This window comes from Leguminivora glycinivorella, chromosome 16 (assembly GCF_023078275.1).
Source record: "Leguminivora glycinivorella isolate SPB_JAAS2020 chromosome 16, LegGlyc_1.1, whole genome shotgun sequence".
In the NCBI taxonomy this organism is placed as follows: domain Eukaryota; kingdom Metazoa; phylum Arthropoda; class Insecta; order Lepidoptera; family Tortricidae; genus Leguminivora; species Leguminivora glycinivorella.
In genome coordinates this window covers 21,750,714-21,809,219 of record NC_062986.1, presented here as the reverse complement: position 1 = coordinate 21,809,219, position 58,506 = coordinate 21,750,714, and the positions used below count along the sequence as shown (strand labels likewise).

The window sequence follows — 58,506 nt, the reverse complement described above, 5'->3', positions numbered from 1 at the left end:
GGATAGCGATAGGGATAGCGATACGGATACGGATAATATGGGTATCGTTAGCGGGATAATCAATGTGCTCTAAGACGATCGTTGTTTGCTTGCTTGAAGATTACGTTTGCGATAAGTATAAGCAAAATGTAAAAAATTGTAAGGGATAATAGAAAAAAGTACTTTTTACCCACCGATCATAGTGTCGAAATACGGGCTATGTGGGATGTTTATAAAGGTTTCCCCAGCGTATATAGAATTACCTACGCTGTGGTCGATGTGTAATATTTCTACAATCATTGCAAGCAAAAGTATTATGTGCAATCGAAATAATCGCAGATAAATATACCTACAGAGAAACCTACGGTCCCTACGGATCCAAATGAAAATCTTAATGAATACTTTTATTACGCGGGCGAAGCCGCGGGTAAAAGCTAGTAATTACAATAACTAGCACCATAAGCACGTAATATAATACGTTAAAGCGCAATAGTCATCAAATCCCAGCCCGTGACGTGATGCCGGATAACCATGTAACAGGCTGATAATTGCAATAATCAATGGTTTATGACTCTGAATAGCCTTTACTGCCGTAATTAATGCGCAGTAATAATGTTATTACTGCGCAGAGACAGGGCAGGGCCTTACGCCAGCGTATGGCAAAAAACATTTACAACCAGTTTCAAGATCCCTATTGAAAGCTGGCCAGTGCCAGCGTTGCTCTTTTGTCGCGCGAGCGAGCGACAAACTTAAATGATTGATAGTGACGCGTGCGGCCCACTTCGCTAATGACAAGGCGGCGACAAACAATATAAACAAAGGATTTCAATGTTTCTTATCCCACAAGACAGGGTCATAATCATAAGGCGAAAGTAGACTTCAGTGATTCTATGAGTAACTAGATAAGTATTGAAGCAAAACACTGCATATGTGACTCATCAATATCATTCAAATAGGTACTACGCTCAATTGCAACTGTTATATTCAGTCTCAACTAACCGTAGTTGGTTCTTATGTCTCTGCGTTAAGGTTTTATAGTTGACAACTTTACAGTGAGTACTTGACAGTTTGCGGTTGAGTACAGAATGCCTGCCTTGACATGAACTGCGGTCTTTATTTTCGAGGACACGAGTGCTAGAGAGGACGGGAAGATGCTCCACAAAATATCTAAGGTAGTCTGCGATTGGGGAAATGGGCCTCTGTGCATATCGGGGCAAATCGTATAGGTACTCTTTAAATAAAAGGGCACCGAAGACGTCGCGTTTTGGGTTGTGTACGTCGGACTAAGTGCGTTTTCACATTTTCCGATCCGATATCGGATGTAGGACCGATATCCCATACATTTAAGCCGCCATGCGATGTCGGACCGGATAATGTGAAAACGCACTAACGTCCTGGCCACCTGATTGATCTAAGGCGACAGCGGCGACTATAGGTGCGAACGAAAGATCCCGTCGCTGTGTCTCGCTCCCACCTATGGCTGCCGCTCGCCGTTGTAGCCATAGACCAATGTCGTGGCCTGGCCAAAGCCCTACTCTTTAAAAACGTGGGCGTCCGGCTTTGAACCGTGTTCGTCGGGCTTCACCTAAGTATGAGGACGCCTTCGGCGCAAGGCTTTAGATCACGCACTTTGGGCTTAACCCGACTCTTTAACTATGAGGATGCCTCTGGCACCCAGCTTTGGACTGAGTTCGTCGGGCTCCGATGCCTTAAGTATGAGGACGCCTTTGGACTGGACTGCGCACTACCAAAGCTGGACTTAGGACTGCGCACGTCAGGCTTCACCCGACTCATTAACCCTTGGCGTTTGTTTGTAGTCATTCGATTTTGTTTTGTTTGAACTGTAATTATTATCGTAGAGTTGCGTTTTTGTTTTAAGTGTGATGGCAAGTATGATGGTTAGGTTAGTCGTGTACCTTATTAACGTTGACGCGCCCCTCGGGGAAGATGTGCACCCACTCGCCCCTCGTCAGCCGCTCGATGCAGAAGTCGATGGCGGGCTGGAACACACAACGTCACTGTCACCACCTAATCACTTTCTTTTATAATTTTTCAGTACAGATGGTGTTTTTTTTACGCACTAGTGCGAGAAGTGGTTCATTATATGCCAGGTTGAAACTTCGGAGGGCCATCTGTACTGAAAAACGTCGTACGATACACGTGCGAAAAGGAAATTCGTAACTCGTGTCGATTTAAAACACTCCCGTATCGTAATGTACTATTACTACTCATGTAGACGAATTTACGCCTCCTTCCTAAATAGACTGGGGCTTACGGGCGAAATCTGAATTACTGGCATAATCATAGAGATGACTGTACTGAAAAGTCTGAAAAGATTAGTGAATCACTGACTTATCTTGTACAATTAGCGACAAGACCATATAAGTAGTCTGACGTCAAAAGAATCCCCTATTCTGTAAAGACTTGAGCTGCAAAGAGCTGTCTTTTGAGCAGAAATATACTTTACTGTAAAACGTACTTTTGGTGGCGTACTGGGGCTTTAATGATGTGGCACGTTAGAAAGGAGCATACAAATCAATCAGTTTCAGAAAAGGCTCAACGACGATCAATAAAGGCAAAGTCATATAAGCCTTCATAAAGGCAGAATATATTTCTAACAGCACAGTAATAGCATTCAAATTTGCGTGTTATGCCAGGTAAAGGGCTTACGCTCTATCATACGGTAATCTCTTGGGAGGTACTTAAGTAAATTATGATTTAACTAAAAGGTTATTCAAATCTTCGCAATGGATTCATGTTAATAAGGTCGTGAAACTTGACCTCAGCACGCGAACGTAAACATAATCAGACAGACACGCCTAGTACATACATAATAGAAAATAGAATATGTATGTTTATAAAGTAGTTATTTTTTATGAAAATATTGTAGTTATTACTCGTACGCACGGCGCGCTGTTGTCATCTTTGATGGCTAAATTGGGACAAGTGGATCATTTGCATCTTTGTCATCTAGACTAAAAGCTGCACTGATGTAATGCTAAGAATGACTAGCACGGTGGAGAAGCGTTATCTTTATACTACGCTGTTACAAGGCAAGGGATTACAATTACGATAATTTGCTGTTGGTGTCTTACCCCGTAGATAATATGTGATGCACCTTATCATCGTTCTGTCGATACATTGTTATTACTTTTGGGTTGCAGTCGGTCTGTATCGGCCCTTAGACTACAATAGGGCCATCTATAGAATCTATCAACGAACACGATGTCTGTAGCCACGCGGCGGGATGGTATTCCGTACCTGGTAGACGCCGGGGCGTGCAATGCGTTTGTGAAGCAGATGTCGTGCGCCGCCAGCGACCACCGCATGTCATGTCCACGCGGCGGGATGGTATTCCGTACCTGGTAGACGCCGGCGCCGCGCTCGACCGGCACGCACTTGCCGAGCGCGAAGAAGGCGGCGTGCAGCGCGTTCGTGAAGCAGATGTCGTGCGCCGCCAGCGACCACCGCATGCGCCGGCCCATGGAGCCCGCCAGCGTTCCTACGTCTAGTACGCCTGGGGACAAATTATATCGATTAAAGTCAGACGATACGTATAGGTAAGGCTCAGCGACGCGTAAGTAAAACACCTGGAATTGCAGATGTCTACGGGCTACATTGATAATTTAATATCATACCTGACACGGACGGTACGCAGGTTAACCGCCATCCGCCAACGTCCAACGTGGTAAATAAAAACAAACTTAAGTTTGAGAGTGTCATCATAACGCATTTATTCCAATATTTCCATCACTGTGCGGTCAAGTGAATTGCGCAATTTGACACGAGTAAAAAATATAGGCATAGAATACAATGCTATTTAAATCAAAAAACAGTCTGAGCACCTACTTAGTTTGGCATTGGGAAATTAGGTTAATTATATTCTATTGCAGTTACCGTCGCACCCAAATTAGTAGACCGACGCCTAACCGCGACCCGAACACGAAGCACTTCTACGCTTCCGATAATATTGTCGTCATAAATACTTACATGGGCGCTTCCATACTACGCTCTGTTTTTATATAAATACCTTAAAATCCTTAAATACTAAATAAGGTGGACATGAAACTTAGTTAAATATATAATCATTGATGGACCAGCGGACGGTGACACGCGGCTACACATCCTAGTTTTTTTCAGTCCGATAACATGAAGATGTCTCAAAATTGTCGTTGTTTCAACATACCTGATTGATGTAGGTAACCTAAGGACCCGAATCACACGATCCAAGCCATTCTGTTGACTGTGTCTCGCTACTAGTATTTTTAACCCCCGACGCAAAAACGACGGGGTGTTATATAAGTTTTACGTGCCTATCTGTCTGTGTGCGTGTCTGTCTGTGGCATCGTAGCTCCCAAACGGATGAACCGATTTAGATTTAGTTTTTTTGTTTGAACGCTGAATTAGTCAGGAGTGTTCTGTTTCATGAAAATCAGTCCACTATGTCGGGGTCTGTCTAGTCTTACGTGGGTTTTCTCAAATCGTAGTCTATACTCGGCCGTCTATGACTTCGGACCTACTATCAAACATTATCAGTAAGGCATTGACCTTGTTCCTGGTCCAACTGACGTCAGGTACAATTAGCCCACCTCGGCGGAATTCACGATCATTTCTCTTTGGTTGGAGGGCTTCTGTACGGGCGTGAAGTTAATCTGTTTTTAATTATGGTGAATGTATTCATGCAGAGCGGTTGTCAAGAGTTATCTTAAGACTATTATAGGGTTAACCCAGTAACTAAGTCGATTGTTACACGAAACGTGTTCGTTAATATCCGCATTTAACATAAACACTTACTTATAATGTGTGTTTGTACCTAATTCTCACTTTAAGAAAGAAGTGCGGCCTTGTATTGTATTTATTGTGCGTATGCGCCTATTTACTGTCACTTGCAATAATAAGTTAGGTACTTACTCTTCGAAGGTCGCAAAAATGTGACATGCAGTGTTGCAGGTGATTGTAGTTCGATTCGGTATATTTCCATAGGTAGATGAAAAAGCTCTTTAGCACCGCAGCCAAAATGCCAATCGTCTACCCTCCATGACGAACGGGCAGCAACCATCACTGTCGCTCTAAGTTAGAAGAGCGATAGAGAGGAACTAATCGTTCCGTTATCACAACGCAAGCCATCGTTGCTGCGCAAGCGATCGGCTGATGTTTACTAGGAGTGCAAGTCGATTTCGCGGACGATCGTTAGTGTCATTGACCTGACCGTGAGGTCTTTAGTCCTAGCCTTGGATCCCAGACACTAATAATTGGCATACATTCTATTGCTAGACATAACTGCTAAACCTGATTTAGATGAGTCTCGTGTAAGTAAGGTTACGGACTGCACGCGAGCAGGCAGGGAGAGGTGACCGAGGAGGCAAGCGGCCGCAAGATCAGAATCTATGCACTTGAATGGAGCTGTTTTTGGACTTGTCGTGTCAGGTCACTTGCCGCGTCTGTCCAGCCCACGGCCTAATATCGCCGGTCGACGCCGGCGCAATCTTCCCGCGGCTCCGGATGTGGCGTCAGTGTGGTAACCGCTTTATGCGCGACATGCTAGGCGGTTATCACACTGACGCTTCCGGATGCGGCGCCACCAGTGTGATAACTAGCCTACCCTAGCTCATAGCTGTGACGGCATATATAGCCTGACTTCACTGATAGGAGTGATAGGTAGTGACATATAGGTCAAGTCTATTGTACTTTGATAATAGATAATACGATTACTCAATTTCAGCTTCTTATATTATTTTCATATTCCTAAGCTTTACCGGCATCTCTGTCAGGCTTGATATAAAAATATTAAAAAACTGAACCTTTTAAATCATAATGTGGACAACACCTAACTAAAACAATGATATAATTTATATTGTTCTTATAGCTGATAATCTATGAATAGTAGTTTAAACAGATTACAGGTCAATGAGCGTGAGAATGATAGTTCTGCTGTAGTGAGTTCTGTAAATTATACTACTACTTACACAACTAGGTTCTAGTTATACTTTATAAAATACCTAATAATGAAATGAACAATCGTCCCCTTATCCTATTCACTTGCATAATGACGGGGGCTATCGCCCGTCATCTCTCGTCGTCGTAGAAAAGAAATTAAGCAAAAGCAACAAAGTGGGACTGATTTTTAAGACTGTTCCATAAAAGTTGTAATTTTTATGTTTAGGTACATAGTAGACTACACAATACACCGTACACGCTTTGACTTTGCTTCGGTTTTGCTTAGGTTTCGGTGTCGACTGGCTATCGTATGTCAGTCTGCCGGTTTACTGACGATTCGCCAAAAAACGTTTCCCAAAGTTTCACATCCCAAACTATTATTCCCAAATTATCATTTCCCAAATAAACGTTTGGCAAAACAACTTATCGCAAATTGACATTTAGCAAAACTTTTTTTGGCAAGTATTTGTTTCCCAAAATATTTACTTGGTCAAATTTCGTTTTACCAAATATTATTTAGTCAAAGGTATTGTTAGGCAAAATTTCCATTTCCCAATCCATACTAATATTATAAATGGGAAAGTGTGTGTGTCTGTTTGTTTGTCCGTCTTTCACGGCAAAACGGAGCGACGAATTGACGTGATTTTTTAAGGGGAGACAGTTGAAGGGATGGATAGTGACATAGGCTACTTTTTTGTCTCTTTCTAACGCGAGCGAAGCCGCGGGCAAAAGCTTGTATATTATGATTAAATGGTGCACTAGAAATTTGTTTGTTGATTTTATACTTTGTGTCCAAGATTTGTGTGAAATAATGTGTATGTCGTACTTTTTTTCCTCCTGCTGCAAATGGCAAGGATGTCATTTTCACTTACATGTTCGGATACATTTTATTAATAAGAAACCTGATGTTTTCAAGACCATTATATTCTATAAACTTTTAATTACTTTAAATAGTCATTTCCGATTTGCTCACTGTCAACCTAACACGCTCCTCCTCGCTTCGCTCGTCGTCGCACCTAAACTAACTCTGTCACACACGAGTTTTCTGTTACAATACTAATAAAATTATTACATTACATTTATGCCTTGTAATATTTATTGTCAAACGTGGTTTTGCATGGTGTAATTTGTAGAAACATTTTTTGACAAAATAATTTTGTCCAGTAATTAATTTGACAAAAATAAAGTTGAGCAAACTTTTCTTGTCCAACTGAAGCACTTGTGAATAAAACTGAAATTATCATTGGACAGATTTTAAGTTAAATTTGGCAAAAAAATCTTCGGTAAATTAAATGGAATGAAGATGCAAATGCCTAAATATTTGCGAAATTTGCGATGTGAAATTTTGACCAAACATGTTTCTGGGATATAAGTTTTGCCATTAAAAACGTTTGCGAAATAAAGTTTTGTCTAAATAAAATTTGACTAAGTAAAATTGTGCCAAATGATAATTTGACCAAAGAAATTCATTGCGAAACATACCTTTGCCAAACAATACTTTGGGCTTGGGAAATGAAACTATTGCGATATGATTATTGGGAAATGAAATTTGACGAAACGTTTTTTGGCGAAACGGCAGGACACCCAGTCTGCCATTCGTGTGTCGCGACATTTATAGCATGATAAAGGAGCGATAGTCTCGGCTATCGCATCAATCGTTGGCTCAGTATTGTTTTGTAAGCATAGTACACTATGTCTCGTTCCCAAAATTAACATACCCATTAAAAATAAACGTTAATTCCAATTAGAAGATTGAAATTAATTTCCATAGAGTACATACCTAGTCTGTTAATATTTTTTTGATGAATACTTTTGCATGTTAAATTGTATCTTGTTTTTTAATGCATGTTAATTATAAGATGTATAAATGTTTTGAAAAGAAGTGGCCCGCAGAGTTTCTTGCCGGTCCTATAATGGATACCCCCCCTCCACCTGAGGGGGGACTGAAATCTTCTCGAGGCTGAGGCGTAGGGTTAGAGCCGGCGTAGCTTTATGTGACGTTCATATATATGGGCATTGTAGGCTACCTAATGATTCTCCGACAATTTTTTAGCCGATTATTGATTCGCCGACAACGATTCGCCGAATGCCATTTAGCCGAATAATAAAACTATCGCTGTCACTTTTGGTCGAATAACGTTACGTAGAATCTTGGTTCGCATACAGTTCAGTTCGCTTCTGTGCAAATTATCCGAACTATCATTGGACATTTTTCATTTAGCAAAGTAATATTTTCGTGTAGGCCACATTTAGTCGAATAACGTTTCACATTTTATACATTGTTAAAATATTTTCGAATGAATGAATTATCGCTGTTGTAAAAAAATTACGCACTTAATAGACATTTTTTTTCTTAAACAATGTATAATGTGAATTTTTTTTCGTTGCGGTAATAATTTACATATTCTGGCAATTAACATTATGTTCTTGAACAGAAAAGTGCTAATTTCCGAATGGGAGAACTAAAAATTTTAAATGTATAAATTCGGTGAGTTGAAAACAACAATAAATAATTTACTAAAATTAATCCTTAGAATCAGAACATTTTGACACGTTGAAATAAGTAAATGTAAGTTTCTTATAAACGATCTAACAACTAGATTTTTGAATCCACAGAACAGTTTGTACGCAAGTTCCTGCCAACTCACCAAAAAAAAAACCAAATGATTACTCGAACTATTGTGTTTCGACCAATTTTTTGTCGGCCAATTTTTACAATTACTAAATGATTATTCGACGAAAAGTCAATCGGCGTATCAAATTTCTGCTTACCGACTCCGTTTACGAACGAATATTATGCGAAATGAGACTCTTCCAATCGTTATTCGGCCAAAAAAGATGTCGGCGAATCGTTGTCGGCGTACCGAAAATCGGCGTATTTTATTTCGGAATATCAATCGGGCACCGGGCATTGTAATATGCCTACTTGGAAAATAAATATTTAATTTCATTTCAAGAAATTAACACGTATCGCGAGATTCGGGACCCTTCACAAACAACCGCAATATTGAAAAATGTATTGTATTGTGTACCTACAGAAAAGAGAAAAGCGCTTTAGATAATCTAGCACCATTTATAGTTACGGGATCCCTTCAGGTCTTTATATTTTATAATAAGCGAAGTCGGTAGCTTTGTGTTAGTAAGGACCTCATAATGAAAACAAATAGTCAATTTGCAGTTGGGTTTCAGCCTTTGTGCTATCTAAAATGTATGTATTTTACAACGAGTTTACTAATATACTTAATAGAGATTATATTATACGTGACCTCCACGAAGATCCCCAAAGTTCAAAGTATAAGATAATTTTATTTATATTTATTTATTGACCACATGTGCTGACCCAGTTCATTATGAATGTCGTAACTTTCATACAAACGATTAAGTAATTGTCAGCCAAAATGACTCGAATGCCCTTATCAGTCAGTGTTTGAGTAAGTAGCGGTCATCGGGGACGTTTATGCATGATTTTGACATTTTTGACATGTCTGTAGGCATATTGTTATTGGCCACCGCGCAGACTTCGTAAATATTTTAGTGCATTGTCTGATATTAAAGAGATAACTATTCGATGCGGATTCTTTTATCGAAGGAAAGATAATAGACATCCATACTAATATTTTTTTAAAGTGGAGATAGTTGAAGGGATGGAGAGTGACATAGGCTACTTTTTGTCTCTTTCGAACCCCCCACTTCCCTAACATGGGGCAATTTACCAAGCATTCCGCAATTTTCGAATTTAACGCGAGCGGAGCCGAGGGCAAACGCTAGTGATTTAATACCTACATACGACCCTTAGGTAGTTCTTGTCACGTAAGTAGATACGTACATAGTTATGTAGAAACAGCAAGTGAAAAACTTACGCAATTTCTATGGGATACAGTAAGTATCTAACAATGGCTGATTACCTAGACATTAGTATTACTGTAAACAGGTACGCCATGGTCACGGAGAAAACGATTTATCTAACGACTCCTCGATTATATTTATAATGCGATTACCTAGTATTCTGAAAGAGCTCTGGTTATGCTGACACTCGACAGCTCTTGTTATGTCGACTATTCGTTGAATATTTTCAGAATTTCGAGTTTTTTGACCGCCCAAATCCAACATAAAAACCCGTCTGGATGTTCAAGCTTCTGCCAAAAGAATTGTTAAAAAATGCACAAAAATAAAAACACTAGAAAAACGTTACAGTTCCCTCAAGAAACAGGAAAAACTCCTTACGCATGTCGCAATTGTCGCAAGTGTCGGGTTCCTAAAACTGCAACTACTTATTTGACTGCTTTTCAATAAATTATGCGCACGAAGGCTTTTTGTACGATGTAATACGTTACGTCAGTTAGTTCAGTCCTACCCTAGAACTTTGTCGGTCCAAGCTACGATCAAACTTAAGACTTACATATGTATATCATTACTGTAAAAATATGACGCCAAAAGTCGATGCAAAGTTACATAGTTTTGAAGGATTTTTCGAGGGTCGTTACTTACCCCAGAGACCGGGGTCGTCGAAGCACGAGTGGTGGTTGGAGACTGTGATGAGGGGCACGCCCGGCGGCCTCTTCATTGCTGCCGTGAGCTGTTCCTTATTGTACACTGTCGTTTTGTTCAGGAACTCTGGAACAAATTATATTTTCAGGGTTTAGGGAGTTCAGATACCATAGCCAGTGCAGACCGGAGTTCGGGCAGACCAAAAAGGAGACAGCGGGATAACCTGGACGCATTTTATCGAAAGTGGTGGGAAAACGCCGACGACAGGATCGAGTGGAGGCCTGTGTCCAGCAGTGGGAGCAGTGTCCATTAGAGGCTAAACAAAAGGGAGGTTCAAACCGCTCTTTTGATAGCGAATTTTGAATAATGCATTCATTTATTTTTCATCCAGATTTCTAAGGTCTAAGGCTGTACAATATTGAGTACAAATATTCTGATTTATTTTACAAGAGCAATGCCAAGGATTAACCTGTTTTAATTAGCATTATAATGAATACTAACCAGTGTTTCCTTTATACACGTAATTAAACTAAACAATGCCTCGTAGTTGTAACGTGTAGTCCTTGACATGCACTTGACCGTGTTACGGTTCCCTTCAAATACAGTTCAATGGATTTAATACTGTGGAACACCCAGTTAGCAAGGTGGCAAATATAAAACAGTGCATTTTCATACTTTTTAACACTGACAAAATGGGCGTGTCTGAGTATATTTAGCTCTATTCTAAAACTAGCAATAAGTGTTACAATAAGATTCTTGATATTGAATGGTAAATCAAATTGTCTTTATTAGAACGTTTCATCCACAAAGACGCGTGCCTTGGCCCGTATCGTGAAGTAATTAAAGGTTAGATTTGACAATTAAGCGCGTCATTGTGAATGGCAAAATCTGTAATCGAGTGTGCACGAAGTAGGCTAGTAAGCACGATTGTTGTTTTTACGCGTTTGATAGGCTCCAGTTGACAGCTCATTAATATTGATACTTAGCAGGAAATATTCTTATTTGTATACACAACTAGGTTTAACTTGCTTAAGAAACGCACAATGATCATATATCGAGAAAAGTGGGATTGTTTCACTGTAAGAAATGTGTGTGCAGTTGCAAACTACCTATCATTTTTCTTTCAAATTTGAGAAACTATTCCAATCATATATTGTACTTGTTTTAAACACTATAAGCATAAAACCTAGAGCACCTACTTTTTTAACTTACATAATGGTTAGTTGGTTACCAAAAATTTAATTATTTAGCAATTTTGAGGACTGTCTAGGGTAGAGATGGGCCGAATATGGACTTTGCCGAATACGAATATTCGGCCGAACATTCGGTTCAGCTCTTACCGAACCGAACATTCGGCCGAATATTCGGCCGAACATTCGGTTCAGCTCTTACCGAACCGAACATTCGGCCGAATATTCGGTTACGCCATATTTTTAAGGGGATTAATTAAAACTATTAAATGATTGATAATCGTTAGATATGTCACTACAACTATGTTTTTATGATTTAGTGGATACCTAAAACTCTGACAACAACTCTGAATTCTTCTCAACTCTTAAGCTACGGTTTTTTTTTTACTTTTTTAAAAACAATTGTATTTTTATTTTGATGCATAGGTTTCTCTTTTTTAGCAGTTCCTTAAAAAACTACTAAAATAGGAGCTTATTATCCAATGGAATACGTAAGATCTTCATTAATTATTTACTTTGTTTATTCGGTAAATATTCGGCAAAGCAACCGAATAATTCGGCCGAATACGAATAATTAAAAACTTGCCGAATATGCCGAATACCGAATATTTACCGAATATTCGGCCCATCTCTAGTCTAGGGAAACCTTGTCGGATCCTCGGGAACAATTTGATGATATTGAAATAATTCTCTCTGTATGTATATACTTGCATTTGCATCAATTTGCTTGAATAATAAAGCCAAAGAAAATGAACTCTTGCCAATGTATAGTCTCACTAGCAATTTTGGAATTCCTTGTACACCTGAGTTTTAAGAAGCTACGTTTTTTTAAAGTTAAACAATAAATGTACACTTTTATCTGCATAAATGATAATATGATAGTCATGCTCAACATAAACAATATTTGTTGCTTAACTTGTAAATATATAAATTTGGTTACAATGATAAGATTAGGTAGATGTAGATACCGATTTTAGGGCAACTACTTAGTATTACTGAGAACAATTTTTTATAGGCTGTGTCCATTCATTCACCATAATGTTTTCATTGTAATTTACGCCATTAGTGATCAAACCCGATAACTTATCAGCGAATGACAAGCTTAATATTGAAATTGGAATAAATATGTAACAGGCAGGAACGGTCAGAAAATGTAATAATGACAGATTGAATAATGAATAATATCTCTCATGGTTAGATCACTTGCGGTAATGTCCACGAGTTTACAGTGCACTAAGACAATAGCAACAGCTAGTGACTCTGTGCCAGTTACTTAACAGTTACAAAGTAAATATTCAATTATTTTCGTCACATAACGTCGCAAGTTTTAAAACTTGCGTAATAATATGTACCTACTGTATTGTTCACTTATTTGAATATTGCTTATTTTACGCCAAACTGGTCAAACTACTTATTCATTATTTATTCACAAATTAATATTCATAAGTTTTATCACAATTCCGTTCTCAGACGGGTCGTGAGGTCGCTTATCCCTTGTTTGGGGGTTGAGGAGGGGATTGACCTCTCTTGTTGTAGATGTGACCTGTAAAGGACGTAAATATAACGTCAGCCTCGTGCACTCGCATTCCGCTGATGCAAGCAACATAACAACCAGTTTCAGCGAACTAGTTCACTTATTTCTCAAACACGGAACGCGAGAACGAGTACAGTAACACTCAGGTGTTTGTAAATTAAGTGTACAGAATACCCACCTACGATAAATTTGCTGAATAGTCCGACAACAGCCACGGTTATAGAGCTCGCACACGTCCACAGCCGTCCCGGGCTCCGCAACCGCGGGATAATCCACGTAATATCATAAGCCATATTATTCACTCCTCTTATACACTATACGACACTAATACAACATTGTTACTGTGATTAAACACGACAAAAATCAATTATACTAGCTCGCGACACTCCGCTCGTGCGTACGACGTACTCAACGTACTGAATGAATGACAATTGACAAGACGTGCCTGACAGCTCGGCAGCGGTGTTGCCAGAGTTCACGTGGAGGCGTTTTTCAAGTGTCAACTCATTTTGAAGTTTAATTATTTTAAGAAGCTTATTATATAATGTAGTTAGAAAGTGAGCTCGCACCATGTCCTATTTTATTTATTTATAGTCCAGACGTGTTTAAAAATTGGTTAAGACTACTGACAAAATAAACAAGAGTTAATATGCGTCTCCTAACCGAATTTCAATAGGTATTAGACTTATATTGACCGGGATATAGACCGTGATTACCTTTTTGATTTTTGTCGAGCTCCCGATATTTCGACGCAGATGCATGGTCAATATAAGTCTAAGGAAAATAACCGTGAATCATTCAAAATTCAATAGGTATATTCTTTTGTATCTAGTAGAGGTAAGTGGTAACGCATTAGAACGTAGGACTGACAAATATTAACATTGTAAGTATCTATTATGTATATCGACGCACATATTTTCTGAATCCGCAAGCTGCTCTGGTCTGATGTTATGTTGCATTTTCACCAAGAATGTGGTACCTAAGTGGATGATTACGGTGGACTGGTACCAACTAATCAGCTTAGGTGAAACCGTTTTCACTAGTGCTATCATAGATTTAGAATTATTAAACTAGATTGTTTAGTTAGGTCAAAAAGTGTGTCCACATGAGAGGTAATTGTTTGGGCTGGTGTCCCTCTCGCACTTGCTGACAATGTCAACATTATTCAGTGACGTCATCACTGTCATAAATTGGGGATACCAGTCAATTTTCAAAGTTACTACTAAATCTATTAACACCCAATTGAAAGTATTTTTTAATTATACAAATCTTTGATTTACTGGCATCAAAATAATTACATTATAATTATTTTCAAATTTTTTGAAATATATCGAAACCCTAGTTTGAATATAACATTAAATTAAAATAAGAAGTTATAAAGCCAGGTAATATACAGATAAAAATACTACTAATATGGGAACCTCATTAACACTGGCAACACGTGCGAGAGGGACACCAGCCCAAACAATGCCCTCTCATGTGGACCGTTTTCGCTAGTCTGATACGATCGACTTTCTGTTTCAGTAATAAGGTTTAATTTCGTATGGCAAAAAATGTGATTGAGCTGTCCCCTGTAAAGGTCTTTGAGTGCTATGCAAAGATTTGGATCGATGACCATGATTGGTCGATATCAAACACATACTCGTACCACATCCCTGCAGCGTAGGAGTGTGTCCATCGCATGAAGTATTCGCAAGAACCTAAACTCCCACAGTAACTGAAACCTGACATGGGTTGTCTATTGTTTGCCCGACAGTCATTTAACATAATATTCATTTGCCCGAATCTAACTTGCCTGAATTTCATTTGCCCGAATGATTTGTTTACCATAAAAATCATATGACATACTCGTTGTTTATCCGAATATTACCTTCCATAATCATACAATGCCATACTATTTGTTAGCCATATTATTAAGTGCAATAATATGGTTTCATAGAATATTCAAACGCCATAAGCAATTATTGCCATATTAATTGTTGCCCATATTATTACCTAACCTAACCTACTTTCTGATAGCAGTTTCATTTTCCAGGGGTCACAGTTCTAACCTAACCTAACCTACTTTTCCAGCAGTTTCATTCTCCAGGGGTCACAGTTCTAACCTAACCTAACTTACTTTCTGATAGCAGTTTCATTTTCCAGGGGTCGCAGTTCTAACCTAACCTAACCTACTGTCTGATAGTATTTTCATTTTCCGGGGGTCACAGTTCTAACCTAACCTAACCTACTTTTCAAGCAGTTTCCTTTTCCAGAGGTTTACAGTTCTAACCTAACCTAACCTACTTTCTGATAGCAGTTTCATTTTCCAGGGGTCACAGTTCTAACCTAACCTAACCTACTTTCTGATAGCAGTTTCATTCTCTAGTCCTTCTAGTACCTATTATAGTAGTTTTCGATTCTGCCAAAGCACATTATGGAAATTGACTTTTCTGGACGCTAATTTGTATGACAAATGATGGTATGGAATGTGGTAATTACGGATTTCGATGATTCTGACAAATGACATTATGGAAACTGACTTTATGGGAAACAAAGTTTCTGGCACTAGATTAATATAGTAAACAATGATTATGGCATAAGATATTATGAGAAACAATATTATGATTGTTGAATAGGATGGCAAATAAAATTATGGCAAATGAAATTCTGGCAAATGGGGGTATCCCCCTGACATGCATACATCGGTCATTATACTTTGGTTTTCCCAGCACCCAGATTTAAGCATAATAAACGACTACAAGGACACAATTTCACAAGGCTCCATTATGATTCACCCCACCGCGATATCCGGGTCATGGGGTCAAAAATGCAATCAAGGACTCGTTAACATAATCATTAGCCAATAAAGGTGTGTAGATAACGGAATGAAGGCGTTTGTGCTATTGGCTGATAAGGATTTGGGACAGTAATCACACAGTCTTATCTTGAATATTCAATTTTGTTTCCCGAGTGCGTGCTATGATGTTTTATCCAGGCGCTATTGGGATTACAAAAATGAAACGAAAAGTTTTCAAGTACCTAAATTATTTTCCATCATTATTATTTCACATACATTCTGAAAAAAAAAATGTTTTTCCTTTAAAACAACAAAAAAAAAAGTAGATAATAATATGTTGATTAATCAGTCTTTCTAATCATTAATCATATTGAACTAATTGAACTTATTATTTGAAACAGACGGATTTCTATACCTATAGGCAAACCTAAAAGTAATAACAATAATTGACTCCCACCGCTCCCAATTTGTCAGCAGATAAAAGGTGCGAAGGTTGTTTACAGCACCAATATTTTAAGTTACTTCTTTTTCAAGGTTGCTGAGGCAGACTTAGTATAATTATCTAGGTATATACATTATTAAATTACTTATTTATTAATTAATATCACAATCTCTACAATCAATTATATATATGTAAGTTTATGTAATTTTATCGATATATATGTGTGTGTAGTTTATTATTGACAATATGTATTATTATTTGCTACGACTATGTTTCATTTTCAGTTACCTATTTTTTTTTTAAAGCCTGCACCCAATACTCTTTCTGTTTAGCCTGTTGGTTGACTGGTAGAGAATGTCTTTAGGCATTAAGTCCGCCATTTGTACTTTATTTGTTATATTGTGCAATAAAGTTTAAATAAATAAATAAATAAATCACAACTCACTGGATATTTTACTCTTAAAAACGTCTTTATCTACTTGTAATGTATAGACAACATCAACAATAGCATTGCCGCGGGAGTATGTCGCCGCGAGATAGATCACACGTCTCCTTCTAACTGTATTAATGACATAAGGACGGGTAGTCTATCTCGCGGCGACATACTCCCGCGGCAATCATGTGCTAGGCCTACTGATGTAACGACGCACCAAGAATGCTATCTAACAACTTTTTAAATAGAAATAGGTAAACCAAGCACAAACGGGCCCCTCGCTCGTTTTTGCCCAGAACGTGCAAGTCGTGGAATGAGCTACCTTCTGTTTCCCTTGCGCTACGATATGGGGTTCTTCAAGAAGAAGGTATTTAGGGTTCTCAAAGGTCGGCAACGCATAAATGGCTGCCCTGGTGCGGTGTCTTTAATTTCACTAGACAACTTTTTCTTAGCTACACTTTTTAGCTACACTAGACTAGCCATGCTTCTCCTTGTTTCGCTACTCCCACTGTCTACGAGGGAATTCGTTCTAAACTCATCTTCATTTGCCACAGCACTGTGCGGCAGCTACCGAGTGGTGCGAGCGTCGTCTCCATACAGCACGAACTCGTAAACGTCAGACCGGCACAGCACCCCCGGGCGCCGCTGGCACGGCGGCGGCGCCCCGACCACGACACGCGTCCGACTGCGTCTCGGATCCGGGACCGGCCGGCTTGGAACTTGTGTTCCATATGTCAAGGTTTGATGGTCGCTGGGTGACTTCGTAAGAGCTTCTGAAACTTTTGCATTTTGCAACTTCAATGTGTTATCTTGTAACTGTGATGCTGATCCTGTAGAGGTATCATGCAGGTCTCCATATGAGTTTGAAGACTGTCCATTCTCCGAGTTACTGATCATGGAAGTAGTCACTCCACAACCGACGCCTATTGCACTATTGTCTTTATTTTTACCACCAACATCAGATCTGTCAGCAGGCGCGGCGTACGCGCACCCGAGTAGCCAAAATATCAACACAACATGCATTTCAGCAGCTTCCACTGGACTTGTCAAGGAAAACTGTGGAACTCTTGACACAAAAGCGATCGCCATGTGCAGCTTGCAAGTGTGTTTGTAAACTGATCGCGCGACGCGTCGGCCGCGACTTATATTAGAAGCATAATAACACGTGTCGATGCCCGCATTTGTTTTCCATGAATTAGAGCAGTGGGTTTTCACAGAAGGATCGATTGGGTCGGGTTATGGTGAAAATGTTATGTGTTTCGCTATTAATTTGACTTGAGTTCTTATGAGGACAATGCACTCAGTCTAACAGAGATGGCGATGTCCGTTTACTTATTAGACATGTCAAATTCAAAGTAATTGCTGCATATGAACTTAATTACCTTTAAATGTTGATTAAAAATAAATATCTTATGTATTATGTATAACACGAAATAATTTGAATTCAGGCCTTGAATTAACTTACAATTAAAACAAAACAAAAACACATTTTGTACTAGTGATAAGCTCTTTTTCTTGTGTATTGTATTATTTTTTGGTACAATAAAGTGTTTTAGGTACTACTACTACTAACACATGTAGATTTTCACTGTTGGCTTGACTTGCGTATGACGATTTTTCTAATGAGCATGTAGTATTACGTATGTACCTTTAATGTATTTAGTAATTTCCATAACAAGAAAGTTTAGTCATTATAATTTGATACGCATCTTTGACGTCTAAACCAAAGCGAGGTTATCGCAGGTTACATGGTAAACAGTATATTTATTACTTACACATGCTTCACATTATACCTAAGCAGATAGGTACTACTTAATCTTACTATCTAGTCTACGCAGCATACTGTGATGTGGCTAAATTATCCACACACTGCATTGGTTCCCACCTCTAAGAATGGATTGCGGGAAGACTAGAAGCCTTAAAGGGAGATGGCAGGACGAGCTAGGTACTCGTACCTACATACATTTTGTAAAGGGCGGCGGATTAAGAAACGCTGCTACAATTTTTGTCTCATGTAGGTTTGATTATAAAACTCAGTCATCCAATAGTCAAATCATTAAAAAAATCGCGCCACCGCGGGATAACTCGATGCGAATTTCACTTCGATCGTAGGTAGGTACGAGTTACTTCCATTTTGATCACCTGGATCTTTAGCCGAGAGTACAATCGATGATACTCCGGACTCCATATTCGTATAATAGTTATCACTATCGCTCTTCTGTACTGGTGCGAGGTGGCAGATGCGTATTGGTCGCCATCGCCACGGAGTGTCAACGATTGTTCTCTGAGGCCAGGCCCAGTACCTTACAACGTAGAAAATGTAGAATTACGTTACAAAGTAAGTAACGCATACGTTAGCGAGTTTGTTATTATCATACTCGTGGCAAGTGGTCAGAGTTTACTATCGGCTAATGCATTAAACTAATGATGAAAACAATCGCGTCAGCGCGGGATAACCCGGTGGCTTGCTGGGTCGCGCTCGCGGTGTCGCGGTCACATGACTGACTTCCGTTTTGACCGCCGCCTTGCCACTAAATAGGAAAGTAAGTTACGCACAAGCTTATATATTAATCTCGTGATAACGCAACTAAGAGTCTTATCTTCTACTAGGGTTTGATTAATTAAACAAATCAATTCATATCATCAATATTTTCACATGTACATATAATGAGCTGCAAAAGTAGGTACATGGCGAATTTATCAATGAATTCATTCATAATTTCTCTATGCAATTTCGCAGCTCACTGTACATGACATGTATATGTAAGTATTCTGTAAGAATATACTTTCTAAATGAAAATGCGACACCTGAAAGGTTAATGACAGTCGTAGCATTAATTATCTTAAAAATCTATTAATCACTCTGATTCAGACATAGGTATGTAGATTATCTAGCCGTAACGAAAAGAATGTGACAAATCATCAAAACACGCCTCGTCATCGGGATAACCCGTTAGTTAGGTATGTGACCAATTGGCCAGGTTGTGTCCAACAGTATTATTTGGAACCTTGCGGTTTTGCAACAAGGCGAAAATTTAATATTTTTGACGTTGCTTTTAGTTTAGCGACTTCCGTTTTGAGATCCGTGTAAAAACAACAAAATTATTTCAAAATACATATAGCTTACTTAATTATCCATTATACCAAAGATTTATACTAAGATCGATTCCTATTTAGCATATTGTTAAAGTTTTGATCTTGTTTTGACACGATCTTTAGCTACGCGAGTTTAATCCTGACATAGCTATATTAGGTATACCCTTGCGAGTATGTAACTTATCTAAATATATAAAAGAAGAAGCTGACTGACTGACTGACTGACTGACTGACTGACTGACTGACTGACATATCAACGCACAGCCGAAACCGCTGGTCCTAGAGATTTCAAATTTGGCACGTAGGTTCCCTATATAGTGTAGAGGAGCACTAAGAAAGGATTTTCCAAAATTCACCTCCTAAGGGGGTCAAATGGGGGTTCAAAGTTTGTATGGGGAAACAAGATTAGTTTGACTAATTTATTCGAAACTTCACAGGAAGATTCCTTAAGACATATGACTGAATACGTGTTTCAGGTTTTTTGAAAATTTAACCCCTAAAAGGGTGAAAAGGGGGTGATAAAGTCAAAAAATCAATATGGGTATCGTTTTTATGGTTTATCGGGTCGCTGATCACGATAAATACAACGTTTTTAAAATCTAACGAGGCGGAAGTGAAATACCTTCTCCCCTGTTGTGGTGCAATGGGGTCTAAATATCAAAAAAATATATAAAAGAGGATATTGACTGACTGACCGACATATCAACGCACAGCCGAAACCGCTGGTCCTAGAGACGTCAAATTTGTCAAGTAGGTTCCTTATATAGTGTAGAGGAGCACTAAGAAAGAATTTTCCAAAATTCACTTCCTAAGGGGGTCAAATGGGGGTTCAAAGTTTGTATGGGGAAACAAGATTAGTTTGACTATTGTATTCGAAACTTCACAGGAAGATTCCTTAAGACATATGACTGACTACGTGTTTCAGGTTTTTTGAAAATTTAACCCCTAAAAGGGTGAAAAGGGGGTGATAAAGTCAAAAAATCAATATGGGTATCGTTTTTATGGTTTATCGGGTCGCTGATCACGATAAACACAACGTTTTTAAAATCTAACGAGGCGGAAGTGAAATACCTTCTCCCCTGTTGTGGTGCAATGGGGTTTAAATATATAAAAGAAGATATTGACTGACTGATTGACATATCAACACACAGCCGAAACTGTTGGTCCTAGAGATTTCAAATTTGGCACATAGGTTCCTTATATGGCGTAGAGGAGCACTAAGAAAGGATTTTTCAAAATTCTCCTCTTAAAAGGGTGAAATGGGGGTTCAAAGTTTGTATGGGGAAACAAGATTAGTTTGACTATTTTATTCGAAACTTCACAGAAGGATTTCAAAAGAAATTTGACCCCTAAAGGGGTGCAAAGGGGGTAAAGTCAAAAGCACAATATGGGTATCGTTTTTATGGTTTATCGGGTCGCTGATCACGATAAATACAACGATTTTAAAATTTAATGAGGTGGAAAAGAAATTTTCTCCCCTGTTGTTGTGCAATGAGGTTAAAATATCCAAAATAGCCATAAGTATAGCTTTAGTTTTTATCTTTACTTCTGGTTCAAGAGATTTCAAATTAACACGGAAGTTCCTTAGAGGAGCACTAAGAAAGGATTTTTTATAGTTCACCTCCTAGCATGATAATTTGACAGGGGCAAGGACAGGGACAGGAACGGGATAGGGTTAGGGATAGGGATAGAGACAGGGACAGGGACAGGGACAGGGACAGGGACAGGGACAGGGACAGGGACAGGGACAGGGACAGGGACAGGGACAGGGACAGGGACAGGGACAGGGACAGGGACAGGGACAGGGACAGGGACAGGGACAGGGACAGGGACAGGGACAGGGACAGGGACAGGGGGACAGGGACAGGGACAGGGGACAGGGACAGGGACAGGGACAGGGACAGGGACAGGGACAGGGACAGGGACAGGGACAGGGACAGGGACAGGGACAGGGACAGTGGGACAGGGACAGGGACAGGGACAGGGACAGGGACAGGGACAGGGACAGGGACAGGGACAGGGACAGGGACAGGGACAGGGACAGGGACAGGGACAGGGACAGGGACAGGGACAGGGACAGGGACAGGGACAGGGACAGGGACAGGGACAGGGACAGGGACAGGGACAGGGACAGGGACAGGGACAGGGACAGGGACAGGGACAGGGACAGGGACAGGGACAGGGACAGGGACAGGGACAGGGACAGGGACAGGGACAGGGACAGGGACAGGGACAGGGACAGGGACAGGGACAGGGACAGGGACAGGGACAGGGACAGGGACAGGGACAGGGACAGGGACAGGGACAGGGACAGGGACAGGGACAGGGACAGGGACAGGGACAGGGACAGGGACAGGGACAGGGACAGGGACAGGGGACAGGGACAGGGACAGGGACAGGGACAGGGACAGGGACAGGGACAGGGACTGGGACTGGGACTGGGACAGGGACAGGGACAGGGACAGGGACAGGGACAGGGACAGGGACAGGGACAGGGACAGGGACAGGGACAGGGACAGGGACAGGGACAGGGACAGGGACAGGGACAGGGACAGGGACAGGGACAGGGACAGGGACAGGGACAGGGACAGGGACAGGGACAGGGACAGGGACAGGGACAGGGACAGGGACAGGGACAGGGACGGGATAGGGTTAGGGATAGGGATAGGGATAGGGATAGAAATAGGGGACGGGGACGGGGATAAAATGCAGGTGGCTCAGTGGGAAGGTATTAGTAAGTAGGCATCGGCGAGTATCCTGCATCCGTAATAACTATTACATTCAATGTGCTGTAAGAAGATCGTTGTTTGCTTGCCTTTTATATGTTTACGTTTGCAATAAGTATAAGTAAAATGGAAAAAATTGTAAGCGATAATGCAAGGAAGTACTTTCTACCCTACCGACCATAGCGTCGAGATACTGGCTATGTGGGTTGTATGAAGTTTCCCCAGTATAAATATTTAAATAGGTAAAATACATACATATTCGTACCTACTACCTACGCTGTGGTCGCTTTGTAACAATTCTACAATCATTGCAAGAATTTATTTTAAAGCAATAGTAATATGTGTAAGGTACAGTCAGCCAAAACCGGACCGTACAGCAAATAGATCAGTTACAATGGCCCTCCAGTCGAGAATTGCCCCGCTTTACCTTAATCGAAATAATCGCGGACATCTGTACCTACAAAGAAACCTACGGATCCAAATGAAAATCTTATTTTTTGTAAACGTTTCAATAAGAATACTTTTATTACGCGGGCGAAGCCGCGGGTAAAAGCTAGTTTTTCATAAATACATCTCACTGATACTGGCATGTCATATAGTGCGAGCGAGATGTATGCATAGTAGGCACATAAAACTGATTGGTCTGTGACAGGAAGTAAAAAAGTAACGCAGACTTTGGTACCGAATGCGAATATTTCAATGTCAAACTAGTTCTTAGGCTACTTGGAAATCGTTTATTGTAGTAGGTAGTTGGTATAAACAAGAGATCTTCTCTTGTTTATCGTTAGTGCGTTTTCACATTATCCGATCCGATATCGGATACATCCTACATGTAGGACCGATATCCCATACGTTACAGGCGCCATCTTGGATTTTGTCCATTGAAATCCTTCCGACATGAAAACGGACTTTAGTCTCATCAAAACCATTCTTACATCATAACAAGTTATGAAATCTGAAGTGTCTCGCCACAAGACTTTAATTGATTGGCGCCTCGAAGTTCCTTTTTTGCCAAAAATTAAAGTAAATTAAACACATATACATAGATGTTTATTCAACGTAAAAAAAGCTCTCGTCCCCTTGAGTCATTCCAAATCAGAAAGCCGCTTCCTACAATTTCAGTACGGTTTAAAAAAACTTCTGCATGTCAGTGTCCTTTTTGTACGAAAAAAAATTAGCAAAACCCTGTACCTATTTAATAAAACAAGGTCGACCTTCCTAGGCTTGTCTAGTCTAGAAAGAGTATTTCCACGCCTATCGCATGTTGCGCGCACGGCAGATCCTATCGGGCATCGTTCACTATTAGGTAGTCCAAGTCAGTAGTGAGAAAGTAATTGGCGAACTTCTGTGATTGCGGTAGACCCTATATATTTTTTTTTACGCTGACCAAATTTATTTAAATTTTTTTTCGCTTAATATACACAACTACACATCTGCAATGGGTACTAGTCATCTTATTTATGGGTACAGAGGCACTGACCAAGTTAACATAATTTGACGGAATTCTGTATCAAAGTTATTTTCTTGTTGTTGTTTTCCTTTTCACATTGTTCTAGCAAATTTACTTACTTTGGTTTTTATTATAATTTTGTTCGTTGAAATAAAGCAAACGTCTGAAAATGCACTTAAGCGCTATTTGATAACATTATCCAACAACAAACATTTTCCTCGTTGTGTTGTAACATTGCTAATGTGGAAATTCAAAGTGTTTCAAGGAATAGGTATAATTAATTAATCATTTTATGTCCGTTTAGAAGCCAACCGATCACATATCAATACATTGTTAATGTTGTTAATGTTGTTTTGTCCATACAATTTTGTTAAAAACAAGGATTATTTATATAGGATTTACAATCTTCATACTAAGAATCGTACCTCCATTATCAGCGCCACCTAATCATACTTAATCATAACTACATTTATGATGCGTACAAAATTATTTTTTTCAAAATGTGTGTAGACATATTGACGTGATATCATGATATTAAAAAAAAGAAATATGTCATTTGTTCTTATAAAAAATAAAAACACGCAAAAATATTTCGGGGAAAATATGATTTTGGCCACTTCCAGGCTGCAAAACAGCATCATTTAGTTTTAAGCCTAAAATGCCCATACATTTCAGGGGTACGCATTTTTGTACGGGTTTTGTCAGTATCTTTCTTGATTAAAAAAAAAGATTCAAAGTATTTTTTTTTACATAATTACCGAAGCCAGATTTTTAATCATAATCATAACCTTATTTTTATTTAATGCATCTGTGAATTGATTTTGATTTTTGTTAGAGAGTGCTATCTATGGTCTGAGACCTAACAGCGACAGTTTGAGGTAAATGCGAGAAAACTGCGCATGCGCAAGCGTAATGCGCAAGAGTCATGCGGGCGGGACTTTCCGAGCCGCACGCGCAGCGCGTATCGCGAGATTCGCGAGGACGTTCAAATTTTAAACTTTGGTGTTACATTGAATGTAGCATTTTATTGGGTGCTAATTTATACAAATAATTAAACTATTGATTTGATTAGTTCGAGTGAAGGTAGGCGAAGAGAGATCGCAATACTTTAACATTGGGATTGAGATGGTGGAGGCGCTGCAATTTTTTTCATTTTTATTTTTAGCTAATGGCCGGGGTGTTGCGGCAGATATGGCTAGAAGTAGAATTATAATAAAGCCGCCATTTGCAAATAAAACATATGCTAGGGAAACTACATATACCGATTTTGTTTCACGCACAAATCTTCACCACATCTGTCCCCGAACGCGTAAAATAACAATTCACTGGATAGTGTCCTTCGCTAGAAGGTCGTTGTTCCTTCATCAGAAACGTCAAAGGCTCCAGCAGATGGTGATCGTACTCGTGCTCCTTCAGCCGTTCCGCCGGGAGAGGGCGCCAGTAGTTCGAGTGAGGGTACGTGAAGAGAGACCGCAGCACTTTGGGATCTAAGATGGTGGAGGTGCTGGGATTTTCTTGATTTTGAGCCAGTGAGGTTAAAGGCATTGTTGTAGTGGATGGTACAAGCAGTGCGAAATACATGATGAACTCCATTTGTCAGGATTCCAGAAAATCTATTTATAATTTATGACTTTTATTTTCCACTTTTTTTTAAATATTCACCTTTGTCTTTTACATTATTTAAAATGCCATGTTTTATGTTGAGTATACCGTTTAATTTGTTTTTTTTTTACAATGATGCAATGAATACCTATTTATTTTATAGAGGTTCAAGATGAAATAATGCATGATTTAGCAGTACGAGGTACAATAATTTATTCGATGTGTTAATTTTATCAAACATATTTTTTCTGTGTGGAACGAATCAAATAATAAATGTAACTAACAGGTACCGTGAAATTCTGGAAATGTGCGAGTTTTAATACATAGATGTTAAATATTGGAATTTTTAGTTATAGTATTAAAAAAAAGAAACAATCAAAAACATGTGTTCAGCAAGTAGGCCACAGGGGCACATTTACATTTCAACATCCATACTTAATATTATAAATGGGAAAGTGTCTGTTTGTTTGTCCGTTTTTCACGACAAAAAGGAGCGACAAATTGACGTGATTTTTTAAGAGGAAATAGTTGAAGGGATGTAGAGTGACAGAGGCTACTTTTTGTCTCTTCCTAACGCAGGCGAAGCCGCGGGCAAACGCTAGTAATATATAATATAGTAATAACGTGTAATATAGTAATAAAGTGTAAGCACGCATACCTAATTACCGACAAATATTCTCATATTTGGGTTATATATTAAAATCCTTTGGGAAAACTATCTCCTTTTATGATAATTTTAAAAGTATCGAATAGTTAATTTTTTGTTAATTCTGTTAGTAATGCTTGCATCGTGAGAGTTATCAAAATCGCTGCCAACATAGCGTGGTCCGCCTCTAGCGTGCGGTCCAACTTTGGAATAGTTCAGTAAATAAACATTGGCTCATTGCACATACACGCGGCACTCAAACTATTCACTGCCCATTAATATTTTATAGTGTGTAGTATCTTTTATGACTAGGGATTTACAGCAAACAACTTCATTAGGGTAAACAAATTACTTGGAAATCCCTTTCCTATTCTGAAGAGCAATTCCATAATACATTTCTCAGTTAATTTCGTTTGTACTCGGTTAATAAAATAATTTTGGTTGTTGAATAACTAAAATTGGTTTCCTGAAAAACTTACTTAAACTACTAAATATTTATATAATTTATGATAAAAAACAAGCTTTCATTGTTTCGAAATTACTGCAATTAAAATAATGATACACCCTGTTTTTATTGAATTCCGTTAATTTTAAGGGAAGATTCTTTAGTTTAAATACAATCAATTTCTCTAAGAAATTAGTGTCTTACTCTTACGGTTATTTATTTATTTATTTAAACTTTATTGCACAGTAAAAAAATGTACAAAAGGCGAACTTAATGCCAGAAGGCATCGAATTATTAAAAAAATAAATTTAATCACTGAACACGTGTGTGGCATCCCTTACCACTTCCTAAATGTTATTTTGTTTTGACATGTACCGTCAAACAATTGACAATGACTAATGATTAATGATGCTCTTACACTAATTAATCCATTTATTATGTGTGGAAACGAAAAAAAATTTTTTTTTTGGAATTTAACAAAAAGCGATATACAGCGGTTCTTGACGATGAACCTAAATATGTGTCGAATTAACGAAAAAAAAACAAGTTGTATAAAATATCACAATTCTAGAGAATAAAAAATAATTATAAAAAGTTGTCATCAAAATGATTTTTCGTTGTAGTACCTAGTATTATCTGCGTTTTCATTATTTACTCGCGTCACGGGAAACACCCGGTATAAGATCTTTTGCTATATTTTTGGTACCATACATTTTTAATTTACTAAATCCCCACTAGAGGCGCCAGCGGCAAGTGCCTGAACTCATAACTAAATTCGACCCACCTCGCATCGACTCCGTGGCGCAACGGTAGCGCGTCTGACTCCAGATCAGAAGGTTGCGTGTTCAAATCACGTCGGGGTCATATAAACATTACTTTTACTTTTTGTAATTCTTACTTTATTTAGATATTTCTAATATTTTCTATGTTAATTTATAAATGGTTTAAAAATGTATTAGCATATTTTATTTAAATATCAGGCATCTTCTGGGTGAGCTCACTCCATCGTAGGCCATGTCTTCTTTGCCTTTGGCTATTCTGTGGCCATTTATAATTAAAAAAAAATTGTTTGCAAGTGTTACTTATTGTTGCAATTAAATACAGAGTGCCCACGAGGGAACGGAATAATTTTAATCACGCATACTGACTTACATTTACTCCTTATTTCCTATTTATTCGTTATATTCATTCAGCAAAATGTTTTTAACTTAGTTGTTGAACAAATTTGTAAATATGAAATTTAATATGATTCGATAGAATTGAAATAATAAATTACAAAAAAATAAATAAAGCAAAAAGTTGGAGATGCCGGGGATCGAACCCGGGGCCTTTCACATGCAAAGCGAACGCTCTACCACTGAGCTACATCCCCTACGAGTTCACCTTGCGAAATTGATGGTTGAACGCGGATAATAATGTCGTCACTAGAAACTTCAAGCCGATAATCGATAAAAATTATATGGAGCCATTTTGAACTTTTCAATTGTTTTGTTTAATGTACGTATTCTTAATTATTTTTTATATCTACATATTTGTAGTTTAAATCAGTAAATGACCAATAAGCACGAAACTATGAAAATAATATTCCATAAGGATAATTCATACATACATGTCAAAAAATATTAAAATTTAGTAAATAAAGAAGTCGGTTAAAAACAGAAAATAGCAATACAGTTCTCAATCTAAACTAAACAAATATATTTTGGTCATCGATATCTTTGCTATGCTACCTACTACCTACTTTTTGCTAAAGGTCTTTAAATTTGACGTTGAGTTATTTCACATTACAAAACTTTTTTGTTTTATATAAATGCCATTTAAGCTCTTTCTATAAAAAAATACAAATTAGAATAAAACAACGTTCATCAATAATTACTTAAAAATACTTTTATTTTATCTGTCTCTGAATAGACAACTTATGTGTAACAGTACCAAGTCGTTGCCGTGTCGCTGCGCAGAAAAATGCGCTTTATTCCTTAAATAATAAAACTATAAATTGTACAATATTAATAATAGCATTGGTCAAATGCCTAATATACTGTACGAAAATTTAAACTAGTAGCATTGCCTCTTGCAAAATACATTAAAATAAAAAAAATACCAAAATGATTGGTATAGTTATTACATTTGATCATTGTCCATTATCTAATAAGCATTGTTGTCGTTAATAAAAACCGTCGCAATAGCTGTATCTCGTTCAAAGCATTTTGTTTTGTTCTTTTTAGGGTTCCGTAGTCTACTAGCAACCCTTATATAGTTTCGCCATGTCTGTCTATCCGTCCGTCCATCCGCCTGTCCGCAGACCGCCGGAGAATCTCAGTGACCTATCAAACTGAAATTTGGGCCAATAATAGCTTATTAAATTGTGACGCTTAAATAACAGTAGGTCAAGCTGCACACTCGGTCCCATCAAAACGAATAGCTCGGAATATAACTATTGCGGTATCCGAAGGATGTAAACAAACATCATATACATTTTCTAGCAATTTCGGCACCTCATGGTCGAAACAAAGGACTTTATATATTCTTTATATTTTTATTAACATTATTATTCCCAATGAACTCTTTCAGCCACAGTCTGTATCTTTAGAATCTACCCTCAAACGGCTTCCTAAACCAGTTGAGGGTAAAAAAAAAAGATTACACGACCAAATAACGAGCTTAGAAGCAGGTCACTCAGCGACAGATCCGCTTGGTTTTGTAACTGGTCGGCTATTTTTTTAATTACCTAAAAGTGCCTACAGAATAGACTAACGCACTCAAATGCCTTTCACGCGATCACCAACATTGCTAGAAAATGTATACACTGATTTAAACTTTCATGATGTTTACACGTATTTAAAATTGCAAACGGGACTTCATCGCGTATTACTATGTTTTAAATACTAACAAAACAAAAATATAGTAATATGCGATTAAGTCCCGTTTGCAATTTAAAAATGTAGGATGTGTGAATAGTGTCGGTCTTCAGGTCTCTGACTCCATGATGAACTCGGCCATCATCATCTCCATGGTGGGCGCGATGCCGAGCTCCTGGCAGCTGCTCTTGAAGCACTCGGCGATGCGCAGGATGCGCCAGCAGTGGTCGTCCATGTCGTCGAACTTCTGCTCGCACGAGTGGATCAGGGTCACCATCTTTTGGGAGAGCACCTCACCTGTTGAATAAATGTTAGGCCAGGTAGGCGAGAAAAGTAGTTAGATGTTTAAGTTTCGTCGCTATCCATCAGCCACCCCTATTCAACGCGGTGGGAGGTATACTTTTGGTTTCAATTCGATAGCTCCGTGCCTTCCCGAGATAAAGGGTCTTGACATATAGACAAAAGGGAAGACAACAGGGTCACACTATAAGGGTTCCATTTTTCCTTTTGAGGTACGGAGCCATTCAAATATAAAAAAAATATGTTAAAATGTATGTGACGTGTAAAAGTGCCCCTGTGGCCTATTTGCTGAATAAATATTTTGAATTTTGAATGAGGATAGACTGTATCAGGAACACAGCTAATCTAGGTGATCTATGGAAACCTAAGAGATATACTGGTGGTGGATAGCGTAGCTGAACTTTCAAACGAAGACTCTCCTTCTTAAAGTACCTGAGGCACAACTAGAAATATTGATAATAGACCTACCGTTAGGGAAAGACTTGATGAACTTATCCGTGTTCTCATGGTGCATCCTCTCTCCATCTGTGAGCAGGTTGAAGTGCCTGGACATGCACTGGATGGCGCAGCCCAGCTCGCGGTGCTCGAACTTGAAGTCGTCGCGCCAGAAGTGGAAGAACTCCTCCATCTTCTCCTCAGTGAGGCCGGACTGCGAAACAAAGGCATGATAAAAGAATGGTTCAAGATTTTTTTTCTCAGGTGCTTAATCTCCTTCCTCCCTAATTGCCACCTCCGCATACCCGACTTAGGGCCACTTGCACCACCCCACCCGCTTAACTCAAGGTTAGTGGGCTGTCAACTGTCAAATTCCATACATTCCTCGGGTTAACCCTCCATTTTCGGTGGTGCAAGTGACTTCATAATTCATAATTCATTTATTGTCTGTAGAACATGGGTAAATACAATGATGGAGCATAACAATATATACATAGAATCACCATGGTCTTGCCAATATGCGTACAAACAGTGAAACTTACACCTACTTAGTAACATAACTACATAAGGCATGCACATTTACATTTTTAGCTACACACTGCTTACTTAGAGGGGTTAACTGAGTTTATACCAGTCACCTATGGACTAAATCCATCCCCCTATCTAAAATAATGTTTCGGGAAACGCGGCTCTGTTGACATACCGCTTTTATCAGTGTTTGTGTTTTCCTTTTCATCGAGGCATTTTTCAAAGACACCAGACATACGAGTGGACTATGTGTGCCGTGGTCGAGTGTGCAAGTACTGACCGTTTCTCTGCAGTGTTGCAGCGCTTCTCCGAAGCCGAGAGTGACGTCCTTCATGACCTCCATGGTGGCGTGTCAGCAGCAGCCGGGCTGTGTGCCGTGGTCGAGTGTGCAAGTACTGTCCGTCTCTCTGCAGTGCTGCAGCGCCTCTCCGAAACCGAGAGTGACGTCCTTCATGACCTCAACGGTGGGGTTACCTATCAAAAAGTCGAAAATTGTAATGTCGATTATTAGTAGCCCGAAAACGCTTCCCATTTTATTAATTGGCCTAAGTTTTGTTTGCCCGAAAGTACTTTTCCCCTATTATTATTTTCCCGATTCTTATTTCGCTGTAATTTTGTTTCGCTTATGATTCGAATCAACACTTATTAAAATTCCTAAGAATCATTTGACAACTACTTTTTGTCGCGTAAAGTTTTTATTCCGAAATATTATTTAACCGCTATATCAAAAGTTCGAAATTCGAATTAACACTTATTAAAATTCCTAAGTATCATTTGACAGCAATTTTGTATGGCGTATAGTTTTATAATTCGAAATATTATTAAGCCGCTATATCAAAAGTTCAATAAATCCTTAATTTTCTAACAAAAGTTTGTTCCCGACCCTCACGGTCGCAGTTCTTACTTGACCTATGAGTCCTTGCCATAAGAGTTTGTGGCAAAGGTTTGTTTCTGTAGGGTCGCAGTTCTAACCTAACCTAACCCACTTTTCTTGCAAATGTTTGTTTCCGTGAGGATCGCAGTTCTAACCTAACCTAACCCACTTTTTTAGCAAATGTTTGCTTCTGTATGGTCGCAGTTCTAACCTAACCTAACCCACTTTTCTAGCACAAATTTGTGTCTGAATGGTCGCAGTTCTAACCTAACCTAACCCACTTTTCTTGCTAATGTTTGTTTTTGTGAGGGTCGCAGTTCTAACCTAACCTAACCCACTTCTCTAGCACAAGTTTGTTTCTGTATGGTCGCAGTTCTAACCTAACCTAACCCACTGCTTATGGTAAGGGTTCGTTTCTGTATGGTCGCAGTTCTAACCTAACCTAACCCACTTTTCTTAGCAAGTTTGTTTCCGTGGGGGTCGCATTTCTAACCTAACCTATTTTTTTTGTAATGTTTCTATAAAATTATATACGGGGAAATGACATTTCGATGTCGCGTAGCATCGGATTTATGAAAAGGTGGTTAACGAAACGGTTGTCAAATGATAAAGATTGGCAACCGTTCTTCTGGTTATTGAGTTTCTATAAAATGATATTAGGGAAAATGACATTTCGATGTCACGTAGCATCGGATTTATGAAAAGATGGTTAACAAATTGGTTGTCAAATGATAAAGTTGGCAACCGTTCTTCTGGTTATAGAGTTTCGGGAAAACGATAATGTGGCATAGCAAACTAGCGACATTTTAAAAATATGGTAAACAATGTATTTGGATTATAAAAATTCTGTCAACCGTTTTCGGACAAGTGATAATCGGACAAAGGATTTTCGAAACATCGATAGGTTACCATTGACACAGTCCCCACACTTTTTAGTCACTCTACTGAAATCTACCACAGCCTAATGTGTGCTATTATCTGTGCTCATAAGGGGCGGTGTCAAGCTTGTTTAACAGTGCTAAACGCACGCTAATCACAATGACACAGGAGAGAGGCGGTTCTGTATGATTACGACGAGTAGAGTACCTAGAATAGAATAGAATAGAAATGTTTATTTGCTAGAATACGTCACAATTTAGGTCTTAAAAAATAGATACAGAATCAGTATTCAGTCGACATAAAGCCAACATGCAAAGTGTTTGTATATTACATTCCACCGACCGACCGTCTGGCGCAGTCGGTAGTGACCCTGCCTGCTACGCCGCGGTCCCGGGTTCGAATCCCGGTAAGGGCATTTATTTGTGTGATAAGCACAGATATTTGTTCCTGAGTCATGGATGTTTTCTATATATATAAGTATTTATATATTATATATATCGTTGTCTGAGTACCCACAACACAAGCCTTCTTGAGCTTACCGTGGGTCTCAGTCAATCTGTGTAAGAATGTCCTATAATATTTATTTATTTATTCCGTAATGGTACATCAGGTACATGCATATCAAACTATGGCAAACTACCTTCTGCCCGCGATATCTTCTGTGTAGAGCACAGAAGTCAAACAGAGGCATAACTACATATACATAAACTACTATTATCATTCAGTATTTAATAAATAATAATAGTTCATAGTAGGTATTAAATAAATATCCAGGGGGCGATTTTTGAATCTCGGCCATTCGATTTCGTGAAATTCGTTCAATAATATCTCCAATACTAGCGATTTAAATTCTACTAACAGAATCGAAAACGAGTGGTCATTACTACTAGTTTTAAAATTACTAGCCGACCTTTTTCAAAAAAAAAAAAATAGCATCACGTCGTTTTCCACAGACTTTCTAACGGCAAATAGGCTAGTTTCCTACGAGTCAAATCAGCTTCTTTTTAAGAACTGTCAAAACGATTTGCTAATATGGAATTACTATGAAATACTGAGGAGTGACGTCACGGTCAATTCATTTACTTTAATATCTTTCTCTTTGACTTATTAAATAGAAATTATGTTTAAACACAACCACTGTCCATATATTTGTTCTAATTTTGTGGTGCTTTATTTCGTGCACTGTATTAAATATTTTATTTTAATTATAGGAAACTAGCCTATTCGTGCGTTCGAAATTCAAAAACCGATCCCCTGAAAGGAAAATGGGGACTAATTTGTATTAAAAAGCGGTATATTCTTTTAGAAGACCATACAATAATATGTAGAAGCCATGCTGTATTCGGAACTGGGTCGTCTCCCAGACAATCTTTATTTACTTGTCGTCTTAAGAGAAATCCGGATTTACTTAATTATTGTTAAATAAATAAACAACGTATTAGACTCGTTTCTATGTATTCTCATAGCTAATGTTACAAATGTAACATTAACCACACGTGACAAGAAAAAATGGCCGTTTAAGAATGCAAATATACAATTATGCATGCAAGTACTGCAGGAGTAATGACCAGGTGGGCCGAGTTTCTAATAATGGAAGGATGCATTTCCAAGGCTTGTGTCATGTGCATAGGTGCATCATTATTTTTTCCATGATTTTGCATTTTTCATTGAGTAAACAAGTGTGCCAGTGGCATTCTTACAAGGTTATCATTAAGTATTATTCAGTTAACCAAATATGATGTGATACTTAGTACTTACATATAAATAACTATGTAACTTTTTACTCTGTAAATAATTATTTAGTCATAAGTTAAAGATTCAAATTATTAAAATTTAAATGAATTAAAGTTGTTAAAACATATTTTAGTTTAATCTCTTTCAGTAATCATATTTATAATCAATTATATCCAATTTCCAACGCACTGGAACTAATGATAATGATTAATGAAATAATAGTATAAAAGCTCCTTGAAAAATAAAATAGCACTAACACATTAAAGAAATTTGAGAAATACAAATAAGGTAGGCGCTATGAACTTATTTTAAAATTTGCCTTTGTTTCTTGAAAGAAACTGACTCACTATTGATTGGAATATGATACAATTAATAAGAGATGCAAGAAAGGAGCTATGATCGAAAGAATGCCTTTTATACCTAAAGTAATTGTTATATCTAATACAAATATCCACCAATGTATCTTGTGCTGATATAAATTACTATTTTCCCACGAACAACTACCGCAATCTTCGGCAAGCGGCATCCTTTGTAAGATAATTATCAGACTGGCTTGTATATATAAACAGTACGAGAAAGAAATTCGCCAGTAAATCACAATATCCGGTATCCAGTATCGATGATCGGCTGTTTATCTCTGTCCTTAATTACTGTAATTCGATAATTACACCAATTGTAGCCGCAGTCTCATGAGTATAATGATGAAGTGTAATTTAAAGCTTTACTTTGTTTTAGGTACTTGAAGTAGAAAATGCTAAAATTATTTATTTTCGCATCTCACTATTACCTGCGGACCCTGCGGTCCTTGCATATTTATGTATGGGCTGTCAACTACATTAATGTTAAATGATACTCCTCTCCTGTGGGACCAAATTACATATTTGAATTAAAGAAACTGGGATTGGACAGCACTATATAACTATCATTGCAGCGCGACTTTAGCACTGACTTTACTAATTGGTAAATGTCTGTCCAGCTTTTGTTTTGACAGTGTCGGCGACAGTGCACTTGATATTAATAGAAGGTTATCTGTATATGTACTAACACTACTAACATTTCTAACATTATAAATTACTTCCGACGCATAATGCTTCAATGGGTGCATCGAACACAACTCGGAACAAAATCGTAAAAACACTGATTATCAACTAAGTGATGATGCGGGAGTGGTAGAATGTTTTGACTGTGTTTAAAATGTATAAATACTTTATTTTATAGGTACCATGCATCACCAATACATTAACACAAAAATGTTGATACACGTAAACACAATTACTATTAAGAATAAGAACATTAGGCACTTTGTTAAACCGTGAAAACATTAATATACCATCAGGCGACCTGTCTGATCGTTTGCCTCCTATCCCATAAAAAAAATGTTGTCAACCGACTCACATACTTATGCAAATTTTTACTTTGTTGAAAACCAGGAAGTAGATTCACTTTAATTTACAAGATTATTATCCATACAAACGTACTTCTAGCTAGTTCCATTACATACATACGTAAGTCAAGTAAAGGCTTGTAAAAAGCACTCTAGTTAATCTGTACTTATGCTACAGTTAATCCCGGCATAATCAGCCGGTCGTGCGCCGGCGCATGGGAACGCGCGCTGCACGCAAACGCCATCTATAGTTCTCTAGTACGAAATTGAAAGACCCGCAGCGGCGCACCTGCACTTTTTGTACAAACGTAATGTTTAGGACTTTTCTACCTGAATATTAACATTAATTTTTAAACATATCTTTAATTTTTATAATTAATTTTAGTTGTATTTTAATTTAAGCTATATTTGATTTTTAATAATAATTGTTTAACTAAACTTATAAGGAATCTGTTTCTCGCTCCCAATTTTGATTTATAAATCGAATAAAAAGAAATAAAGCCTTTTTCGAGTAAATCCAATAAAGGGTTGGTTTTGCCCCGTAGTCTTTGGTGGTTATGCCCTTTGGACGTGTAAGATGCGTAAACGGTGCAATTAGAGTGATTGCATTAGCCTGATTGTATGACGGATGAATTGCGGAGCAGCGTCGGTCACGATTTATGCACGTTTAACTAAAATGTCAGACAAGGGTGAACGATACGAGTGTATTATATACAAGCCGAGTGCAGGGGGCAGACGTCCGACTTCCTGGTGGTCCAAATACATCAAAACGCAGATTATTCCATCATTGACCTTCGGGACAGAATGTCCTCGCGCAGATGTACAAGGTGCGACTAGAAATGAAGTTGGAGAAAGACAGGACGATGTTGCAGGAGTGAATGATTTTATGTTCATCTCGTATTGTATTATCACTAATTCTGGATGAGATAACAGACGATGGTTCAAATCGGAGAAATAGATGTTAGTCAAGTTAGAGCCAATTCAATTCAAGTGCTAATTAATAAAATATAAATATTATCAGTATCATCATTATGCTCAATTGTAAATATAATGTTTTGACTGTTGGCGTACAAAAGCACGTTCTAAAAATAATTCATATGATTACAGATGTGTGTTGATAGATAGGTACATAAGTAGGTGCCTATATTAAGTATTAACATTTCGAAGTATCTTTCAATACTGGTACATTGTATGTGCATACTACTACCTCCCAAGCAACATTATAAACATTATAATTAGCGAGTATGGTAGTTCTCGGTCCGCTATATTTAACCCTGCAATTTCGCGTGCAGCCAGTTCGCACGGGTCAGCATGGGAGATGTATGGTTAGCTGATGGTATCAAGGGGAATTAGATTATTACGTGCTGGCATGTGTTTCTGTGTACCAGTAAGCCTTGGTGCTTTTTGATTAGGTGTGAGATGTTATTTTGAATACAGAACAAATAACTTTGAAATAATCATAGTCATAATGTTGTGTCCCGTCGAGTGTCAGTTACAAATGTTCAGCAAGGAGTGTACTTACATAGGCGACGCGACGGTGACTTTGAGTTCTTACTATCAGGCGGCGGTTTTTGGCCACCGAAGTAAGTTCGTATCATGCCATCATTTCAACTTATGTTTTTTTTCACTGTTGTTAAGCATCAGTAAGGTAGGTACACTACTGCTAGTGTAAGTGAAGCTAAAGTGTGAAGGGCTATATGTATTAAATACATTGTCTTTCTCAAAATTATCCTGCTTTTGAAAATCCCCTTCTTACCCAAGTTACAGCTACAGTTTGTTTACGTCCCAATCAACTACATATTAACAAAGTAAAAACAGTAAAACTGTTTACATATAATTTTACCTACACGATCAGTTTTATTAGTTTACCTTCGCCAAAGCGCAGAGTGTAGGCTTGGGTTTATTTCGCATAATGACGGGTCCGAGATCAAGCGCGGTATTAGCGGGTTGTACAATTAGCCAGCATCCTGCGCGGGCGCGGGCGCGGGCGCGCCTTATGGGAGAGCAAGTGCAATAACTTACAGTGACTAAGGTTCCTTTCTTCTAAAAGCTACGGCAATACGAGCAGTTAAATCTAATTATAATGTACCTACTAGCTGTTGCTCGTAACTTTGTCTGTGGCTGTGATGATTGATAAGATTATGCTATATCCATCTCTGATCTCCACATCACACTATCTCTTATCTTCATGTCAAATATCGTCGTCATCGGACAGACAATGGTAACAGAGAGTCAAATGGACCAAGTTATTGCTACATTTATAATATAATGAATAAGGATTTATAGACGAATACTATTAACCTTGCCCCATGGATCTCCAATTCTACGCGCTCTAATAGCGGCCTGCGCGCACGCCTCGCGCTGCGCAGGCGCAACCCACCTGCTAGGGTTGTCCCTGATTAAAGTCCGCGGAGAAAGACATTGGCTTAAAGAAAAGCCCTTTCCTCTTAGTCGACCGCTTCCCTACCTACAATACGTTTGCGTCTTCTCTTTGCTTAATTTTATTGACATTATTGATTTCTTGACGGCCGGTTTTGATTGATTTGTATGTAAGAACTTGGTGCGCAAATCGAATTACATGAATAGATTGTAATAAACAGATGACATTAAACGACAGTAAAAAACCCTTCAGTGAGGAAGGCCGGAAAAGTGAGCGGGTAATAAAAGAAAAGACGGTAACGCTTGGTTTACACGGGCTTAGTATTTGTCATTTCTCGCTTAGGAAATAGAACAGAATGCTATTCACTTGCACTCGCAGTTGCACTAATACTAAGCATTTGTACAATGTGTTTACACGCATGTGACAACCGTAGTGACACGCCCTAAGCTATAGCTACTAAGCCCGTGTAAGCCCAACATAAAAGCGGCACGTTGCGATACTTGCGATGGATTTTACCGACAGTGGCACCCTCTTGCTTGCACCTGCGTCAGCTAGCGGATGCCCTGAGGAAGTTAGTCTCGTGTGGCAGCCCTGTGACCTTGCGCCTGCGCCCATATCTCGCCGCCTCCGCCAATTAAGTCTGCGCTGCACCGACATACGACATATTGCGCGCTGAAAATTAACACCGATTTCTATATTACTTGTATACACAGCGATTATTTTAAATTAATCATCATTTATTTGTAACTTTATTAATATTTAGTAAAACGTGTTTTATTTTATAATGCGGCATGTAGGCACTTGTTTTAATTTTATCATGGAGTTTATAGGTAATTATAGAATAGACACCATACAATTTCCAGGAATTAAGAAAACAATACCTATTATAAACTTTTACTTTGCTTTACTCAAAAATATTCAATACTTAGTTATAATATAATGTTCTTTCACTGAATTATCAAATACATTTTATTGAATAAATATAGATTGACCCGGATAGGTGGGCCAGCATAGCCACCAAGTGGATGCCTCAAATTAAGCGCGGACGTGGAAGGCCCAGACGGAGATGACGGGACGACTTTATGACTAATTGGCCAGAAATAGCACACCAACGGGAGCTGTGGAAATCACGGGGAGAGGCCTTTGCCCAGCAGTGGGACACATAAACGGGCTATCTAAAAAAAAAAAAAATATAGATTGTGGTATGTACAATCATTAAAAAAAAATACTTAACCCAATGTGTTTAACTAAAACGCTGATCGGATATAATGTACAGCAGACCTTTTATTTATTTATTTATTTATTTATTTATTAGTAAAAACATGTTTACATGACCTTACAGTAAAACCAATGCGTCACGAAACTTAGATAACAAAAACACAGAAAATAAAGAAAACAAAATTAAAAATAAAATTAAACAATTGATTTGGGCGATGACGTTACAGCGTGGCTCCGTTGCGTCGTTTGCCCCGGTGTGGGATTTGGCAGGTTGCCCCGGAACCGCCGAAAAACCACACCTTTCGGCCAGAAGTCTGCGCTCGCGATGGTGTCCTGCAGCGGCCGCGGCACGCGCACAACGAACGAGCTGAAGTGCACGTAGTGACGCGACTGCAGCTGTTGCACCCTCAGCGTGTAGCCAGTCTTCCGGCGAACGTAGTCCACCTCGTCGGACATGGCGGAGTAATGCAGGCGAGACACGTAGAGCGCCCTACTCGGTGTGGCAATCCGTAGACCAGAATTTAGATTGCTGCAAGCTTAAGAAAGCGTTTAAAGTAATTTGCACTTCTTGCCGCATTTGTATTATTTTAGTTATCAAAATCGGCATTAAACGTAAGAGTTGAAGGCATGTCGGCAAACCGAGCGGCCATTACTATCGGGACCGGCGAGATAACTTCGTAATTAACTTAAACAGCTATTATGTGCACACACCGCGATAAGCTACAATGTATAAAAATCCTAAAGCAGTAGCTCAACACTTAGAGGCCTATAAGCATCCCTCATACTATTAAAAATACACAAACATTAAAACAAGAAGTACGAAATTCCGAATAAAAGTAAAATACCTACCAACCTACCTATAAACAGCGATATGAAACTTCTACCCACTAAAATATTTTTTATTTATTTTACAAATTCTAGATGTATACTTATTCAGTATTGCTATTCGACATTACTGCAGCCAAGGATTATTTAGGATATACAATACATACATACATTACATACTTCATACAAAGAATCGTACCGATTTTTAGCGCCACCTATTAAATACTATCATAACTACACCGATGATGCCTACAAATTTATTATTTTCAAAATGTGTATTGACGTGATATCATGATTTTAAATATGTCATTTGGTCTTATAAATAAAAAATAAAAACACGCAAAAATATTTTGGGAAAATATGATTTTGACCAGTTTCAGGCTGGGAAACAGCGCCATCTAGTTTTAAGCCTAAAATGCCCATACATTTCAGGGGTACGCTTTTTTGTATGGGCTTTGTCAGTCCAGTACATATTAAATCGTTCTTGCTTCAGCTAAATTAGAATTTGCCCAGATTTTTGACATCGGCAGCAGCAATGATACTGCTACAGTAATGCCGGTGGAAGAGGATATGAAAAAGAAAGAAGTGAGTGCTGAGATGACAAGAGATAGAGAAGAATGGAAGAGGAAGACAAATTATACCGACCCGCCCACATAACGTGGGATAAGGATAGGAAGAAGAAGAAGAATGCCGGTGTATAGTCTGATCCGAACAGTACATTTAGTCGACAGACAGCATCACGGAGCTCCTGTTGAGAGCAAGCATGCGGGCACGCTGGACGGGATAGCATGTGCTCCGTCGTCTATAGAGCTGTCCCACATGAGATTGTAATGGAGTTGGCTTACTGCTAAGCAATTTCTGTGCACTGGAAGTTCTTGTGCGGTCGGCGGAGTCGCTAATGGAAACGGCTTCGATTAATTTGCGCCGATCTGAAGATACGCTTAGAGCTTTAAAGGTCAGCCGAGGAATGCAAATGGGGCAGATCCAACCTGCGCCGACAAGTGCCAACAAATTTAGGGTAAAGTCTGCAAAACAAGGCCTTAGGGATTTTTGTACAGCCAAACCAACCAATAATGTACTTTTGTCACGTCAACCTGATGGTGTCTACAGACAGAATTTTCTCTGTGCAATGACTCTGTTGTTATAAAATGGTCGAGAATTTGACTGTACCATGTTGGTGGCTACGGGGCGTGTGTAGTCTTTGATGACCAGACAACGTGAATTTTCAGCAGTAGGTACAGTATTAACCCATGGAAACCCGCAAACGCAAGAGCCACATTTACTTTGTCAACCTGTTAAAACTGCATAGCCCATCGCATGTGCATCGGTGGTTGTGTAAGCGGGGCAAATATCGACTGGGAGAGGGGGGGGGGTCATTTTTTTCCATTATGACACTATAATGTTGAGTTCTACATGTATCCACTGAACGCGCCTACCATATATAACCGGTGGACACTGGACACTCTATTTAATAATTCAAACATTGTAAAACAATTTACCAGTTATATTTGCCCCGCTGTACCTTACTTATTTTTAGTATGTAGGAAAATGTATACCTGATTCACGACTAAACCTAAGAATCTACTCCTATTATACTATCTAGTTACTTATCACATAGACTCTTAGGTATGCCTTCCATGAGTGTTCATTAGCTCCTTAAATAAATAGTGTTTCAAGCCCCGGTTTTTGCAATCCCTCTCCCTTATCAGCAGTCACGGTCAGATACCGGGGACGAGTATACCTACACGGGACTCTCCATTTTTTACTGTGTGGACGCAGCCGATTAGTTCGCGGGAACGAGATAAATTAATGACAGGCGGCTGTGCTCATTGGGGTAACTACCCCAGTCAATGAAGGTTGTTTAAAAATATGTAAATTGTTTTAAACCGGCAAACTTTGGACGATGTCAAACAAGCATACGAAGCGTCTGATGTTGCCATGTGTGTAAGCTAGTGACTAGTCACTGAGCCACACTACCATTCGTAGGTTACTTGTAATCCAGTCACGGTAGAATATCGGCAAGGAGTTCATTTCGCAGTAGAGCGGGACTATTTAGGTTTTAGAATGTGAGGATTAATTCTGTCCACTGAGAGTGCGGTAATAGAATGTGACTTAATTATGTGACCGTCGTTGGCAATGCTGGCATCGTAATACCGCCAAATACTTACAGCTAAAATCATTTTAACCAACACAGAACACCTACATAGTGTACAGTTTCTTTTCCTTTAAGTAGTAATTAAATCAAAAATCGAAACCAAAAAAGGAGGCGTTTGAACTTGATTTAAATTTTAGGTTAATCGCGGATGGAATTCGCATGCGAGTTTGCGCTACGTGTAAATGCATGCACCCTATTGATTTTCATAATTTACAAATGGCTTTTTTGCACGACGAGTCTCATGATAGGAGGTTATGAAGCTTTACATACTTTGGTCTCATATCACAGTGCTCATTGATTAGTGTAAACAAACACGAACGCCCATTAGATGCACCTGCGTGGCAACTAGCTTGCATAACTTGCATATAACGTTGACTAATGCTGCTGACATTATGAAATATAAATGGGTAGGACTGTACTTAGTCCATTAGTTAGATATGAGTACGATATTCAATTCATAGGACTTAGGAGAAAGGTGATCAAACATATTGCAAGATTTGCAAGTATTCCAGCATTCCTCATTTAATTATGATTCATATCATACTTGTTTCTAAACAAAACGTTTGGATGTTAGGTATTCAAAAAGTAAAGATAGAATTGGAATTAAAAAAAAAAATGTCGAATTCTCCTCCTCCTTTTTTGACGTCGGTTAAAAAAATATAATGGGTTATGCTTCTCTATCGTGCAGATATGTTTTGGAATCGACCTTGTTTCACGAGACACAAAATTCGCCGAAAGGTGTATTTTTTCTGCAATTGACCCTAATTATACCGCACATACATAGTTTTGAACGTATTAAAATTCAAAAACCGAATAAAGAGAAGAAGAAAGAGTTATGCATTAAAAAATCGAATAATCCCCACAATAGTTGTTTTAATGATATTTTTTTTTTGGAAATAATAAAATATTTACTTAGTATTATTTTATTGCGCAATATTATGTAAATGCTAATAGTGATAATCAATTCATTCTATTATTAAAAAACAACGTAGATGATGAAAAGCATAATATTGAATTGACAACATTAACGAATTTATAATAGAGCTTATCTGGTACAACCTAGTAAACTAAGTAACAACCTTTTAGTTATATACATTTCTACAATTTAGAGAAATAGTTGTGGTTAGACAAGTAGTTTAAAAACCAGGAAATTACTTACTAACGACAACCGCAAATATGGTTCATTAAACATTTTATTTTAAAGTAGCTTTTTCAAGTCTAATCATAATTAAAATAACGGTATGAATCCATACTAATATTATAAATGGGAAAGTGTGTGTGTCTGTTTGTTTGTCCGTCTTTCACGGCAAAACGGAGCGACGAATTGGAGTGATTTTTTAAGTGGAGATAGTTGAAGGGATGGAGAGTGACATAGGCTACTTTTTGTCTCTTTCTAACGCGAGCGAAGCCGCGGGCAAAAGCTAGTATAATATATTTGTAAAATAATATAATACATGGTATGAAAAATAAAATAAGTGAGCTTTAGTAGCAGCGTCAAGTTTCGAATCATGGGCTTGAACATTGGTACTTCATAAGTATTATTCTTAGGCCGTTTTCACATTATCCGATCCGATATCGGATGTAGGAAGGATGTAAAATGTAAGATTCATGCGCTTCCAGGTCTTCATTTATGTATTTAATAGATCATTATTACTAGAAAACGATATAAAACGCAAAAATTGCGGATTTAATGCCGATGGCACTCTCCTACAAGAGTTTTTGTCCGAGGCAAGATGGAACTGCCGATATCGGCAGGATGCTTCCGACATTTTTTGGCATGCCGGACCCCCCCGCCAGTTGTCGACTACTGTGTTGGTGCAGCGACTTTTTGTGTTGGTGCATAGGTATATAAGCTATTTCCAAAATAAAGCATTCCGCAACTTTCGAATTTAAAGCGAGCGAAGCTGCCGGAAAAAAGCTAGTATTTTATACAGTGAATGACACTTTTCGTACGACACCAAAACCACAACCGTCTGCGCACAAACCACGAGCATAAATATGAAACTGGATCCCGTTGATCCGCTAGGTGCTGACCAGAAGCCCAAACCTGCGGTACGAGAAACAGTAGCCGACTTCTGTCCAACTAGAACACTGTCTTCGTAGACACCTCATTTTGCAACGTTTTTGAAGAACACTTTATTAGCTTTGCCATGAATTTGCACCGCCGAATTCGTGTGGGTGTGCGATGATACATTTTTTTTGTAAAAGCTACAAGTAAAAATCAATGACAGCGGTATTTTCCAGGATTGTGCGAATGTGCATGCGTCTTCATTTCTTTATTTACATGTTTTTGGATTCTAGATCGTCGAACTAGGCATTGTTGTGGTTTTGTCACCTTTTTTGGTACGGTACACCTCAGGCCCAGTACCCATCGCTATTCCACATACCGCAATTGATGAGGGAGGAGGTACATTTGTAGGGGAGCGATCATGTGCTAGACCGATTACCTATCTACCTCATGTGTTTCTTCTATGCTTGAAGTGATCTGGGGGTGCAAAGGGATAATTCAATAAGCTAGGTAGTGTAACAGGGAAGTTACCTGTCTAATGTAGTTTCCTGTTTGGAGGAATGTCTTTTATAACTTTATTTGCTGTAGAGACGAGGGTAGAATGTTTTCGTTGGCGCAAATGCCTAATACAAAATACAAATATTACAGTATACCTAGCTTGATTTCAAATATCTGATGTCTATTAAATATTAGCTCTGGAAACGATACCTACTTACATATCGTATCGAGAGCTGATAGGCCGTTAAAATAGTTGCTTTGCGTTTGCGCTGTTCTGCATTCAAAGCCAAAAATACTGGAGAAGCGTCACTACAATCACTCGACATTCTTCCCTATTTAGTTTATGGACAGGTTGAGGTCCTCATACCAAACCTTAACATGGGATCAGTAGCCTATATTTCACTACAGTGACAATCGTCGCTCGACAGTCACACTTCGCCACTCATTCGCCTGTTCAACAAGGAAATATTGACGCGTAACAACAATGTTACTTATCAACCCAGAAATAGGCACGGACTTGTCAATGTCAAGTGTCAATGACACTGATGGTGAAATAGCCCACAGAAGATAGACTAACTTTAATCATGTAGGCCATTTATGGCATGGTACATACATATACCTCTCGGTACCTCTATTATACTGCCTCTTAGGAGATCGATACGTGACAATTTTTTTTTCAATTACTTTCGTGGGAATCCATTTAATAACACGTCCAGTAGCGATATGATGTCACGCGTGAGTCTAGTTGGGAAAACGGTCACGTCCTCCATTATAAGGCGGACGCAATTTTACTTTGCGAGAATTTCAACTCTGCTAAATTGCTAGCATATCATATCGTTGTGACTTGTGACATCTACTGACGATAAGACCGTCGGACGGCAACGGCTTGTCAGTTCTTCGGCGCTGACAGGTTGTACTTCTGACAGGTCAGGTGGATTTATCGTGAGTTGGAAACGTTGTTATAACTTCCACTGATTCGTACCAAACGCTTTGCTTCCGGTTTTTTTTATACAAATGACTAATTCAGGTACATACTTAAGTATTGTAGTATTTATTTCAACTAGTTAGGAATACGACATTGACAATCATCTTATCTACTAAAACGCCTTCCACAAACATGAGTTTGTCGCGTTGGGCCTAAGTGCCTTTTCTGACTGAGTTGATATTCCTGGTGGTAATCTAAATAACTCAATAAAAGATTTTTCATTCAAAAGTTTATTCAGTAACATAAAACAGGAAACCATATTTTATAAAAGTATAATCAACAGGATACGATTTTAATAGAAAGATGATATAAATCCTTCATCCACGAAGGCTTCCTAGGAAAATCCCGGGGATTCGTACTTTAATAGAAACTTCTCACACTATTCAATTAAACGGTTCTGAGATAAATCAGGTCGATGAGATACCTAGTCTAGTTTAGTGAAATACGGAACCCTAAAAAAGGATAATAATGTGATTCTAATTTGATAACTTGATACGATTTGATCTTGTTTTGATACGTCGTCACTATGGTGATTATTAAGATGTGAATAAATTACCCTGTGCCTTGGGTGAAGATAGAACTCACGGCATCTGGATCAAGACAAGTCAACACAGACAACTGGTCAAGTAGAGTTCAAGTCTACCCATGCCCAAGGCAGTAATGCATGGGACAGGAAATAAAAATTTGTGAGATAGTCTACGTCGTATCAAAACCTGTCCAATAATACGTTACGGAAGCTGGTTTGATTGTATTACGCTTACATATAAAAAAAAGTTTTTTCGAACACATCTTTGGCTAAGGCGCAGCCTTATTAGCCTCGACTTAAGTAGTAGATTAGTTTTGATCGCCGAGTTAATTTATAAAAGGGTCTTATCAAAGATTGCCTAGCACAGCGGTTCTCAAACTTATTTTCCCATGGAACCCTTTTAGAAAGTAAAACATCTGACGGAACCCTTAATTTTTTTTTATTGCAATCTTTATTTTAATAAGCAATCATGATAGTAAAATCTAATCACTAGATTCTAATGTGAGGTATTACATGAAGCAGTTTTTTTATTTTTTAACAATTGGTGAATATTTGGTTTTATGGAAGAGAGTTGAAGTTGCATATCAGGTACCCAAAATTCACACGGAGCCCCCAGAGAGGCTTTGCGGAGCCCTAGGGGTCCGCGGAGCACACTTTGAGAATGGCTGGCCTAGCACATATTGCCGCGAGATAGATCACATGTCTTCTCCTAACAGTATTAATGACATAAGGACGGGTAGTCTATCTCGCGGCGATATACTCTCGCGGCAATCATGTGCTAACCATGCAGTAAAATAAGAACCTTGTTTATTGATGTACCTTCGTCTTAACGACAAATGACAATCATTATTCTGTAATAGAGCCGCTTAGACAAACCCGATCAAACCGTTTTGACGCATTTTCATGTCAATCCACTCCGTACCGTGAGCCTTATCAATCTTGTTCGCTTGAGGAAAGTGGACGACTACTTCTTCATACAATCATAATCTGCATTCTCTTTCTTATTTGTAGATGAAGTTACACTGAGTACCACGATAAGCTCAATAAGGTTTGTTTTGTGGGTACTCAGACAACGATATACATAATATATATGGCACAGGAGTCACACAAAATAAATGCCCTTACTAGAATTCGGATTTGATGTAGTAAAAGCTAAAGTCAGCAAAAAATGATCCCTACTTACTTACTTCACTGGCTCAGCGACCCAAAAAGGATGTTGGCCTCCGACACAAGATATGATTTACTAAATGCTAACTTTTTTTTGGAAGTTTAAGTAAAAATAATTTAACGCTTTATTTTTTTTCATCTGGCTTATTAATAAAGAAACTTTTCTTTGTATGAACTAGCAGTCGGCTTGCCTCTTCATCTCGTTCACGTAATGAACCCGACTGGCAGCGGTTTGTGCAACGCCTGTCAAATTAGATGCAGCGGTCGACAAGTGAGAAATGGAGGTACCGCAGCACTGCCGCTTAAGGCTGGTCGCGAACTATCCACTTTTTACTCGGAGTCTCTACAGGATTTGACCCGCTACCATGATTTTATGCGTACGTTACTTTACTGGGTGTCATTTTTATTAGGGCATTAGCATTGCCATCCAACGTGGCAATGCGGCCAGCCTTCTGGGCTTACTGCCCGGTGGCAGCGACATGGGCGAAGTTTTTTATTTATAAGTAAATTTTATTTTATTTATTTATTTAACCCAAAACAATAAAGAAGTGAATGAGAATTGCCCATTGTCGTCAGCACTTTGTGGCGTTTTTTGAGACATAATGAAATGTAAAGTGTCGGTAAAATTTAACGAAATAATATTTGATATTTTATTATTGTTTTATATGTCAGATATAAAAATAACACTCTGTCCGTACAAACGTCACGAAAAAATAATATTAAAGTATAGCATATTACATAATTACGTATATTTATTACTATTACTACCAGTCTTTATTTGTACACCTACCTGTTCTGACCACTTTTTCCAAACTCCGTATATTCCTTTCCTTTCCGCGTATATAATTTCCTACCCTTTTTACTCGACATTGGCTATGGGCAACACCGCCCTCAAGTCCATAAAAAAAAAAATGTTTTGGTTCTAGAAAGTAGCTTTAGTCGCTTTTCACTTGTTCCATACAATGTCGTCATTTGCTGTGACGTTTACGCTACTGAAGAACGTATGAAAATGAAAATGAAAATGAAATATTTATTTTTCAAGTAGGCATATTACAATGCGCATATGAACGTCAAATAAAGCTATGTATTTTAAATCTCATGGTACAGCCTCCGGGGATCTAGTTGTCGGAGGTCGATCGTAAGGTTCTTTAATCAATTGAAATGTATATCATAATATATATTATAAGAAAAAGTGATAAAGTGCACCGCGCGGTGCATGCCGGATTTGAACTGGCACCTTCAGCTTGCTATAACACCTTTTACAGTCGGTGCCAGTTTTTACACCCGCCGTCTGTTTTGTGATCTTGAGAAAGCTAAAGAGACACTTTAGTCCGGATTTGGTAGCTGATATTGGCCTAAAAACATTAAATTTTCGTCTGGCTGCTGGTGACTCAAGTAGACACTTGACTTAGTACATAGGTAGATCAAGTGATAACATAATAAATTATGGACACCGTTTTAAACACCCGTATTTGTACACTTGACTGTACCTACATGATGAAACAAAGCACAGAAACTATTTGAATGAAGATTTGAAGATTGTAAACTGAACAATTAATTATTTAGAACAATTTCTACCTATTCATTCAGTGACTTAAACTCGAAATTCATAAACCTTGGTGTTACAAATTATTTCCATTAACAAAACTCACTAAGCGTGTGCTGTGCACATCAATCTGTAGCTGTTGCCAATTACAGTCTCAAATAGGCAAACTATTTCGTAATGTCTAATAAATATGTATAATGTTACTTTTAAATCCAAGAACTAAGACTTAAATAACCCCTTATTTGTAGAAACCAGAGTATCGCTGTCTTAAATTAAACGCAGTAGATTATTCAAAAGAATTCTCAGTGAGCCTACAGTGCCTACACGGCATGTCCTCTTGAAGTGGCGTAAAGTGATTTTGATAGATCATTGCGCTGGAACTTGCTGCAATTCTGCAATTTGTCTCGCGTCGCGGGGCCTCAGGAAGGAGTAAACTCTCGTAGAAATGTGTAATTTGTAAAACATTCGCAAAATGCAGGAGCATAAGCAGCATTCTATAGAAAGTTACTTGCAAATTACACGAGGTGTTTGAGACGTAAGAGTAACTAATGTAGCTAGAGCTAGGTATTATAATACTACTTAGGTATTTAATTAAACTATTCCAAGTAAAATTCACATTTATTTCTATTACTTAATCTAATAACATAGGCACAACGTATAAGATCGCTACACGTTTTCATTGTCGACATGTTCCTGAGAGCTCTTCTTTACGGAGAATTTGTCTCCAAATTGTAATTCAGAAAACTAAACGTAATAAGACTAATAAGCTTTAGAAAAGTGAGATTGTTTCCAAACTAGTTTTGTTTTGGCTTCCTCCGCGAGCCGCGTGTGTCCGCCGGCGGCGACTTCAAACACATTTCTGCTAATGACCGCTAATTATTGCGCGTTGCTGTTCCCTTCGCGAGCAAGCTGTGAGCGTCATCGTCATCATTGTAGTGTAGCCTCCAGTTGCCCACTGCTGGTGCTGGCTAGTGTAATCCATAAGTATCCTGAAGACAGGCCATCGAACGGGCCAATGAACGCCATCGCCAGACGCTCTTTTCATAGAAAAGTGGTCTCTAGTAAGTTTTGTGGGATAGGGCACTGTCCGTCAACATTTTGTTCCACCTGCCATCATGACTCCAAGTGCAGAAATGTCTAGCCCATTTAAGCTAGGTAGGTAATAAATAACGTCACTCACAAATGGAAAGCCCAAATGGTGGAGGGGCCAAGTCAGATGGGGCATACAGAATAAAAACCCCTGAAGTCTGAACCCTCCAATTATGTGAAAATGTGCATACCTTACCTGGTAATGGAGGTCATGTAACGTTGGCTCGCAGACGACTCGCCGCCAACAAGAACGCGCTGAGTTGCGCGGGCGCACGTTATGAGGAATCGATTATAAAGACATGTCGCGCATGCGCTCGTTAACTAAAACCTCGAATAATTGCCCGAATGGTTCACATCGCCACGTTTCACTGCTCATGCTTTCAAGTGGACGAAATGGAGACGCTACTGGCAACCTATACCTACTTCGAGGTTTTGACGTTATCTGTGTACGCGTTACTTGGTAGCGTAAACGCCACGGATTTGTGTAATGTCTCCTGTAAAAACAGTACTGTTACACATTACAGAGTAATACATTAAATGGGTTCTTTGGGGGATCACAAACTAAGCTGAGCTTTTATACAATCTAGAGCTAACCGTTTTATATCAATTTATTTTATTAATTGCTAAGATTGGCGCTTCACCAGTTTTATATGCTCTGATACACTATTAGGTAAAACAGACATGATTGTATATGTAATTATGTACGCACAAGAAAGATAAAGCAAAAGGGAGGATTGTTATTTAGGATGTCGAAGATATCGTAGAACACGTAGATGGTACAATACCCAGATTGCGCTCATAAATGCCATCGTATCCAAGAGATGATTGTCACCAGGTTATCCGTAAATCCTTGTCCAGAAGAAGTGTTAAAGTAGATGAAAATCGCTAGAAATAATTAAAAAAAAACCAGCCAAGAGCGTGTCGGGCCACGCTCAGTGTAGGGTTCCGTATTTTTCTCAAAAACTACTGAATCTATCAAGTTCAAAACAATTTTCCTAGAGTCTTTATAAAGTTCTACTTTTGTGATTTTTTTCATATTTTTTAACCATATGGTTCAAAAGTTAGAGGGGGGGGCGCACTTTTTTTTCCTTTAGGAGCGATTATTTCCGAAAATATTAATATTATCAAAAAACCGGCCAAGAGCGTGTCGGACCACGCTCAGTGTAGGGTTCCGTAGTTTTCCGTATTTTTCTCAAAAACTACTAAACCTATCAAGTTCAAAACAATTTTCCTAGAAAGTAATTATAAAGTTCTACTTTTGTGATTTTTTTATATTTTTTAAACATATGGTTCAAAAGTTAGAGGGGGGGGACGCACTTTTTTTTTCATTTAGGAGCGATTATTTCCGAAAACATTAATATTATCAAAAAACGATCTTAGTAAACCCCTATTCATTTTTAAATACCTATCCAAAAATATATCACACGTTGGGGTTGGAACGAAAAAAATATCAGCCCCCACTTTACATGTAGGGGGGGTACCCTAATAAAACATATTTTTCCATTTTTTATTTTTGCACTTTGTTGGTGTGATTGATATACATATTGGTACCAAATTTCAGCTTTCTAGTGCTAACGGTTACTGAGATTATCCGCGGACGGACGGACGGACGGACGGACAGACAGACAGACATGGCGAAACTATAAGGGTTCCTAGTTGACTACGGAACCCTAAAAACGATCTTAGTAAACCCTTATTCATTCATTCCTTGTTGGGGTTGGAATGAAAAAAAATATCAGCCCCCACTTTACATGTAGGGGGGGTACCCTTAAAACATTTTTTTCCATTTTTTATTTTTGCACTTTGTCGGCGTGATTGATATACGTATTGATACCAAATTTCAGCTTTCTAAGTGCTAACGGTTACTGAGATTATCCGCTGACGGACGGACGGACGGACGGACGGACGGACAGACAGACATGGCGAAACTATAAGGGTTCCTAGTTGACTACGGAACCCTAAAAAGCAACAAGAACAAATATGTTGATAAATATGTTCTGTCCAAATTACTTACGCACATTACACATCGTGGATTTGTTCCATTCCACCAATTGTACGAAAGCTGCCATCTTAATAATAGAGGCCAGTGTTTCTAAACCAAGGTATTGACAACCTGTAGTTGGCATTCAATTAGATATTGAGCCGAACCATAGCTTATTAAGCTTTATTACAAATGTATGCAGCTGCAACGTATTCAATTATACAACGGGACATTATAACTAACGGCTTTAATTTAGATTAGGACAGAGACAAGATGTTAATAAAAACTGGTTCCTTGCAGGTTTGTATGTCCTATTGCCTAGGCTTTATTTCAATATCATAGGGCACTCTCTATTAGCTGGACAGTGCTTAATCAGTAAGCACTGGACACCATTTGACCCATACCCCTCATACAATGTATACTGAGGATAAGGAATGCTCTGAAGAAATATTTCCAACATTTCCGTCTTTACTAAATATTTAGATGGTTATCTGCATCTCATCTGTGCGTTTTTCCAAATAGTTTCTGCCTCGCTCAGCAACTTTGTGAAATAAAGTGCTGCTTGCTGTTTCTCCGGACCGATACGACCCTCAAACCTTGAAAATGGTCTTTCAGCTTACGTACCTACAACCCCTCGCGTGTTGGCGATGTTTATGGACAGTGATAATCGGTTCCCATCAGACAACCCGTCTGAATCGGTGTCTAACGCATAAGATTCGCTTTTATCTTAATTTTAATTAGCTTGTTATAGAATAGTCTTTATTATTTCCAAGTCTTTGTTTATAACACAACCCTTGTGCAGGTTCCGCATTTCAAGCGGACTGACAAACGTACCGCCGCATACAAAGGCCCGTAACCACCCTTAAGTAGAGGCAATAAAGGCTGGTTTCCGTAGGCAAGTGCATGAAAAAGACCTGTCTTAGACGTCAATAAGTTATTATAGAGACAGTAAATCGACCACCGCGGGAGTCGGGCCTTTTGCGCTGCGTTAGGGCTGACAAATATATGCGATTTCAATATTATATATTGAAAAACTTGACTGAAAGAAATGTATAGCAAAGCTTCCATAGTTTCCGAGATTTCAGCGAAAAACCGTAAAGGAACATCCCACTCATCAAACCTTTTGTGTCCCCTGCTCTAAGGGATATGGTAGCTTGACCAACAATATAATAATATATCAAAAGTCTTCCGTCCTCGTCCGCATCAAAAGTCGTCTTGGTCCTTCTAAATGAGAACAAAGTTACGATATCAAAAATTGTGAATGAAAGTAGGTAGAGCAAAAAACATAGAATCACATAGAATCCCGAGAATATCGTAAGATTCTAAAATATGTATAAGCCTGAACTTTGTTACGGATTCAAGATGATTCATGATGTGGGAATAATATGGCTACCGTGTTATCAACTACTATTATACTGTCTTTCACGTCAAAAACTCTATTCTAACAAATACATTCTAATCTATTCTATTCTATAAAAAGAAAGTAAGAAAAAACTATGTTTCGATTGTAACAAAAAATATAGTGGCCTAGAATAGAAAAGTGCCTCTTAGATATGATTCCTCCTAGAAGGGAAGAAAGAAAAGCCCTCTTGAAACTTTTAATTAGTCAGACTATTGAAGTGACAACCCTACGGCCTAACGTAGAGACCCTAGGGTCCGATTGTATTCAGTAGCGAGATTGATCTGACCCCTTAGTTTATTGGCCAATCAGTCGTGGCTTAATGCTAATATGGACCTCAAACTGCCGTGGACTAAGAGTGGTGAAGAGAGAACCACGCTTATTTGAAAAGGGTCTCATCAACAAGCCTACAAAGTGGATTACTCATGTACAGTCAGCAAAAAAGTGGTTTAGACCTTATGTGTTTAAGACGATACGGTAGGGGTCAATTCTCCATACAAACGCTGTCGACTATTTCCTCCCTGGTTTTTTAAGATAGAGCAATGATTTTTTCAACACAGATTGTTATTATTTTTATCTGTGTTGGACCGTTTTTATTTTTTTGATATTCTGCTTTTTAAAGATTCTAGAGCCAATCAAAAAATTCCAAAAACGGCCTTTTTCATTCTTCTTCTTCTTCTTCCTTGCTCTATCCCAATTTAAGTGGGGTCGGCTCTCCTAATTACTGTGCGCCACGACATTCTGTCGAGGGTTGTCAGGTCAGGTAAATTATTAGTTTTAAGGAGCTTGGCCATGCTGGTCCACCATGTTGACGGAGGGCGTCCTCTGCCTCTCTTTTTCTCCGGCACGGCAGGTCGAGAGCTCTTTTGACGACATACTCATCATCCCTACGCATCACGTGCCCAAACCACCTTAGACGGTTTTCTGTGAGCTTTTCAGGTATTGGGGCCACCTTAAAGCTGTCACGAACGTACTCGTTTCGGACTCTGACTAGCCGCGTGATTCCTCCCGACCATCTAAGCATCTTCATCTCCGTCGTGTGAAGTTTCTGCACGTTATCTACGTTCACAGGCCAACATTCCGATCCGTAGAGTAGCGCTGGTCTTACCGCCATCCTGTAGACTTTTCCTTTGGTACGAACCGGCATGTGAGCGTCGCATAGGACTCCGGTCAACGATCGCCACTTTTGCCAACCCACATTTACTCTATGTGCTACATCCTTTTCTATATTCCCATCCTCAGAGATAAGTGATCCCAGATATTTAAACTGCGTCACCTTCGGTACTGGTTTCAAGTCAGGGTAGCAAATAGTAGATGGCTGGCTGTTCTTGCTGAATCTACAATGCAGGTATTCCGTTTTGGATCGACTGACTGTGAGGCCTGATTCTTCCAAAGCATTGACCCAGCGATGTAAGGAGCCTTGCAGTTCACTTGACGTGTTAGCAATCAGCACTATGTCGTCCGCATACAGCCTTTTTCATTGTGGTGCAAAAAAAGGTGTGATACTCAAGATTGGTAACAATTAACCAAAAATAGCTAAACGGTCCGATATAGATTATTTCATTGTTATTCAGATTCTCAAATTTCGTTCCGATTGATTAAGTTTTGAAGGAGGAAAGAGTCGAGAGCGGAACCTCGATTTTAAAGATTTTTTGAAATATCTTTTGACTGAGTTGTTCTTAATGGACAATTTATTTTCGAAAAATCTAGTTAATAACACTTGTATATTTAACTAAAATTCCCAAGTTGAAAGGGGGGCTCCTTTCCATTTTAGCATTTTGGCTACCGTATCCTCTTAACATAGAGTCGAAAAGTAGTAAAGAACTTTCTTGACTGACCGTACCTTGGTGAGACTTGTACTCTGCCAAGAGAGCCATTATAATCCTGATCCATAGACAGCGAATCTTCGCACTACCTATATGGAATTATGGATCTAAGGAACCCTAGCGACATCGAATGTGATCTTCAAGAGCGTTATATTTCTTATAGGGCTCCCGGAGTTCCATAATAATTTATATTGATGGTTTACATGATTGAGGGTTCCGTACCAAAAAGATACAAAAGCGTCCCTTTGTGTTTTGGAAATAGTAAATTTTCCACTATTAATTGTATTGTATGGTTTCTACATGAAAAATAGATTATTATTATAGACTTGGAAATTTATTGTACATGGAAACTGGTATTAATAAATTCCTAATATCCAAAAAACAAAACATTCTTGCAAAATTAAATTAATAGATTTTTATTTAATTTTGCGTAATAATTTTGATTAATTTTTAAGAAAAGATAAATAAATGATCTTTTCTCTTAGGGTAATTACTAGTATTAACAGTAACTGTTTGTGGACATTTTTTCAAAATGTATTTTTGACAAGTTATCTAATTATGTAAATATAAAGTATACGCGTCTTCGCTTCAGTTACAGTCTGTGGCCAAGCGTAAGCCCTTCTAGTAAAGAATAAAATCCACCCCGTTACGGAACCCTAAAGAGCTCTGGGCTGCTGTAATTGAGACTCCTTCGAAGCCTTATCTCGTAGAATCAGCTGCCGTGCGTATAATCAGGGACTCTTCTTTGCTGAGTAAACGCGTCGCATTACCTTAATAAGGCAGTTTTCTACACACGTAATTATTAAATGGCTGTCCGCGAGACATGATCATTATTTATTTATTTATTTAAACTTTAATGCACAAAAATAAACAAAAATGTACAAATCATCATCATCCTCCTTGCGTTATCCCGGCATTTGCCACGGCTCATGGGAGCCTGGGGTCCTCTTTGACAACTAATCCCAAGATTTGGCGTAGGCACTAGTTTTACGAAAGCGACTGCCATCTGAGTAAATGTACAAATGGCGGACTTAATGCCAAAAGGCATACTCTACCAGTCAACCATAGGGCCAATCAGAGATTTATACGTAGATATAAAGCGGGACTTCATACTAATGAAATGTTCGTACCTAACATCGTTTTAGAAACCATCGCTAGATCTTCTCCCACACCACGGGGATAAGATGGGCCGTATAATGCTTGTCTGACGTTGATGGTGGTTGTATTTAACATAATATTATTACATGGGATTTCCTAATTGAAAAATGTAAGAAAGTTATCGAAACATCTTAATATGTGTTAACTCCTAAATCACGATGTCTGATGATGTATTGTAAATTTGATAGTTTATTTCTTGGTTTGTTTATATGATCATATGTATAATTAATATTTGTAACGCTTTGGCATGTTAGCTGTAAGTTGCAGATGTAAATAAATAAATAAATAAATAAATAAATAAATAAATAAATAAATAAATAAATAAATAATTATGCCAACAAGAATTTATCATGTCATGTGTTCATGAAGAACAGTAGCTATAAGCAGGATAAGTAGTCAGATATACAGATATTGAAAAAAAAAAAAAACAGACTGCACAAGGGTCAAAAACCGCGCTGGAGGTGTCTAGACTGCTCGTGAAAGTATAGTATTTTTTTTGTATGAGCAGGTTATGTATACGATAGGTTAGTCGACAGTCGTCACCAAAAACGGGTTGCATACATCACATTAGATCGCAAAGATATACGCGACAAACTGATTTAAATTATGTTTTGATTAAAAGCGTTTGGTAGTCAAGATAACATACAGGGTGATTCATGAGTCGTGAGCAGGAGTGAACAGGGTACAACTACAACTTTCATAATGGGGCAACACTAAATTGTGATATTTTTTTTTTCTTAACTATGACTTAATTGATAGTTAATCATCAATTAAGTCATAATTAGAACGTAATTGATAATTAGCTATCAATTAAGTACTTATCAATTAAGTCATAGTTAGGAAAAATAATCACAATTCAGTGTTGCCCCATTATGAAAGTTGCTCAGCGTGACCCTCCCCAGTACCCTGTTCACTCCTGCTCACGACTCATGAATCACCCTGTATATTATACTTCCTGCAGTATAAATCAGCAAGTGATCAAACAAGGGTCTATAGTCCTTGGGATAGAGTTGAGGAGTTGGCAGATGAGACCAGTTAACGGTGCAGATGATCCACGGGCGCCAGACGGGCAGACACGCGATGGTTTCTCTCTTCATTCGTTGTGCTTAAGGTATCTGTACACTATTCCGGGATAGTAAAATGTGGTACATTATTCCGGGATACTTTGGTTTTTGTCGCAAAATAAGGAAACTATCAGTAAAATCTTAAGTTAATGCAATATTTAATTAACTATAGATCAAATAGAACCGAAAAAGTCGATTTTCGGATATTTATCTTATCTTTTGAAGCCATGAGGTACCTCCAAATGCGTCAGTCGCAACCACGCAGTGGTTTCTATGGGCGTGTTTGACGGTGAGCTTAACGCGGCAGCGGAACTTCGTAAGGGTTTGCTGTGATGATGGTAAGTTTATTGATATTAAATTTGTATCATAATTGTCTTATAGTTATTAAAAGACATTTATATCATCTTTTCAAGTTAATTTAAAACATATTTTTATTAAAATGCCCGCTCCCGGAATAATGTACACCATTTTGACGAGGTGTACATAATTGCGGGAGTATCACGGAATAACGGAAACACAGTCCGTAATGTTTTTGTGTCCTATTACTATTTACGGTTTAGTATATTTATATATTTGATGTAAATACATTAAGTAAAGATTACAGATTATAGTGACATAATTACGGTACATATATTTTTTAGATTTTAATCTCATAATTGAATACGAAATGTATACTCATTGAGTAATACGTGCGAAATATTAGACTGTGCCATCAATATTAAATTTGTTTTATTTCATAAAATTAAAGCACAAAGTTTATTTATTTCAATGTTTTGAGTGTAATTGTTATATAATCTTCCAATATACTAAGAAAAAAATCTTGTTTATGTTTTAATATAGCCTTTTTTTGACTGCCGTAATTAAGTACACGACTTTATATGAGTGTATCTTATTCCGGTATACTTATATAAAGTATATTAAAATATATAAACTCATAAAATA

The 58,506-nt window shown here is 38.4% G+C and overlaps 2 protein-coding genes and 2 non-coding genes across 6 annotated transcripts in view; 1 reads left to right on the top strand and 3 right to left on the bottom strand.

Annotated features, from left to right (window-relative positions):
* The window catches only part of LOC125234542 (tafazzin), a 19,281-nt gene extending 5,719 nt beyond the window's left edge, over positions 1-13,562 (bottom strand). Inside the window, exons 1-4 of one of the 2 annotated variants that reach the window (XM_048140821.1) lie at positions 13,307-13,562; positions 10,405-10,530; positions 3,342-3,496; positions 1,896-1,979 (exon numbers count right to left, since the gene is read on the bottom strand). In XM_048140821.1, coding sequence (XP_047996778.1) covers positions 1,896-1,979; positions 3,342-3,496; positions 10,405-10,530; positions 13,307-13,421 — 480 coding nt within the window. In that variant the 5' untranslated portion in view covers positions 13,422-13,562. The remainder of the gene's footprint in view (positions 1-1,895; positions 1,980-3,341; positions 3,497-10,404; positions 10,531-13,306) is intronic. The other variant, XM_048140820.1, reaches the window with a different exon arrangement.
* A 13,977-nt stretch (positions 13,563-27,539) lies between these two features.
* Positions 27,540-27,611, top strand: Trnaw-cca. Its single transcript has one exon. It is a non-coding gene; the product is annotated as a tRNA-Trp (tRNA).
* Positions 27,612-28,047: 436 nt separating this feature from the next.
* On the bottom strand, positions 28,048-28,119 carry Trnaa-ugc. The gene has a single exon. It is a non-coding gene; the product is annotated as a tRNA-Ala (tRNA).
* A 519-nt stretch (positions 28,120-28,638) lies between these two features.
* LOC125234496 (general odorant-binding protein 1-like) lies at positions 28,639-38,786 on the bottom strand. Of its 2 annotated transcripts, none has more exons than XM_048140756.1 (3): positions 38,636-38,786; positions 30,374-30,554; positions 28,639-29,902 (listed from the first exon to the last, which is right to left on the bottom strand). In XM_048140756.1, the coding sequence occupies exons 1-3, from the start codon at positions 38,774-38,776 to the stop codon at positions 29,715-29,717; spliced, it is 510 nt and encodes a 169-aa protein (XP_047996713.1). In that variant the 5' UTR covers positions 38,777-38,786; the 3' UTR covers positions 28,639-29,714. The 2 variants fall into 2 exon arrangements, with proteins under 2 accessions (XP_047996713.1, XP_047996714.1); XM_048140757.1 differs by lacking the exon at positions 38,636-38,786 and adding an exon at positions 31,149-31,214.
* Positions 38,787-58,506: the final 19,720 nt, after the last annotated feature.

Bases quoted from the DNA above. Each gene is read 5' to 3' on its own strand.
- LOC125234496 (XM_048140756.1), bottom strand. From the start codon at position 38,776: ATGTCGGTGCAGCGCAGACTTAATTGGCGGAGGCGGCGAGATATGGGC. The intron at 30,555-38,635 runs GTAAAATCCATC...TTTGTTTCGCAG, and splicing joins GCAAGAGGGTGCCACTGTCG to TCCGGCCTCACTGAGGAGAA. The intron at 29,903-30,373 runs GTAGGTCTATTA...TTTATTCAACAG, and splicing joins CATCAAGTCTTTCCCTAACG to GTGAGGTGCTCTCCCAAAAG.